Source organism: Triticum urartu, chromosome 6 (genome assembly GCF_003073215.2).
Source record: "Triticum urartu cultivar G1812 chromosome 6, Tu2.1, whole genome shotgun sequence".
NCBI classification, from domain to species: Eukaryota; Viridiplantae; Streptophyta; class Magnoliopsida; order Poales; family Poaceae; genus Triticum; species Triticum urartu.
The window spans coordinates 19,174,615-19,239,657 of NC_053027.1; the positions used below are offsets into that span (position 1 = coordinate 19,174,615).

Below are 65,043 nucleotides of genomic sequence, written 5' to 3' on the forward strand. Positions count from 1 at the left end.
GCCAAGCGGCTTTGGTTTACTACCGGTAGACCGCCTGTCAAGTTTCGTACCATTTGGACTTCGTTTGATGCTCCAACGGTTAACCGAGGGACCGAAAAGGCCTCGTGTGTGTTGCAGCCCAACACCCCTCCAATTTGGCCCAAAACCCACCAAAATCCTCTCCATCATCTAGAGCGTTCGATCATGATCGCGTGGCCGAAAACCGCACCTCATTTGGACTCTCCTAGCTCCCTCTACCTCTATATAAAGACACCCCCAAAAATCTCCTTCTCCTTCCCCTGTCCAAAACCCTAGATCCATCCTCTGCCGCCGGCGGACACAATCGCCACCGACGGACGTGTCTGGTCTGCCCCGCCGCTGCCACGTGGCGCTCCACCACTCGCCCGCCGAGCCACCCCACATCGCCGGCCCGCTCGGCCCGGGGCGGGCCCCCGAGGCCCGCGCTGCGCTGCCAACCGCCCAGCTCGCCCGCGCCCGAGCGCCGCCTCGTCGCCTGACGCGCTGGCCGCCGCGCCCCTCACCGGCGTTGGCGACCACCCACGCCTCCACGCCGCTCCGGCGGCCCCCATCCGCGCCCGCCGGGAACACCGCACCGCGCCGCGGCCGCACCACCGCGTCTCCGACCACCTCCTCGGCGTCCGCGCCACTCCGGCGACCTCCTCCGGCATCGTCCCCGTCTCCGGCGTGATTATCGGCGATCCTCGTAAAGCGCGTCGGCCGGATCTAGATCTGAGATTCGTCTCGGGTTGACTTTTGCCCAAAACCCTAATTATTTTGTCTATGTTCATCGCATCGTAACTCCTCATCCGTAGCTCCGTTTTGGGCATATTGCATATCAAAATGTTCGTCTCAGAGAGCACATCATTTCATATCATTGCATCATTTTCATTTGAGTTCATCTTGATGCCCGAAATGCTGTTAGAAGAGTGCTATTTGAGATAATTGTCAGATCTGCTGCTCCATTTAGACATTTGTCATTTTTGCCATGATTATTGTGTGCATGATATGCCCCTGAGCTCTACATGCGTTTTGTTATATGTTTTGCCATCTTTCCAGAGGTGCAACCCATGTATTTTTGTGATGTGTGTGGTGACTAGCACAAGCTTCCAAAGTGGAGCATTCGTTAATGCTGATTTCAAGGACTTAGCAATTCCACTAAGTCCTTGATCTGTTTATTTCAATATCTCATATGTTCATGTTGTTTCCTAGTGATCCGTGCCTCTTTTGAGGATGATCAGTAAGGATGTTTTGTTAATCTTGTAGTGCTCTATCCATCCATGTCTTTGTTTGCAATTATAGAGCACCCTAGCTTGAGTCAATCGAGCTCTACTGTTGCTATTTCGTGAATCTGGGAAGATTGTCTACTTGTTAGCAATTTTGCCGAGGATGTTGTAGTTGATCCGTGCATGCTATGCTATTGTTCTTGCCATGTCTAGCTTGCATAATGTGTATTCTTGATGGGTGTATGCTTAGATTGTCATGACTTTCTCTGTAGTGAGTGCATCGAGCTTGTAAACATGCCTACTTGATATCTGTTTCAGCATGCTCCAGTTTTCACTAAATCTGAGAACTGATTATGTTTTTGCCATGTTCACATGCTTGCAAATGTATTTTCTGATCCCTTTTGGCTCAAGGCCACTAAGGGACTTTTGTTAAGCTCTTTGAGTAGCTCCATGCCATGCAAATGTATTTTCTGATCCCTTTTAGCTCAAGGCCACTAAGTCTGAAATCTGTTTACCAAATGCATTTTTTCCATGCTTGTTTGGACCTGTTAATGGATGAATTGGCCGTAGCTCAGTGCTAGTCTTTTGTTAAGCATCATGAGTGGATCCCTGCCATGTATTTTCTTGTCATGATTGGGTGCTGTAGCATGTTCTTCTTGTTGCATTTAGATGGCTACTTGCTGTAAATCGCAGACCGGTGCCATATTTGATTTGCTTGCCATTTCCAAACCGTAACTCCGATTCCAGTGATCTTTATATCGTTTTCAAGCGATTTCATCTCATATTTCCAGTGGCACACTTGGATTTCCAACTTGAGGACAGGTTCATTCATTCCTTGTCAAATCTTGCATATGCATCACATATCGCATCCCGCATGGCATACCATCTTTGCATCTTATTGTTTGAGTTTTGCACGTGGTTGATTGTGTCCTTGTTGCTTGTTTGTCTTGTTTGGGTAGATCCGGGAGACGAGTTCGCTAACGAGGAGCCCGTTGAGTTTTCTTTCGATGATCCAGTCAACTCTGACAACTTTGCAGGCAAGATGATCATACACTCGAAATCACTACTATCTTTGCTTTGCTAGATGCTCGCTCTTTTGCTATGCCTATGCCACGATGCCTACCACTTGTTTATCATGCCTCCCAAATTGCCATGTCAAACCTCTAACCCACCATGTCCTAGCAAACCGTTGATTGGCTATGTTACCGCTTTGCTCAGCCCCTCTTATAGCGTTGCTAGTTGCAGGTGAAGATTGGAGACTGTTCCTTGTTGGAACATTATTTACTTGTTGGGATATCATTATATCATCTTGTTATCTTAATGCATCTATATACTTGGTAAAGGGTGGTAGGCTCGGCCTCTCGCCTAGTGTTTTGTTCCACTCTTGCCGCCCTAGTTTCTGTCATATCGGTGTTATGTTCCCGGATTTTGCGTTCCTTACGCGGTTGGGTTATAATGGGAACCCCTTGACAGTCCGCCTTGAATAAAACTCCTCCAGCAATTCCCAACCTTGGTTTTACCATTTTCCACCTAGCCTTTTCCCTTGGGTTTCGCGGACTCAAGGGTCATCTTATTTTAAACCCCCCCCCCCCGGGCCAGTGCTCCTCTGAGCGTTGGTCCAACCTAGAGCACCGTGCGGGGCTGTCCCTTGGCAACTTGGGTTACGTTGGCTCCCTTACGCTTAGCTTATCTGGTGTGCCCTGAGAACGAGATATGTGCAGCTCCTATCGGGATTTGTCGGCACAGCGGGTGGTGTTGCTGGACTTGTTTTACCATTGTCGGAGTTGTCTTGTAGTACCGGGATACCGATTCTGATCGAAATGTCTCGGGAGGAGGTCTATTCCTTCGTTGACCGTGAGAGCTTGTCATGGGCTAAGTTGGGACTCCCCTGCAGGGATTTGAACTTTTGAAAGCCGTGCCCACGGTTATGGGCAGATGGGAATTTGTTAATGTCCGGTTGTAGATAACTTGAACCTTAACTTAATTAAAATGAATCAACTGAGTGAGTTGCCGTGATGGTCTCTTCTCGGCGGAGTCCGGGAAGTGAACACGGTGTTGGAGTTATGCTTGCCGCAGGATGCCCTCTAGTTACTCGCTCGCGCTTTGCCTCCTCTTCTCGCTCTCTTTTGCGAACAGGATAGCCACCATATCTGCTAGTCGCTTGCTGCAGCTCCACATATTTTCCTTGCCTTACCTATTAAGCTTAAATAGTCTTGATCGCGAGGGTGCGAGATTGCTGAGTCCCTGTGGCTCACAGATTACTTCCAAACCAGATGCAGGGCCTGATGATTCCGTTCTAGATGACACGCTTGAGCTCAAGTGGGAGTTCGACGAGGACTCACGCCGATACAACGTGTCTTTCCCTGATGATCAGTAGTGGTGCTCAGTTGGGGTGATCGGGACCGTGTCGCATATTGGGTTATCTTTTATTTTGGCACCGTAGTCGGGCCATGAGTGTTTGAATGTTGTAATGCTATTTATGTACTTTGATTGACGTGGCGAGTGTAAGCCAACTATGTATCTCCCCTTTTATTATCTATATTACATGGGATGTTGTGAAGATTGCCTAACTTGCGACATTGCTTTCAATGCGGTTATGCCTCTAAGTCGTGCCTCGACACGTGGGAGATATAGCTGCATCGAGGGCGTTACAATGACCAAGGAAGAAGCGCGGAGGATGGGAATTACCTTGGAGAGGCTCGAGTTCTTGGCGGTAAGTATAAAAGATTTTTCATTATGCTTTCATATATTATGCTTTCATTACCTTGTGGTACATTATGCTTTATGCTTTATGCTTCCATAACACCAATTTGGACACACCTACATTTATGTAGGTGTGTCCAAATTGGTGTTATGGAAAAGACGAGTCCTGGGCGGCATTGGTGGATCTTTGGTGTGATGAGGCTGGAGCCTGGGCGGCTATGAGAACCAAAAATAAGGCTAACCGAGGGACGGAGGGAGTACATGCTTAGGGAAACCGAAACCACTATCTCCACAAGGCAGTTAATGTATGACTAACCCCATTAAACATTCTTCTTCTTCTATTTACCATCACTTTCTTATGTATGACTAACCTCTGTTTGGTGGTGCAGGAGGAGAAACTGAGGCGGCCGCTCTCAGACATGCAGGCGTGGGAGATCGCCCATACGCGGAAGGACTCCAAGCCTGGCGAGCCCGAGTACTACGGCAAGAAGACCGCGGGGAGGAAGCAGGCCTACTCCGAAGCGTATCTGAAGTTGCATCCTGACACACCTGACCCCATTGCGGCGCCTCTGGACGACATGGCGGTGGTGAGCATGGGGCCCAAGGAGCACGGTCGGGAGGCGGTTCTCGATGCTGTGATCACTCCTAGTATCTCCTACACACAGCTTCATCGGATCGACCCGAGCCTGAGCCAGCGCACGAGCCAGCCAGTGACCAGTGCACAGTCCCTCTTTCAGGAGCAACAATCTGTAAGTATTTTCCCTCTTATCTTCATTGCTCACTTTATTTTCCGCATTTAGTAGTTTTATGAGTTCCATCATGTCATACCGTAGGCCTACCTGGAGTACACATGCCAGGAGACCATGCGTGGCATCAGAGACTTTATGAACACCAAGTGCAGAGGGATAGCCAGATGCAGCAGGCTTTTCAGGAAATGGCGGCCGGCAGGTGTCCTCAGTTCCCTCCAGCACAACCAGTGCTGCTGAGCTTTGAGGAGTTTGTGGCACAGAACGCTGGCCCCTCGCCGGTTAGTTCATCCCCAATCTATTCACCCAAAGCATGTCATGCCTTTCAACACAGTCATATATCCCGTGCATATGTCTTTTCAACATCCAGGGAACAAGTGGATCTACCGTTGGCGGTGGTCTTCGCAGCACTCCGGAGACACGGAGCCCGACCACTCCGATCCACGGAGGCGGAGGCGGAGGTGGAGGCGGAGGCGGTCTTGGCGGTGACGACCTCCGCGGTGCTCGATGATCCTTGTGTGTGGTGATGATGCTTGAGATGACTTGTGTGTGGTGATGATCATTTAGATGACTTGTGTGCTTCTTTATATGCTTATGCTTATGTTGGTTGTGATGATGATCATTTAGAGACTTGTGTGTGATGATGCTTATGCATATATTGTTGTGATGGTGCCGGATGATATCCCGTTGTGTTTTATATGTCTATTCCATCATATATATCTGCTGATATGTGTTGTTATTTGAATTGAATTGATTTGAAAACAAACAGAAAAAAGAAAAAAAAAAGCAAAAGCAAACTATGCCGACGGCTAGGCAGTCGGCATAGGGCTGGCGTGAGCTCCCAGTAGCTGACACGTGGCACCTATGCAGACGGCCTAGCCGTCGGCTTAGTTTAAAAACTGTGCCGACGGCTAGGCCGTCGGCATAGGCGCCCACGTGTCAGCTACTGGGAGCTCTGTATGAAGGAATATGCCGACGGCTTGGCCGTCGGCTTAGTTTCAAACAATGCCGAGGCCCAACCGTCGACATAGCCCTGGTCCACGAGCAGCGACTGGTCGCCATGTGGCACACCTATGCCGACGGTCCAGCCATCGGCATAGTTTTTGACTAAGCCGATGGCTAGGCCGTCGGCATAGGGGTGCCACGTGGCGACCAGTCGTTCGGCAAACTTGACGGCGGCCGCCGTTAGGCGTGATCGTTGCCGACGGCAAGGGCCGTCGGCATAGATGTACGGCCCCCATCGGGAAAGCATCTATGCCGACGGCTTTCCTATGCCGATAGCCTCCCTGGCTATGCCGACGTATATGTTGCCGACGGCCCTATGCCGACGGGGGCCGTCGGCATAGGTCTGTCCCGACGGGACTCAGGGCTATGCTGACGGCCCTGGCCGTCGGCATAGGGGGCGATTCTGGTAGTGATACATGTGTGCATGAAAACACAGCTATGTACGTTGGGCAATGCCCATATGGATTAATCCTTTGTACTGTACGCTGTTTTTCCACGGCTGCAATCAACGCCTTAACCTCCTTGTCGTCTCCACCCAATGGAAATATTTTTGGCACGTAATTATCTTGGGCAAGCAAATCCTTTAATATGTGACGTTTGAATAGCAATCGTGGTTGTATCACCGCCAGATGAATCCTGAGCCACAGAATAGGGCAAAGCACCGGCGACAGATACCGCGGGCTAGGCGGCCGGGGCATCTTTCTCTCTCACGGGTACCCTATGCGGGCACGGCCGCGCCGGAGCTCCTACTAGCCAGCGCCCAGCGGGTTGAGGCGGCAATGAGAACGCGACCTATGGTCCTTGTCAATCAAAGAGCAAGAAGACGACGAGCTTCGTGACTCTTGTGATGGGGCGGCGACAGCTGGAACCAAGACCACAGGGGCGGCGAGCATCCGTTAACACGCCACGCTCTTAAACCGAAGCAGCCCACATCCGTTGTGCGGTGGTCCAACATCTCCATTAGGTGAGCTAGCAAGATCCCGAACTCCGTGAGTCCTCAAGCTCGTCTCCACCCTCCTGTATGTGCACTGCTGGGAAGAGCCTCTGTCGGGAAGGACGCGGTGATGGAGAGCCTACAACAAAGAGTGAGCGATGGAACTAGGGTTGCTTCTACGAAGCGACACTACTTTGTGGTGACGAATGAGCTGCGTGGAGAGCTCTGCCAAAAGATCCACCATTCAGAACTTTTTAGATTCGTGCAACCTTTTGCATGCATGTGGGTGTTTCCCCATAAAAGAAGCAATACACGGGAATAATCATGGTGGATGTCAGATTTCCTTTTTCAATGTGTGAGGATAGAGAAAGAGAGGGTGCAGAGAAGGTCGGTTTTTTTTCTGGTGGGGTGCAGAGAAGGATCTTGCATGCAGATTCAGATTATTTGAGCTCGGATGAAAAGTAAAATTAAAAAAAAAACTTACTTTTTCTGCATTTCAAAATTTGTTGACAAATTAAAAATGTATGTGTTTTAAAAAATGTTTGACTTTATATAATTTTTCACATTTGCAGAAAATGTTCCCATTTCCACAAAAAAATGTTGTTACACATAAGAATATTTGTAGCATAGTTTTTTTTTCTTTCTGCAGTTGTTCTTATCACGAAAGCAAATTTATGCTTCCTGTGAAAGCACGTATTTTTTTCGGGTGCTTCTCGTGGCAAAATAGTTTTTTTTCGAAGAAGCATAGTGCTTCACAAAAAAAATATTTTTCTCTAAACCCTAAGAAAAACCATGCCAAGATCGAAGAGACAGAAAAAACAAAAAATCCATCTAAAACATGTACAAACAAAAAAAATGAATTCCAGAGAGAGCGTCCAGCACGCAACAAGTGGCAGCGGCTGGACGCACCACTTGGCGAGCTCCTAGACGACAAAAGTGATACGGGAGCCCGTAAGGTAAAACCGCTAGGTAGTTGCTCGCCACTGTTTGACGGCATTATGTGTTGAACATGATTGGTGGGGGGGGGGGGGGGGGGGGGGGGTGGCTGGGGAGCTCCTCTTTGACGCAACGAGTGCCAAACTGTCAAGCAAACGCACAGGCGAACTTCCTATTGGCCTAGCTCATTTAACCAATGACGCAGTTTAGACAGCACACTATAGCTACCCTGAACTGCAGCGAGCGGTTCATTTTAGCAATCTTATCACTGTTGGAACTGGATTTTTAGTTGGTTCTTTTATTTCTTTGAATTATTTTTGAATGAATTTTTTTCTAAAAGAGCTATTTTTTTTAAACGTGAAAAAACATTAAAGTTTCCAAACATTTTATGAAAAGTACTACCGTGGACATTTTTTATAAATTCCCAAACAAATGCTGAAACTGAGAATATTTTTAGTATTTGTAGGAACATGAAGGAAATGAGAACATTTTTAGAAAATTTGACCCATTTTTTTGAATAAACGTGAATATTCTTTAAAATTCCCAAAAAGTAATTTCGATATAACTTTTGAAAATGAGAATATTTCTTGAAATTCCAAAAAGTATTTGAAAATGTGATCCTTTTTCAAAACCCCGAGCATCTTTTTAAAAATTCCAAAGTTTTTTTAAAAAGGATACTAAAAAGAGGAGGAAAAAAAGAAACAAAGAAAAGGTTAAAAGAAACGGACCTAATTCAGTCAGCAATCTTCTAGAAGGTTCCCCAAACCAGGATATGTAGAACGCTAAACAGGCCGGCCCAATTAAGTCGCTCTTAGGTCAGTTTTGGGCGACAGGGCAACAGTTTGCCGCACATATCGGCAGATGGGATTTGCCGAGGTGTAGACTCAAAGCTCGCCGTGGTTGGTGTCACTGAGGACGGAGCGATAACACCATGTCACCATTGCACCTAAACCTGAGAATGGTTACTAAAAAACTGGGTGAAACGGTTCAGTTATTACTTTGGGTTTGATTGGTTCAGGTTTTATTGGGCTAAATCTTTTTTAGTTTGGTTTTGGTTTGGGTATGTGAAGAAACCAATTTGGGTATAGTTGGTTATGGGTTTAAACAGTTTGGTTATTCACGGCTATAAACTATGGGTCCAAACCGGTTTCTGAGCATTGGTTATATGCAATAAGCAACGATGCATCGACAACGAGTATCTTTGATCCGCGTACATGCTGCGATGCACTATGTAATTATGTATTATGAGGAAACACCACATGCAAATCGAATGTGTTTGAGAGATATATGTACGGGTATGGTTCAAATATGGTTTAAGTATAAAACCGTTCTCAGATTTAATTGCACCAACGACGGTGACCGACCAAAATGTTGGAGTAGGAGTACCGAACAAAATGTTGTCAAGTCTGAACTTGCACCCAGCTCGCGTCCTCATCACCCACTAGTTAACGACAATGGGTAGCTAGTAGCATCGTGCGAGCCATCGTCGTCGTCTGGGAGCTTAGCCGGAGTAGTCCCGGCAGGGGCCACCGGCCGTAGCGATCGACTAGCCAGCTAGGTCGTGATCTTATATCTTGCATCTCGCATCTTGACGTGTTTGTTTTTATCCGGAGCGTGCAGCGTCCGCACTAACTAGTACTCCTACTACACTAGCCAGGACCAGGACACGCGACAGGGACCATCACACGTGATATCGACAGCCACGGACACATGTATGGATCTCAACTAGCGCGCATCCAGGCCGCCCGCCCGGGATCCAACGGTCACCGATCGATCCATCCATAGCCCGTCCGTATCAGCCCGATCGCGCTAAGTACATGTTGGAGTACAACGCATGCATGTGTGCATATGGTTGGCAATTTGGTCCCGGCTGGGCACGGCATCGCACGATTAGGTTGGATGGGCAGCAGGCCACTGCTTCTGTACTTTAATAGATTCTCCTTTTTGTGCGATTCCACTTAATTTCACCTCCCCACTTTAATTAGTTCCTGCCATACATATGCATCCATGCATGCATGTCTGTGATTTAGGCCCACGAATATCGATGGATCGATCTCTCCTCGTGACTCGTTGGCGCCACAACTAAGTAATCTACCCGTCGACATAAAATCTGTTTGTTTGAAGGCTGTCATGATGATCAAAGGAGGTGTGGGCAACAAATCTAAGTATGTTTTTATCATCAGAGAGATCATTAGTAGTATGGGGGAGAGAAATTTTTGCTTTACTCATGCTCGTTGGAGCTGCAATACTGTTAGTCATGCCTTGAATAATTTTAGTAAGTTGCAACACCGAACCATTTGACTAGACTCTGGTTCAGAAGAGGTCCTGAAACTTGTTGGGCCAGATTGTAACACCTCATTTTGAGTAATGCAAGAATTTGTTTCACAATTTTTTTATTGATTGATGAGCACGCCGTGTAATTCTTCCGATCCAAAATGTGCAGGCTTCTAGAAGCACAACAAATATATAGGATTATTTTGTTTTATGGCTTCCTGCGGTAGCCATATGCATCCATGTCTTTAATTTAGATCCAGGAATAGCGGTCTCACATGTAATTATTGAGTAGGGATCATAAGCGAATGATTTGTGGGTCGGGTCCACATGACAGCGAATGTACTTCATGGTGCATTACTGCAGAGGATCCCAACCCAAAATTATTGGAATTGAGCAAGACAGGAGTACTTCTTCCGATTCAAAATTTCTATGATTCTCATAACACAAACATGTGAAAAGATACAGGTTTATAGTCTATTTTGTCCAAATGATTCTCAAACCATATATGAATATAAAGAAAATAGAATTATGACCTTTTTGGTTCTTGAATTAGAAAAAATTCAGACCCCCAAATTTTCTCATAGATAAATGTATGAAACCCAATTTTGTAAGATTGTATTTTCATTTTTACTCCTCACGTATAGGATTATGTCACAGGTTTATTCCCTATATGCATGAATAGGATATTATTTTCTCTTTACAAGGGAGGGTCACCCTCGGCCTCTCCATCATTGCGATGCACACAACCATTATTTTTAAGAAATTATAAACCATCCATCACTACTAGGGAAAAGTTTAAGCTTATGACAGACGCTTACTAGTAGCGTGGGTTTATACCCCTCGCTGCTACTTACTAGTAGCGCGGGTTTATAGCCCTCGCTACTACTAAGTTGATAGTAGTAGCACGGGTTTATAACCCTCGCTACTACTAAGTGGTCTCTACTGTGCCCACCCGGGACATGTCATAGTAGTAGCGAGGGCTATAATACCGCGCTACTACTATCGACCCACGAAGACATATGTACACATAGCGTGCGGAGGCCCAAATCCAAACCCACACTCTTCTGATTCCCCTTCTCCTCCCACTCGCCATTCCCTTCCTCGCCCACCACCACTACCGGCCTCGCACCTCGGCGCCACTCCAAATCTGGCGACCTCCTCTCACAGACCCCTCCCCTACCCCTCCATCCTCCTTCTTCTCCGCTGTTGGAAGGAGAGAGAAACCAGCAGAGCGTAATCCACATGGCGGCGGCCAGATCCTCCATGGATGCAACCACTTGCACCTCCTCACCGGGTCAAGGGTCCCACGACAAGTAGCAGCAGGTCACCGAGATTCATCTAGGGTTTCGGGCGTCGGCACCAACTCCGGCGGCCACCGGTGAGTTCCTCCTCCTCCTGCTCTCTATCTCTCTCTTCCTCTTTCTAATAAATTTCTCTTCTTTTGTAGCAGCAGTAGACGAGAGCTGCGGGCACAAGTTGGGTGGGGAAGCACCATCACCACGAACAACTTCATCCCCTCCAGGACCAGTAGCAGCCATGAATGGAGAGGACGATGACGCCGAGCAGAAGCAGCCGCCATGGCTGCAATTAATTTTTTTAATTCTGAATTAGTTAGTAGTAGCACGGGGCTCTGACCCGCGCTACAACTAAGTAGTAATAGCGCGGGTGGCAACCGCGCTATTACTACTAGAAGTAGCAGTAGCGCGGGTACCACCAGCGCTACTGCTAAAAGTTAGCTGTAGCGCCCTAGCAGTAGCGTAGCCCCCCGCGCTACTGCTAGCAATTACCCCGCGCTACTACTAGGGTTTTCCCTAGTAGTGCATCACAAAAAGTGCAAGAATAGGATAAATGTAGAATCGTAGTGTAGTACGTCCTCTTAACCCTGTAGGATTAACAATAACATTAATTTTGATGAAAAGTGTTTGACACCACGGAAAAAGCCAAAGAAGTTGCATCAAGAGCTTTTGGTTGATGGAAATTTTCCTCCAGAAGAAAAGTACGAAGGAATCATAAGGAAAATTTCCTAACCGCTCCAATCCTATGAATCAAATGACCTAGCTAAAAAAATCCTAAGTATCAAAATAGCATTTGGCTGAGGGGAGTTCTCCCCCAGAAGGGATGTATAAAGGAATCGCAAGGAAAAATTCCTAAGTACTCAATCCTATGAATCAAATGACCTAGGTAAAAAAATAATTCTAAAAAACCATGAAATTCCTTTAAGTGATAAGATCCCTATCACATTCCACTTCAATCCTACAAGATTGGAAAACTATGATAATTTGGTTCAATTATTTTTTACAATAATAATTCTAAAAACATGACATTCGAGTGGATGGATTTTCTCGTCCAAAATAGTCCAAATAAATCCTTAGGAAAAGAAGTTCTTCAAGATTCTCATCGTGCGAATCAAACTATTTGCACAGGAAAAAAACTAAGGATCCAAATGCTACGAGATTTCTTTAGATCAAAGAAGCCCTAAGTATTCAAAAGCATGCACGCAACATTCTAGAAGTTGACGTTGAGTCACATTCTTGAGGTTGATGTTGGCCATTAATTTGTTTGTAAATGCATTGAAGTAAAAGTAACAACACATTATAAAAGTAACTACATTTTTCTGGTAGCTTTAAATTTGTAGATGGTTAAATTTATAAATAATTTAAAAATGAAAATTTAAAAATGCTAATATTTTGGATAGTAGAGATTATATCTTTTGGTTCGTGTATTTACAGCACATGCCTTGCATGTACTATTTACCCCATCTTTTGTCGAGTAGATATCATCACTTGGACATGGAAACAATCTTTACGTGCAATATTTTTTTAGGAAATTTTACGTGCAAATTTTGACGAACCATGTTGACGACGGGTTTTTAAAACTCTATGAAGTAGAAGAAAATTGGATTGAAAACCCTTCAATGTTTCATATACTATTGAGAACTCGGGCGCAAACAACTCAAGTGTCACACTACCTAGCTAAGCTAGGTCACACTACCAAGCCAAACTCGGGCGCAAACAACTCAAGAGATGAAACATGTACGTCACCAACTTCAAGATTCACCATCATTTAGCCTTACATGCCTATCTAGTTTACGATGTATTACCTCCGTCCACAAAAATAGCATCATTGAGAACTATGTACAAATACAAATCCAAGAATATAATTTTTGATGACATGCATTCATATTTTGTTAGTTAAATCTATGATCAGAATTTGACACAAAATACATAAGGGACCAATAAATCAAGACGAAGGTAATACTACTATTCGTTGTTAGATGTGCACATAATGTCTAAAATTTCTGCGTATTTAATAGTCGGGTTAATTATCCTTTTGCCCTCAGTGGTGTCCATATATTCAGTTTTGCCCTCAGATGCGAATTGTGCTCAGTTTTGCCCCTACTCCGTGCGCACCGACTTGTTCCGTGAACTTTGCCGTCTCCCTCAGGTCAACCTTTTGACTCGGCCCTTACAGGTGGGACCAGGCGGCAGAGACGGCCAATTTTATTCAGATTGTTGCACGCGTGGCTTGTGGGACCCAGCAGAGAGTCGTTGGCGGGTGTGCTATATAAGCGGGCGACAGCGGCGGTGACCACGGCGACAGAGAGCACGGCGGTGACCACGGCGAGAGAGAGAGAGCACGGCGGTGGGAAGCTAGCTGTGGAGGGCGCGGCGGTGGGAAGCTAGCAGTGGAGGGCGCGGCGGCTTGAGATCCCCTTCGGCTCCGAACTCCATGTCTTCCTCAAGCTCCCGCGCCACCTCGCGGATGCAGAGCCGGGTGCGTGTGGACATGCATGTCTTCGTCTGTCCGCGGTGCGGGGCGGGCGTTGATCGGAGGGTTTCTCAAACACCAAGGAACCAGAATCGTCCATTCTACGTGTGCAGCGAGAATGGGGTAAGAATCGGGGCAATTGCACCATTTTCGTGGTCGGGATCTTTGAGCAATGGGTTGATCTGTTTGGTGTTCATGCAGGTGACATGCTTCTTTCTTTGGGTCGATGCTCTGGCCAAGACTCTATGAATGAACTGCAAGAAGAGCATGAAGAATGGTTGCGCATGCTGCCACGAACGGCAGTGGCCGCACGACGAGCTTTGGAAGAAGAGATGGAGGGCGAAGCACGCACTGACAGAGAGCTAGCTGTTGAGCTTAGGATGTTGAAGAAGAAGGTTAGGAAGCTTGAAGATCAATCACTACCAATACCCATTTGCAAATACTTTTGGGCATTTGTAGGTATGGTAATCGCACTGGTTGTAATGTTGAAAATGTATGGAAAGGCATGAATTATGAAGGAATTTGTAATCTTGAAATTGTTTGAGAAATTCACCTAGTTTAAATGTCGGTTAAAGTTGTTTAAATGTTGAAACAAAAAGAGAAGAAGTGACCAACATTTAAATGTTGGAAAAAAGAGAAGAAATTAGGAATTCATAAACTTTTGATCAATGAAATGCAGCTCTCTGCTCTGCCTTTCTGTCCAAAAAAAGATTGCTCTTGGGCCAAATTCAGAGCGTAGGGCCAAGTGCAGGCTAGACTAATGGGCCAACTGCATCCAATTAGGCCCATTCGGAGGTTCTCTTGCGTATTTTTCTGTTTTCTATTCTGATTTAATTTAGGCAGTAAATCATAATGCTGAAACTTTTTGTGGAAGCTAATTGAATTATTCCGGAGCCAAACAATTAAGGTTAGAAATTTTTTGGAGCTATTAATTAATCCAATACAAATACACCATAATTTAAATCAAAGACCAAAATGTCATGGAAATGTGCCTCAGCTCTGGTAGAGGTTTACGCGAGGTGCCAAAATAAATGAACATTTTTAAGGGCATTACATTGAGAAAAACATAATTTGTCTAAAAAAATAAAGGGTGGAAAATGCACAAAAAATTGGTGCAGCTAGGGACTCGAACCCAGGACCGCATGGGTTTGTGGTGTTTAGGGCTGCGCTGGTAACCACTAGGACAGATGGCAAGATTTTGACATGAGTAGGGAAGGAAGGTATACATAGTGAGACTGTGATTTTTTTAAAAAAAAATAGTGAGACCGTGAATGTTTGCACACGCGTGAGAGTGGTTTTCCATTGTTTTGCACTTAAATTTTGGAGGGTTGGAAGGTTGAAAATGTATGTTGCACTACCACATGATTTTGGTCAGAGTGGCACTTGGTTTAGGGTTAGAGTGGCACTTGGTTTAGGATTTAAAGGGAATAAATTTGCATGTTAGTTCATGACTTTTTGTTTGAATGAAACAGAGGGCTTCTCACCCCCTCCGATTTTCATTAATTAAAACCACAAGTTCTCGAACTTCATGACTTGTTTAGGGAAGAAATAATATGTTTGGGCACGGACATTTTTTAACGCACATAATAAACCCTAATAACTTAGATAAGATGGAACACACCGTACCATTGCAATAACTTAGATAAGTTCACGGACAGTTTACAGACACATGACGAAACATGACACGACACGACACGACATAGAAAAGCAACAAAATAAAAAACGAAACATGACGAGCTTGACTCCGGGCTTGAACATCTTCATCTTGACCTTCTTCTTCCACCTTGGCCGCGCGCGCCCCTTCAACACCGTCTTCATCTTCACACCTCCTCCTCCTAGTCGTAGGGAAGGGAGTGCATCTGGCCTGGAAAGGGGAAGATGCGCTCGTAGTTGGTGTAGATGTTGTAGACGGTGAAGAAGATGGCCTTGCAGCCGCACCAAAAGACTTGGCCGAGGAGCTCTCACGCGTCAAACGGGTTGGTGAAGGTGACCGTGAGCAGTAGGAGGATGCCGCTGCGGTCACGAACCTCGTTGAGGGTGAACATCCTCGGCGAGCCCCGTGGGAGGTGGGCATAGCCGGCTCTGAGGAAGGCGCGGGTGAGTTCGACGGAACCCCTCCACCTTGAAATAGCCCACACACGGAGCTCCCTCTCCACGAGCACGCCCGGTGGGTAGCGCAGCTCCGGCACGACAGGCGGACGGCTGAAGGTCGGCCCGTTGAACTGCATCTTCACTTGGTCTCTCTTGGGGAGAGCTCGGTCGCTTGGGTGTTTGAAGTTGGAGAGGATCGGATCTGGCTTGTGGGTGGGAGAGGAAGAAAGGCACCCCATTTATAGGCCTGTGGGTGGGAGAGGAAGAGAGAAAGGATGAGAATGGTGCGTGTGTGAATCCGGACGCGTGTGTGTATCCGTTACGTTTTGCACACTTAAATTTTTGCACGAAAACGATGCATGGGGCGCGTGCGTGCATCTGAATCACTGCATAGCTCTTTGACCGGGCGGTGCATGTGAATCGCTGCCCTGAACCACTGCACTGAACCACCTAGCTCGCCTAGCGCGCCTCGCTCGCCTCGCTCACATGCATGCACGTCGCCGCCTCCCGCGCATGCAAACCCACGTCGCCGCCTCCATGCATGCAAGGCCTGGAAAGGCTGAGACGGGCTATTTACTGCGGTCTCAGGCCCAGACAACGAGACGGCCCAACGGTCCATCCAGCGCGCCCGGTATTTGTTAAAAAAACAATCTCCCAGCGAATCAGATTGCATCTCGCGGATCGCCCCCCTCCTCCCCGCAGATTCCTTCTAGAAGGGTTAGATCGAAGGCCCTTGATCGCCGCTAGGGTTAGATGAACGGTCCTTGTTCAGCGCTAGGGTTAGCGGGGTTTGGGAGGGGTTTGGACCAGATTTCAAATAAGCATAATAAATTAAATAAAAATCAGAAAAATAAAAAACCTGCACACATAGTCTTCTTATGTCATATACTAACGATTTAAGTTGATAAACAAGCTTTACATACATTTAAATGATAAGTTTATGTGTATTGTATGATATCTCGAGTATCTCAAACTCTCTTGTATGAAGTGAAGAGAAGTGTTTTGGGGAAACAAACATGAAAATTTCAAAAAACTAACCACAACTTCATTTTGGAGTGACTAAGAAGGATCCAGGCTTAGTTTTTCATTTTGATGTTTTACACTTGTTTAAATCTTGGTCAAAATTAAGTTTGACCAGAATTCAAATGAGCAAAACAAATTAAAAAAATCAAAAAATGGAAAAACCAGCGCACATAGTCTGTACATATAGAATATATGTGTAGGAAAGTTATTTGGCTGATTTAGACAAGGTCGAAAAAAACTTTGCTTAGAAATGAGGCCGTTTACCCTATCTTTGGACCCCTCTTTTTAGCACATTTTTCATGAAAATTTCAAAAAGGTCACCACAACTTCATTTTGGATTGACTAAGAAGTATCCAGGCTTAGTTTTTCATTTTGATGTTTTAGACTTGTTTAAATCTTGGTCAAAGTTAGGTTTGATCAGAATTTAAATGAGCAAAACAAAATTCAAAAAAAGGAAAAACCATGTGCTCATTCAAACATCATCCAACAGATATTTAAACATCATGTCAAACATACTTCTAACATAGGTCCAACATCATCCAATAGAAATACAACATGTCAAGTGATAAATGTTTCATAATACAACATCATCCCTTATTCATAATGTTTCATAATTATTCATAGATAGCGTTGGGGCTTCTGTCTGTTCCTTGAGCTTCTTGCCATCACTTTGCTCCTCGTGCACCTTGTGCTCATTGTTTCTTCTCTTCTTCTCTTGGTTGTCGGTACCTTGCGCGTCTTCTTCAAACCTACCATAGAGCTGTGCAAAACATAAACGGTAATGAGATCATGTCAAGTGATAGATGTACAGTAGTATTTGACCCTTGCAAGATTTACATACCTAGCAGAACTCACAACAACAGAAGGTTGGTCACCATTTAGAGCCTCACTTGGATCATCATTTGGAGCCTCACTTGGATCACCATGATCACCATTTAGAGCCTCACTTGGATCACCATTTGGAGCCTCACTTGAATCATTATTTGGAGGATATTTTGGATCATCGTCAAAATCATGCGGCTGTTGACCATCATCATTTGGAACCTCGTCAAAATCCTCATCTGATGCAACCGGCTGTTGACCATCATTTTCATCATCTGTTGAGGCAACCGGTTGCTGACCAACATTTTCATCGAAGCCTTCATCGAAACTCTTTCCGAACGCTGGATCTACTGTGTTATCACAATACTTACCAAAATGACCAGACCCACCACACCTTGTGCACTTACGCTTCCTCGCTCCAAGTCCAGCTCCTTCGCTGCGAGGTCTGATTCGACTCTTCCTTGGTCTACCTGCTGCTCTCTTCAGAATTGGAGCGCAAAGCTTGAATCCAGGGTCCACCATGTACCATTGTTGTTTTCCCTCCATAGCAGGCAAGGCATAAGCATATGTGGTTTTGAACCTTGCAACAGAGTAGTAATCATGCACATACTGCTGTATGTTCCCTGCTGGACCTGGGAGAGAAGTGATGAAAAACAAGGCATAAATGCATGGCAACCCAGTTATCTGCCATTGCCTACAACTGCAAGTTCTAGCTTCTAAATCCACTGGATATCTCCATTCCCTCTTCTCTTTATCCAAATATGATATCTCTGCTGTGGTACCCGAGCAAAGAGTCATGTTCATTTCCAAGCCTGTTGTCTTCTGCTTCAGTTCATTCATCACGGCAGGGATGATAATGTGGCCCATGAATTTTGCCTCGGCTATTCCTGCACGATAATGAAATTTCTGCATGTATTCTATCCTTATCCTGTCAAGCAAATCCACCATATAATGACCCTTTAATTTCCGGATCATTGAGTTGAAAGACTCTGCTAGATTATTGTGCACATAGTCAACTTTGCTCACTTCACTGAATTGGCTTCTGGCCCATAACTTGGAGTGGTGTGTTTCCCAGTATTCTTTCACTTTGGGATTCATGTATAACTGCCTCAAGTGGTAGTTGTGCTTCCTCACACTGCATGTCAAAGATGCTGGCCATAAATTGTCGGTATACAACTTTCCTTTGAATTTCTTCATGAAATTTGCAGCAAGGTGACGCATGCATTCCCTATGCTCTACTCCAGGGAACACATTGTCCACGGCCACTTCTAAACCTTTGCAGGCATTTGTATGAATGACCAACCCATTGGGATGTGCAATAGCCCGGCGGAGATTATGCAAAAACCAAGTCTAGCTCTCCTCAGACTCTGTCTCCAGCACACCATAGGCAACTGGAAATACAAAACTATGTGTATCAACTGCACAAGCTGCTACTAACTGTCCTTTAAACCTCCCTGTGAGAAAAGTGGCATCAATAGCCAAATAAGGCCTGTAGCCTGCCAAAAAACCTCGGCGACAAGCCTCAAAGCAGACAAAAACCCTCCTAAAGCATTCATCGGTCTTTGTCACTCCCCTGAATGTGTACTCCACGGTGTGGTGATCAATATCTACAATACTACCTGGGCTTGTCCTATCCACTTCACCTTTGAATGAATAAAACAATTGAAAACTTTCCTGCTAGTTACCATAAATAGAATCCACAGCATGTTGTTTACCATTGAACAACCTCATGTATGGACAATCTATCTTGAACTTATCTTTGATGTTCTTCTGCAATTCCTTCCGACCCACTTGCTGGTTTTCTTTCACCCACTTCTTTACTTCTTCTGCCACCCATCTTGACTTGGCTCTACTGATTGTATCCTTCCTAAGGGTTGATTCCTGGCATGTGTGCTTAAAAGGGTTCACTTTGACCTGAACATTAGTGCTATTACGCATTTTAGATGCAAGCAGCCTCCATGGACAACCTTCAGTCGGACAGTGCACTCTGTAACGTACTTGATCACTCTTGTCAACTTTGAAAGTACGTTCTCCCTTGATGCAGTATGTCACAAGTGCATTTCTACACTCGTTCATGGATGCAAAAACTGTACCTTCTTCCACATGAGGGTTCAAAGGGTCCCATTCAACAGCTGCAAGGTATTCGTCCTCACCCATCGCGTCATCATCCACACGAACTGCATTGTGAGCCTCATCTTGATTTTCAGTCCGAGGTGCCCGTCGTAAATTCCGAATAACATCAGAATATAGCTTCTCTTCATCAACCTCAGAATTGTAGCCATCAGGCTCCACTTCAAGGGGGACCCTACTGCTGTTGCCCACACTTGTCGAGCCACCACGTCGCCGTGCACCAACTGAACTGTTCTGGCTAGAGATGCCATTACGACGACTTGGTTCTTCCCGAGATGTTGCACCCGCCATCCTAGGTCCAAATGCCTGCTCAAGCACATCAACTTGCAGCCTCACATGAAAATTATCTTTCTCTTTATGCCTAACAAACATGGTAGCTAGCTCTTCATCATTACTAACTGTCACCCAATTCTTTTCCCCATCATAGTATTTGTATACCACTTCATCAAGCAAACCCCAAGGATATTGGCTACAAATTACCTCCCCAAATTGTCTGAAACTCCAATTACTAGCCATTGGCAACCGATAATCAAAACCTCCTTGGTATTTCTTCTTATCCTTTGCATCGAACATGTACCGGTCCCTTCTAATGTGCACCATGAAAGCAAACCGCAACTCCATCCTAACCGGCGAAAAACAGAGACGCAATCAGCACACTAATTGGGCAAACCTACTCGAATCGAGTGTTCAAATGCACAACTAAGCTCAATCTAAACAAGAGGCGAGACTTACCCCTCGGGAACCCAGTCGTGGACGCGGCGGATCTCCGGCCCGATGCCTGCCTCGCCAAATACTCCGGGGTCGCCGCTGCTCACCATTTCGCCCTAGGGTTCTTCCTCCTAGTTTAAATAGCTCCAGCAGCCCCCCACCTTTGAGCGCTCCGGCCGGGCGCACGGAAGGAGGCCGCGCCGCGGATCGAGCAGGTGGCGGGCGCCCCACCCGTGGCGTCATAGGAAGGTGGTGGGCGTCACAGGTAGCCGTGGAGCATAGGCGCAGGGAGGTAGCGGCGGAGCAGGCCGTGCAGCTGGTGGCGGGGCAGGTGCTGGCCGCGGCGCAGGTGGCGGCGGCGGCGGCGCAGGACAGCCGACCGGTCGGATGGGTGTGAGCTAGAATGATTTGGGGATTTAGTTGCACGGGCCTACATGTCAGCTCTGGACCCACATCCACGCGGTCCCACGTGTAAGCTCCGGACCCACAACCACTAACGCCGGCGGACGGAATGGACTCAAATATGGCCGTTTGGCCTCGTCATAGTTGCTGTGCTCGGACTAAGGGCAAAACTGAGGACAATTCGCATCTGAGGGCAAAACTGAGCACATGGCCACCACTGAAGGCAAAAGGATAATCAACCCTTAATAGTCCAGGAAACTGTTGCAAAATTGACCTTGTACACTGTTCTAGATGGAATCAAGTACTGGAATCAACCAATCATACACGGAGGAGATATTCTCTTTGAGCGTCTAATTGGTCCTAGTGATCCTACCCTCCCGACTTTATCCCATCATGCAGTACAGCGGGAAACATCGATCTGGACGGATGGGTTTAGTTTTGTTGTCATACACCTTGGCTGAGACGAATCTCCACCTCCATGTTCCTCGTCAAGTTTTAGTCAAGCTCGTGCGTCTACTCGATCGGTGCCGATCGATTGCTCCTATCGATCTACCATTTGTTTCTCTTTTATTCCTATCGGTTCACTGTCGAATGATGGCAATGTTTGTGCGTGTGCTTGCCTTTCATTTCGATGGTAAGAAGCTACTCCGGATATCCGTTTACTTTTCAGGAGCACTGTTTGCCTAAACATGACAGATATATGGTGTTATTTCAGAAAAATGAAATCTCATAGCTATCCAAGTGTGTGATTGCCTTTCATTTTGATGGTATGCAGCTAGCGCAAGTGTGTTAAGATAGTTGGCGGAAACGACGGCATGCTGCATTATTGACGTTCGCTTGTGTATGCGTCAAAACTCAGATCTTGGCAGCTTGTATTCAAGTACACATGTCATGTGCTGCTCCAGTAGGTGCACCGTCCATTTCACACCTCCTTTTGTACTGAGATTTCTCCATCGATGAATACCGCTAACTAGCTTCCAGGAAAATCGTACAATTATTTCGGTGGACGGAGAAAAATACAATGATCATAGAGTACCTTGACAAGCAACTTATTTTCATGATTTTGTAGCATTATTTTATAAATTAGCTCCTCCCTTTACTGTTTGATTCATGCTTCGCACTTGTTCTTAGCCATGGATAATTCTATGCTCAGACTCACTGTATTCATTTATAGGATAATACTGTGAATAATCAAATTATAAATGTACATAGTCATATATACCTTAGCATTTTGGAACAGGGTTTTGAATAGAAATAATATATGAATCCCTTTTCCGCGTGTCCGAGAATTCTACTGCAATATTAGGATAACCACACCGAGACATGTGTGCACTTTGTGCTTCAATTAAGCTCCTTCAAATAAGACAACTCATGCATGGTGAGTGACACAACCCGTTGCTTAAATTCAGTAACAAGTTACTTTCCTATCTAAATATTGCATGTTCAGGAAGAAAAAAGAGCGCAGGTGATGCTTTTGTGCAGACATATATAACCTAGCACAGTAGTACAACTAACATCACACCAAATAAGCCATGTCCCCTTGTCCATGGCCCCTTGCATCCATTTTCAGTAAAATAAAAGAAGGTGTTTTAATAATTCATTCGGGTAGAGTAATTCGACAACTACATTTGCCATGATGCGGAAATGTAGTTTTCCAACTTTTCCCAAAGTTGTCTGGCGATTTGGGGGACTGATAAGATTGTTAATTCTTGGTGGATTAAGTGGCTCTCGATCGGTACAAGAAAATCAACCAAAGGTGTGCCTTATGATTTGATTATCATTAATGATTCACAAGCAGACTGAGTACCTTATACTTTGTTAATTAAAATTGTACTTTGATTGAGACACGTGACCAAATTTTACTTGACGGCATTTTTTGACAATAACCACATCGGTTCTCTTCCCCCCGAGCATCTAGAAGGTGGGAGAGTCCATGATAAATGTAAGATCCTGCGTATGAAGTTTCCTGTGTGAAAACTTGATGTGTTTGTTTTTTTTTTATGAAGATGATGTGTTTCTAGTGTTCATTCCTTTTCCTCGCCCCCTGCTTTTTTTTGTTTGGGTAAAGCGGGCATTGCGAGACAAGTAATAGGGGTAGAGTAATTGGACAACTACATTTTGCCACGTTGCAACAAGTAGCTTTTGTACTTTCTGAACGATGCATATCAGTTAGCATTGTTTAATTCTTGTAGTTGATAATTAAGTGGCTCCATATGTATAGGAAAAGTCAGCCAGAGAGGCACGTGGCGACTTGATTATCACTAACCTCGTCACCAAGCACTACAACCATGTGATTTGCTTATTAAATATCATGACATGCGCCCCAATTTAAGTCCAATCAAAGAGTTAGCGCAAAAAACCCTAATCATCGTTATTTTCTCACCAATGTTTCCGCTTGTTTTGTGCACCGAGAATGTGAGGGAAAGGCCATTAATCAACGTTGGGTGTGCAAATTAAGTTTTCTTGTTTGTCCTTGTAAGAGCTTCATGCGATTATTTTGTAATTACCGGGAATTCAGTTACTCGTGTTTATTTCAGCTTTTTCTCATTCATTGGTGAAAGAAATTTGTTTGCTATTCTTTTCAATGCAACATGGTTCCCACTTGGCGAATAAAAAGAGAAGACCTCCTTGTAACATGCTTGTATCACCAAAAGTGATTTTTAATGTAATTGGGCTCAAGAAACTTACTTTTCCGACGAAAAAAAATCTAACATGCGGGGACACGTAAGGACACCTTAGCTAGACAAGCTTATCATTATCCATGGCTAAGCTGAATCACCAATTTTTACACACACACACACACACACGGCATTCCCTCGCAAATTTCACTACTCCCTCTAGTGATCTAAACAATCTTATATTTCTTTAGAGAATGAGTAAATTACGTACACTGCATTCCAAAAATAGTGATCTGCACTGCATTCCTAGCATTGAGCCGCGGTGGGTGAGTGCAACGGATCAGGCAGAAGAGATATTCATGCACATGCACGCACAGGCATAGGCTTAGCAGCCAGTTTTGTATTTGCACGGAACCGGATGACGATGCAGCGAGGAGTGATGCGGTGCACCATCTTCATCCGTCCCGGCAACAGACTTTTCCACACGCGGCTGGCCCACACCGCCTTATCCTCTGCTTGTCCTCTTGCAGGCCGACCCGTCCCTTGCAGCCTGTCCTATGCCCCACCTGTCAGGGCCTCGTCGCGGCAGCCGGGCGGTCACGCCACCTCACCCCTCGCCGTTATTTAAGACCGGCTCGAGCGAGCTCAGGCAGAGCAGAGAGCAGTGCAGTGAGAGTGAGTGAGCTCGCCACACTCCCCCCAGCTTAGCGGAGCTACCTCACTCAAGAGAGGAAGGATGGATCCCTGCAAGGTAAGCAGACACGATCAGAGACTAATCCTATGCTACTTTACAGTCCATGGTGTTCTTAATTCGTTCACAGAGATTCTACCGATTATAGTACGTGTGTGCTGATTAATTAACTTCGAGCTCTGTGTGCGTGCGTGTGCATGGCGTGCAGTTCCGGCCGTCGAGCAGCTTCGACACCAAGACGACGACGACCAACGCCGGCCAGCCGGTGTGGAACGACAACGAGGCGCTCACCGTCGGCCCGCGCGGCCCGATCTTGCTGGAGGACTACCACCTGCTGGAGAAGATCGCCCACTTCGCGCGCGAGCGCATCCCGGAGCGGGTGGTGCACGCGCGGGGCGCCTCCGCCAAGGGCTTCTTCGAGTGCACCCACGACGTAACGGGCTTGACCTGCGCCGACTTCCTCCGCGCGCCGGGGGCGCGCACGCCGGTCATCGTCCGCTTTTCCACGGTGATCCACGAGCGCGGCTCGCCGGAGACGATCCGTGACCCCCGCGGGTTCGCCGTCAAGTTCTACACGCGCGAGGGCAACTGGGACCTGCTCGGCAACAACTTCCCCGTCTTCTTCATCCGCGACGGCATCAAGTTCCCCGACGTCATCCACGCCTTCAAGCCCAACCCCAAGTCGCATGTGCAGGAGTACTGGCGCGTCTTCGACTTCCTCTCCCACCACCCCGAGAGCCTCCACACCTTCTTCTTCCTCTTCGACGACGTCGGCATCCCCACCGACTACCGCCACATGGACGGCTTCGGGGTCAACACCTACACCTTCGTCTCCCGTGCCGGCAAGTCCCACTACGTCAAGTTCCACTGGCGCCCCACCTGCGGCGTCAGCTGCCTCATGGACGACGAGGCCACGCTCGTCGGCGGCAAGAACCACAGCCACGCCACGCAGGACCTCTACGACTCCATCGACGCCGGCAACTTCCCCGAGTGGAAGCTGTTCGTGCAGGTCATCGACCCCGACGACGAGGACCGCTTCGACTTCGACCCGCTCGACGACACCAAGACATGGCCCGAGGACCTCGTCCCCCTCCAGCCCGTCGGCCGCCTCGTGCTCGACCGCAACGTCGACAACTTCTTCAACGAGAACGAGCAGCTGGCCTTCGGCCCGGGGCTCGTCGTGCCCGGGATCTACTACTCCGACGACAAGATGCTGCAGTGCAGGGTGTTCGCCTACGCCGACACGCAGCGCTACCGCCTCGGCCCAAACTACCTGATGCTCCCCGTCAACGCGCCCAAGTGCGGCTTCAAGAACAACCACTACGACGGCGCCATGAACTTCATGCACCGCGACGAGGAGGTGGACTACTACCCGTCCCGCCACGCGCCGCTCCGGCAGGCCGAGCCGGCCAGCTTCCCCGTGCCGACGAGGCCCGTCGTCGGGAAAAGGGAGAAGACGAGGATCAAGAAGGAGAACGACTTCGTGCAGCCCGGGGAGAGGTACCGCAGCTGGGCGCCCGACCGCCAGGACAGGTTCGTGCGCCGCTTCGCCGACGCCCTCGCCCACCCCAAGGTCAGCCACGAGCTCCGCGTCATCTGGATCGACTTCCTCTCCAAGGTAACTAATTGTTGATGCATGAATCCATGGATGTACGCTCAATGTTCTTCAGTTGGTGATGAATGATTAACTCGGTGATTTGTGGATGGATGCAGTGTGACAAGTCGTGCGGCATGAAGGTGGCCAACCGCCTTAACGTGAAGCCAAGCATGTGATGATGGATGGACCGTTCTAAACTTTGTGCTATACGTACGCATCATGGACCAGCAATAAGAGACCATGCCAGCTATAATGTGGATCATGTGGTCGATTACCTACTGTGCTGCTACTAATAAGTTACTATCATTTTCTTTTATGTCGCAGTAACTTACCTGTAATCCAGCAAATGAAATTAAAGTGGGTGCTTTGGAGCTTATGAATCCAAACGTGTATTCGTCTTTGCCTCGGATGATATTTGCTGTTCTGGATGGAACAAGATGACTCTGTTTTCGGTCTGCTAGCCACATCAAAGTTTGTTTTGCACGACCTTCTGTGACAACTTTGAGTAACAAAGAGCGGAAATTAGAAAGTGCACCCGCTCCCTGCCCCCAAAGAACAATTCCCCAATGTAAAAAAAATACTACATCGATCCGTCTCAAAATACTTGTCATGGTTTTAGTTTAAATTTGAACTTAAGCTAAAACAACAACAAATATTTTAAAACAGAGGGAGTAGAAGGGGAAAAAAATTGGATGCCATGGCTCTCTCAGGCCATTTGATCTCGGACAAGTGGCCCGGACCATCCCTGTCGATGGCATGCATGACTCATGGTCCCTGTCGCGTGTCCTGGCTAGCTAGCAATCAGTGTGGTTACTGCTGCATTATGTCAGGAACCTGACTTTGGGGCAACACCAATGACTTTAGTCCCACCTCGGATACAGGAGGAGGCTAGGACCTTTTCATAAGGGAGTGTGCCAAATTCTCTTCAAGCCAGTCTTTTCCAATGTGGTGGACTCTCCGCTTGCAGTGGAGTGCCCGATGAGTATCTGAAATGTCCGAACGTATGCCAATGTATCTGGAGCTGGGCCTAGTTTGCTAACAAGTAATATCAGAGCTGGGCCCAAGACCAAGCATCAAGTGCTTGGGTCTGCATGCTCGAAGTGCACAGGCTGTGTTAGTTAGCCCACGAAATTAGCATCTTCCGTTGTAGGCTAGGGCCCTTACATGATCTTTTTAATTTTATGATCTTTATTTTTTTTGTTCTGTTAGCGTCTGTATAAGTGGTTGGCATTGTAGATGCCCGAAGGGAGAGTGCCACACTTCTTTCAGGCCTGTCTTTTGGGATGTGATGGGCTCTCTGCTTGTAGTGAAGTGTCTGATGCACACCCGAAACATCCGTACGTATGCCGATGTACCAGGAGCTGAGCCTGAGTTGCTAACAAATTATCTATTATATTATTATTACAAGAGACAAATAAGACACCATATTCATCCACACAGATTAAATTATCATGACCATTAAATCTTTTTGCCACAGTAACTTCCACACAATTTTTTTACATGGAATCTTTTTTTTATGGGTGAACTTACATGTAATCAAGCCAAAAAATGCAGCGCCTGGACGCTTTCGAGCTTATGAATCAAACATGCATTCTTCTTTGGTACTGTTGATTCTTAGTTGCCTGGATGTCGACCACCTATAATTAGTTGTACTCTTCAAAATGTGCACCTTCAATGTATATGACTTGGGGTTGAATAAAATTTCAAACGGGATTGTTAAATCTTAGTTGAATGAGATTTAACCAAGTCTCAGTCAATGTTATATTCGTTAAATTTTACTTTGAGATCCATGCAAAAATTTCTTTTATAATTTTATATCTTTTTTTGTATGTTGTATCACTTGAGTGAGACTTAGTTAAATCTCAGTCGACTGAGATCTGACGACACCCAATTTCAAACAGCTTAATTATAAATAAGAGGCTACTGGAGATATTTATTCAGAGTATATGTTTACAACAAGTTCGTAGCTGCCATGCGAGTTACATTCTGATTCATAGTTAATCCATGAGGCAAGTTTTTTATTTCGGCGGGGAAGTCATTCGTACCATTTTTGCTATTCTGGATTGAGCAAGATGAGTCTGTTGTCAGTTTCCTAGCTACATGAATTTTGCATTGCGCAAACTGATGTGAGAACAATGACCACTGAACAAGGTAGGAAATTCTAAAATGCGGCTGCTCCCGGATGAAAAAAAATTGTCCTTCACATAATCAGGAAAATAATATTTAATAAGAAAACAAACACTTATCGATGTTTGAGATTTCCAAGTCAATAATTTTCTATTCCAAAAACATTCAAAAGTTTTTGAAGAAAAACTATATAATCCCAAACAGCTTGTAAATAATTTTATATTATAAGACGAAGGAAGTAGGTTTAATGGCGGATCACTCGTCTTCTTAGTAAGATTGATTGAAATGACTCGGATGCCGCGGCTCTCGCCGGCCGTTTGATCTCGGACGAGCCGCCCGGATGCAGAGCAAGGTGGACACAGTTGGTTCTGGCGTCCCTGTCGATGGCATGCATGTCTCATGGTCCGTGTCGCGTGCTAGCTAGCTAGCCGTCGGTTAGTGTAACTACTGCAAGTATGCTGCACGCTTCGTATATGAAACAAACAAACAAACAAAGACGTTGAAGATGTGAAGATGGAGACATATAGGACGTGTTTGGTTGCCCGCATGCAGCCCAATCAGGTCCGCACGTGATGTGCGCGGCTTGTTTGGTTGTCTGAGCTGCATGCGGTTTGAAGTCCGCACGGATCTTAAAGCAGCCGGCAGCCTGGCCCGACAGAAACTGCCGAATTGATAGTTTCTCGCGAGCCTGGTTGGGCGCGGCCACGCGTGTGGGGCAGTTGCACGCCTCGGGCAGCACGGGAGACGGAGGGAACGTCTCATAACTCGCCCCCACTCTCCTGTCATCGCTCAGTCGCACTGTTCCCACTGCTCCTTCTCTCTCCCTCACCGCCCCTCCCTCTCCTCTCCTCCAACGGCTCCGCCACGCCCACCGCCGCGCCGCCCTCTGACCCTCATCGACCAGCGCATCGCCAACATCTAGGAGCGCTGGCTAGCCGGGCTCCAGAACTCGGGCCGCAACCTGGCGTCGGCGCTGCGAGCATCGTCCCCCATCTGATGCCGGCCACCACGAGCGTCGGCCAATGCGGTGCCGGCCGCTCCTGCTCCGCCGCCGATTCCGGACCTCCTCGTCCTGGGCTCGGCACCGACGCCGTCCACGGAGCCGCCCCTTCTTGGGACCCCATTGGGCAGGGGTTTCCTTGACCCCCGTCCAAGGGTTTTCTCCTATCGGCGGGCCGTGCTCCTCGACCTCCGGCGTGGCGATGAGCACGTGGCCGATGCCGCAGGCCGTCGCCAGGGCCGGATCCTCCTCTGCTCCGCCACCTCTCCTTCTCGTCGGGGTTTTCACCCTGGCCTCGGTTCGCCGCGGCTGCGCGTGCTTCGTGAGTCAAACCCTCTCAATGCTTGCTCATAGATGTAGATTAGGGGTTTATTTCTTAGGCATGTGCTAGTAGCTAGTGGATTCGATAGGATTAGATAGGATTCTAGCAGATCTGATTGGATGCGATCCTAATCGAATCTAATCGGACCGATATGTTCTTATTTTGTACAGTGTGTGTGCTAGGATAATTTTCTTGTGCTACTGCTAGTGTGTCCTATGATTTGTGTTCATGCTAGTAGATGTGTTGATGCTAGAAGCATGTTAATGTTGACAGATGAATGTTTTACTGATGGCATGTTCATGTTGACTGATGAATGCTAGAATCATGTTGACTGATGGCATGTTCATGTTCAAGCTAGAATCATGTTCATGTTGTTGTTCCTGTTGCTAATATACATATACACGCTAAGGTTTATGTTGAATGTTATATGTGTACGTATGTAGTAGGACCATTTTAGGATGCTTCCAAATGTGCATGGCTGCACATGGGTGCTATTGGCACTTGTTGTTGCTATTTTTAGATGTTTTCATGTTTAGGATAGTGCACCGATGAGTGACAGTTGCAGCATGATCAGTGCCACTGATCAATGGCATTTGCCCAACAACAAGTGTCATTGATAAGTGGCATTTGCCCCCATAGGCAAATCCCACTTATCAATGTCACTTGCCGTTGGGCAAAATGCCACTTATCAATGGAACTTGTTGTTGGGCAAGTCCACTGATCAGTGGCATTTGCCCAACAAGTGTCATTGATAAGTGGCATTTGCCACTTATTAGTACCACTGATCAGTGCCATTTTCCTAGTAGCAAGTGCCATTGATAAGTGGTATTTTCTCAAAGAGTTTGTGCACTGATTAGTGGCATTTGCTCTTGGGCAAATGTCTTTGATCAGTGACATTTTACAAAGAGTTTGTGCACTAATACTTGTCATCTTACCTGACAAGATATTGAAGAGTGACTGGGATGTGGCGGGAGGAGGAGCTCAGGTGGTGGCCGGAGCTAAGCACGCTGATGATTTCATCCCCACGAATAGATGGCTCAGGATGGTGGACCTGCCTGGCAGGATCGCCTTCATGAGCCTGTCTCGTTCCAGGGGACGATCTCCGAGGCAGGGCCATGAGGAGGGGCCAGGGATCCGATGCGCTTCTACCAGCAAATCAAGGACAACCAGAACCTCGCAATGCTCGTCATCCCTCGCAAGTTTGTGGAGGTGATGAACACCTGGCTGGTCATCAAGCGGCTCCCGCGCATGGTCAGGCTGTCGGCGAACAAGCGGTGCGTGTTCTGGGTGCAGGTCCAGAACTTCGAGGGGCACATGGTGCTTGGCCGGGGCTGGGACTACTTCTGTCTCCGCCACCGGATCGTCCCTGGCGACCTCATCGTTGTGCGCATCTCAGGACTCGGACTGAAGGTTTAGATCTACAACCACGATTCCTCGGTCATGTGCAGGTTTCATTGCAGCAGGCACAATTGCGTTGGTAACATCGAGCAGGCTATGTAGTTAAGTTAAGTAAGGTGTTAGTGGAGAACTTTTATGGTGTGTGGCAAGACTTGTGCTGGGAACTTGTTCATATTTTGGCCAGGAGCAGCACCTTGGCATGGAGCAGGGAAGGAGGATGCCCCTGCTGTTAATCTAGACTTATGCTATGTAATTAAGTAGTTTGCTGTCATTTCCTTGCTTGCTATGTTTGATTTCACTTGGTTGCCTGCTGTTGTGATGTTGCTGTTGTGCTGATCATGTGGTGGTAAGGCCACCACATTTGAATGGGGTGAGCAAAACACAAACGTTGTTTGCAACTAAACAAGTTTGCAACAGTAGTTGCATTGCATGTCCATCTCCAGCAAGTTTGGTTGATGAAATGCACCTCATATGCAGCAGCTGCAACCTATTTGGTTGCCTACATCACATGGAGAGGCACTTACCCCCCCCCCCTACTGTTTGGTTGTCGTTTTTGTGCTTAGGGTGTGAGCAGATGCAAACTTCAGCTGTTTGGTTGCAAACATCGTTTGTGTTCTGCTCACCCCATTCAAATGTGGTGTCCTTACCACCACATGATCAGCACAACAACAATAGCACAACAGCAGGCAACCAAATGAAATCAAACACAGCAAGCAAGGAAATTACAGCAAACCACTTAACTACATAGCATAAGTCTAGATTAACAGCAGGGGCATCCTCCTTCCCTGCTCCATGCCAGGGTTCTGCTCCTGGCCAAAATATGAACAAGTTCCATGCACAAGTCTCGCCACACACCATAAAAGTTCTCCACTAGCACCTTACTTAACTTAACTACATAGCTTGCTCGATGTTACCAATGCAATTGTGCCTGCTGTAACGAAACCTAATCTGAACGTTCAGTCCGAGTCCTAAGATGCGCACAACGACAAGGTCGCCGGGGACAATCCGGTGGCGGCGGCAGAAGTAGCTCCAGCCCCGGCCAAGCACCATGTACCCCTCAAAGTTCTGGACCTACATCCAGAACATGCACCGCTTGTTCGCCGAGAGCCTAACCATGCGCAGGAGCCGCTTGATGACCATCCAGGTGTTCATCACCTCCACGAACTTGTGAGGGACGAAGAGCATGGCGAGGTTCTCGCTGTCCTTGATCTGCTGGTAGAAGCGCATTGGATCCCTGGGCCCCTCCTCATGGCCCTGCCTCGGAGATCGTCGCCTTGAACGATACAGGCTCATGAAGGCGATCCTGCCGGGCTGGTCCATTGTCCTGATCCACCTGTTTGTGGGGATGAAATCCTCGGCGCGCTCAGCTCCGGCCACCACCTGAGTTCCTCCTCCCGCCATATCCTAGTCAGTCTTCAATATCTTGTCACGTAAGATGACAAGTATTAGTGCACAAACTCTTTGCAAAATGTCACTGATCAAAGACATTTGCCCAAGAGCAAATGACACTAATCAATGCACAAACACTTTGAGCAAATGCCACTTATCAATGGCACTTGCTGTTAGGCAAATGCCACTTATCAATGACACTTGTTGTTGGGCAAATGCCACTGATCAGTGGACTTGCTGTTGGGCAAGTTCACTGATCAGTGGCATCTGCTTTGCTGCAACTGCCACTCATCAGTGCACTATCATAAACATGGAAACATCTAAAAATAGCAATAGCAAGTGCCAATAGTACCCATGTGCAGCCATACACATTTCGCAGCATCCTAAAATGGTCCTACTACATGCACGTAAAACATTCAACACAAACCCTAGCTTGAACATGTATATTAGCAACAGGAACAACAACATGAACATGATCCTAGCTTGAACATGAACATGCCATCAGTCAACATGATTCTAGCATTCATCAGTCAACATGAACATGCCCTCAGTATAACATTCATCAGTCAACATGAACATGATTCTAGCATCAACACAGCTACTAGCATGAACACAGATCATAGGACCCACTAGCAGTAGCACAAGAAAATTATCCTAGCACACACACTGTACAAAACAATAACAGATCAGTCCGATTGGATTCGATTGGGATCGCGTCCAATCGGATCTGCTAGAATCCTATCTAATCCTATCGAATCCACTAACTACTAGCACATGCCTAAGAAATAAATCCCTAATCTACATCTGCGAGCAAGCATTGAGAGGGTTTGACTCACCGAAGCACGCGCAGCCACGGCGAACCGAGGCCGGGGTGGAAACCCCGACGGGAAGGAGAGAGGTGGTGGAGCAGAGGAGTCGTCCTGCGGCATCGGCCCGTGCTCATCGCCACGCCGGAGGTCGAGGAGGACGGCCCGCCGACAGGAGAAAACCCTTGGACGGGGGTCAAGAAAACCCCCTGTCCAATGGGGTCCCAAGAAGGGGCGACTCCGTGGACGGCGCAGGCGCTGAGCTCAGGACTACTAGGTCTGGAATCTGCGGCGGAGCAGGAGCGGCCGGCACCGCATTGGCCGACGCTCGCAGCGCCGACGCCAGGTCGTGGCCCGAGTTCTGGAGCCCGGCCAGCCAGCTCTCTTGGATGCTGGCGATGAGCTGGTCGACGGGGGTCAGAGGGCGGCGCGGCGGTGGGAGATAATCCCCATGTGCAGGGAATCATCATAGCAATTTCCAATGATGGAAGTGATAAGAATGGAGTGTCGAACCCACATGGAGCTAAAGGCAAGATCAATATTCTCTCAAGTCCTATCTGCCACTGATACGACTCTACGTACACCGAACGTTTGCTTCCAACTAGAAACGGGAAATAAAACTACGTTGTGGGTATGAAGAGGATAACTTTGCATGATATCGAAGAGCTAAAACATAAAAGTAGGTGCTATTATCATAAAGTTAGAATATATTACTAAATATTATAAATAGCGAGTGTGAAATAATGATGGATCGGTGTGCGGAATTGTCTTAGACAATTGTTAACAAGACCGGTGGTCGTCATTGCAATTTCATATGAGGGAGAGACATAAGCTAACTTACTTTCTCTTCTTGGATCATATGCACTTATGATTGGAACTCTAGCAAGTATCCGCAACTACTAAAGATAATTAAGGTAAAACCCAACCATAGCATTAAAGCATCGAGTCCCCTTTATCCCATACACAACAATTCCCTTACTCGGGTTTATGCTTTTGTCACTCAAGCAACCCACTATAAGTGAATCATGAATGTATTGCAACACCCGACAGCGGGAATCCCTCATGCTTGTGCGACACGGAGGGCATAATAGGACAGCACCAAAATAAAACATACAACTACTACCAATCTAGATCATCAATCAACCCAAAGACAAAGGATATCTACTCAAAACATCATAGGATGGCAACATATCATTGGATCATAATATGTGGAAAAAGCACCATGTTCAAGTAGGGATTACAGCGGGGTGCGCGAGAGTGGACCGCGTAAAAGAGATGAGGATGGTGATGTTGATGAAGACGATCACTGCAGCGATGATCCCCTCCCGATTGCACTCCGGCGCCATCGAGAGAGAGGAGGAGAGGTTCTCCCCCTTGTGCTTCCTCCTCCATGGCCTCCCCTCTGGATGGGGAGAGGTTATCCCTCTGGTCCTTGGCCTTCATGGTGATGATGGACCCTCCGGGATCCTCCTCCATAGCCTCCGGTGATGATGGCCCCCTCTGGCAGGGTGCCAGAGAGGGCCTAGATTGATTTCTCGTTGCTACAGAGGCTTGCGGCGACGGAACTTCCGATCTAGGTTATTTTCTGGAGGTTTGGGCATTTATCGGAGGTGTTGGAGTCGGGAACAAGTCAGGTGGGTCCCCGAGGCGGCCACAAGATAGGGGGGCACGCCCCCACCCTCGTGGTGGCCTCGGGACTCCTCTGGTCCATCACCGGTACTCCATGGGCTTCTTCTGGTCCAAAAAAAATCTCCATGAATTTTCAGGTCAATTGGACTCCGTTTGATTTTCCTTTTCTGCGATACTCAAAAACACGGAAAAAACAGAAATTGGCACTGAGCTCTAGGTTAATAGGTTAGTCCCAAAAATCATATAAAACAACATATAAAGGCCCATTAAACATCTAAGATGGACAATATAATAGTATGAATACTTCATAAATTATAAATACGTTGGAGACGTATCAACATCCCCAAGCTTAATTCCTGCTCATCCTCGAGTAAGTAAATGATAAAATAAATAATTTATGAAGTGTGAATACTAGCAAGTGCATGAGTTTGATCAATGATAGTTCTAATCACTTTTTCTAGCATCATTATATATCATAACAGTAGCTCAACTCATAAAACTTATCATGATCAAGTAACAAGCTATTCACATGTTAAAGTATAGATCCTAAACTTTCTTGAGAACTAACAAACCGTGCTCTTAGTCATCAAACAATTGCAATTCATCTTATTTTCGGGAAGAGTCTATGTAAGAGCTTTGATTCAACAAACTCCACATACTCAACTGTCATTTAATCTTTCACAATTGCTAACACTCATGTGATATTTATGGGTTCAAAGTTTTAATCGGACACAGAGAAAGATAGGGGCTTATAGTTTCGCCTCCCAACCTTTTACCTCAAGGGTAATGTCAACAATAATAATTTATGAAAACCTACATCCAAGTGATATATATCCGGATTGCTCCAACACAAAGTGCTTGCCAAAGGAAAAAGTGTAAAAGGGAAAGGTGATGATCACCATGACTCTTGTATAAGGGTAGAAAATAAAAGTAAAAGATAGGCCCTTCGTAGAGGGAAGCAGAGGTTGTCATGCACTTTTATGGTTGGACGCACAAAATCATAATGCAAAAGAACATCACTTTATATTGCCACTTGTGATATGGACCTTTATTATGCAGTCTGTCACTTTTATTTCTTCCACATCACAAGATCGTATAAAGCTTATTTTCTCCACACTAATAAATCATACATATTTAGAGAGCAATTTTTATTGTATCCACCGATGACAACTTACTTGAAGGATATTACTCAATCCATAGGTAGGTATGGTGGACTCTCATGGCAAAACTGGTTTAAGGGACGTTTGGAAGCACAAGTAGTATTTCTACTTGGTGCAAAGAATTTGGCTAGCATGAGAGGGAAAGGCAAGCTCAACATGTTGGATGATCCAAGACAATATAACGTTTCGAATATAGGAAAACATAACCCATTAAGTTGTCTTCCTTGTCCAACATCAACCTTTTAGCATGTAATATTTTAATGAGTGCTCACAATGACAAAAGATGTCCAAGATAGTATATTTATATGTGAAATCTCTCTTCCTTCAATATTCTTCCTTGAATTGTTCAAGTAACCAATTCTACGTTTGCTAACTTCCAATAAGTTTACTACCTATACTTATTATGTGTGAAGTCATTGCTCCCCATGTTGTAAACATATGAAACGTATATAAATTCATATTTATGATATTCAATTCATTCAACCATTTACTTATAAGATATATGTGAAACACGTGAGTAAATGACAAAATACTCTAAAAAGATATAACTGAAGAGTACTGAGTAGTCAAATAATTAAATAGCCATGGGAGGATTCTTTTTCATTCAATATTTCAGATCAGTGATTTTATTCAAACGGCAAGTAAAATTGAAAATACGCTCCAAGAAGAACACATATCATGTGATGAATAAATATATAGCTCCGAGTAAGGTATACCGATAGTTTTGAAGACGAAAGAGGGGATGCCTTCCGAGGCATCCCCAAGCTTAGTCGCTTGAGTCTTCCTTGAATATTACCTTGGGGTGCCTTGGGCATCCCCAAGCTTAGGGTCTTTCCACTCCTTATTCTCCTTATATCGATATCTCACCCAAAGCTTGAAAACTTCAATCACACAAAACTTAACGGAACTTCGTGACATAGGTAGTATGATAAAGAGTAAACCATTCACTTTGGTACTGTCAAAGATAAGGTTCATAATTGTTCTCACACAATGCCTACTGTACCATATCATTTCTACAATTTATAATGAGAAATATGTCATAGAAACTAGAAAACAAGCAAACTATGCAATGAAAACAGAATCTGTCAGAAACAGAATAGTCTGTAATGATCTGAACACCAACCATACTTCTGCTACTCCAAAAATTCTGAAATAAATTGGTGGACGCGAGGAATTTGTCTATTAATATTCTGAAAAAAGAATCAACTCAATCGCACTCTTCTGTAAAAAATGGCAGCTAATCTCGTGAGCGGGAAGTTTTTGTTTTTTACAGCAAGATCACATTAACTTTCACCCAAGTCTTCCCAAAGGTCTTACTTGGCACTTTATTGAAACAAATAATATAATACATGATTAATACAGTAGCTTAATCATGAGAACACACAAAAACAGTAAGGGTAAATACTGGGTTGTCTCCCAACAAGCGCTTTTCTTTAATGCCTTTTAGCTAGGCATGATGATTTCAATGATGCTCACATAAAAGATAAGATTTGAAACATAAAGAGAGCACCATGAAGAATATGACCAGCAGATCTAACCTAACCCACTTCCTATGCCTAGGGATTTTGTGAGCACACAATTTATGGGAACAAGAATCAACTAGCATAGGAAGGCAAAACAAGTATAACTTCAAAACTTTAAGCACATAGAGAGGAAACTTGATATTATTGCAACTCTTACAAGCATGTATTCCTCCCTCATAATAATTTTCAGTAGCATCATGAATGAGTTCAACAATATAATCAGCACATAAAGCATTCTGTTCATGATTTACAAGCATAGAAATTTACTACTCTCCACATAAGCAAAATTCTCCTCATTCGGAATAGTGGGAGCAAACTTCTTCTAAATCCACTTTCGATGATAGTATTATTCATACTCCAAAATATATAAGTGAAGTTCATGGAGAATTATACAATTAATATAGACTAACCAATATCCAAGCTCAAAATATATAAGTGAAGCACACGAAGCATTCTATAAAACCATACTCAAAAGATTTAAGTGAAGCACACAGAGCAATTCTATAAGATCATACTTAAAGGATATAAGTGAAGCACATGAAGTATTATATAAATCAATAAAGGGATACCTCATACTATCATGGTTCTTAAAGGAAAAGCAAAAACACGAATGACACAAATTATGTGAACAAAACAAAAACCGAGGTATACCGATAATTGTTGAAGAGGAAAGATGGGATGCCAACCGGGGCATCCCCAAGCTTGGATGCTTGAGTATCCTTAAAATATTTGCTTGGGGTGCCTTGGGAATCCCCAAGATTGAGCTCTTGCCTCTCTTTATTCTTCTCATATTGATAGCTCCTCGATCTTCGAACACTTCATCCACACAAAACTTTAACAAAAACTTTGTGAGGTCCATTAGTGTAATAAAGCAAATCACTACCTTTAGGTACTGGTGCAAACTTATTCCAATTTCATATTAGAACTATATCTACTGTATTCCAACTTCACCATGATTCATACCCCCTGACACAACCCATAGATTCATCAAAATAAGCGAACAACTCATAGAAAACAGAATCTGTCAAAAACAGGATAGTCTGTAGTAATCTGGAAGTTTAGTAAACTTGTGTAACTCCAAAAATTCTAAAAATATGAAAATTTGAAAAATTTATACATAAGTAATGTGCAAAAAGTTTCAGAGCCATTTGACTTTCCAGTAAAAAAATGTAAAATCACGCGCTATAGCCAAAGTTTCTATTTTTGTATTGTACATAGTAAACAAGCAATCTAATCATCCTAAAACCAAGGCTTGTCACATTATTTTTAGAATACAATGGATATATGCAAGGGGATAATTATTTTCAGAGAAGCTTCATGAAATTTTTTACATTGTTTCCATGAGCATGAACACAAGTGCCCAAGGTTGACCCTCATTTCTTCAATGCATAATCTTCCAATCACTTCTCTTATTAAAAAACTTTTTAGGCATGAGAGGCAAGTAAACTTTTTTGTATTTTCATTCTTTTTTAATTTTTTTTATGTTTCACCCACAACTAAATAGAAACAAAAAGGAAAAACAAAATCTACTTTGTGAAGAAAGCAAACAAGCACACATATGAATATCAACCCCACGCCATTGCTCCTCGGCAACGGCGCTAGAAAAGAGCTTGATGATCCCCAAGTGCAGGGAATCATCGTAGCAATTTCCAATAGTGGAAGTGATAAGTATGGAGTGTCGAACCAACAAGGAGCTAAAGGTAAGATCAATATTCTCTCAAGTCCTATCTGCCACTGATACGACTCTACGTACACCAAACGTTTGCTTCAAACTAGAAACGCGAAATAAAACTACGTTGTGGGTATGAAGAGGATAACTTTGCATGATATCGGAGAGCTAAAACATAAAAGTAGGTGCTGTTATCATAAAGTTAGAATATATTACTAAATATTATAAATAACGAGTGTGGAATAATGATGGATCGGTGAGCGGAATTGTCTTAGGCAATTGTTAACAAGACCGGTGGTCGTCATTGCAATTTCATATGAGGGAGAGGCATAAGTTGATACGTCTCCGTCATATCTATAATTTTTTATTGTTCCATGCCAACATTCTACAACTTTCATATACTTTTGACAACTTTTTATACTATTTTTAGGACTAACATATTGATCCAGTGCCCAGTGCCAGTTCCTGTTTGTTGCATGTTTTATGTTTCGCAGAAACCCCATATCAAATGGAATCCAAACGGGATAAAAACGGACGGAGAATATGGGAAGAAAATTAACGCGAGATGGTGCCCGAGGGAGCCACGAGGCAGGGGGCGCGCCCAACCCTCCTGGGTGCGCCGCTGACCCTCATGGGCCCCCCGTAAGGCAGTTAGTGCTCTTCTTTTGCCGCAAGAAAGCTAATTTTCAGGAAAAAATCTCGGTGAAGGTTTCAATCCAATCAGAGTTACGGATCTCCACATATATATATATATATATATATATATATATATATATATATATATGAAACGATGAAAGGGCAGCCAGAGGAAACGCAGAAATAGAGAGGGACAGAGAGACAGATCCAATCTCGGAGGGGCTCTTGCCCCTCCCACGCCATGGAGACCAAGGACCAGAGGGGAAACCCTTCTCCCATATAGGGAGGAGGTCAAGGAAGAAGAAGAAGGAGGGGGGCTCTCTCCCCTTGTTGGGCTACGTGTCACCAAGATCTATCTATGGAGTCATCTAGCAACGAGGGAGAAGTGGATCTACATACCCTTGTAGATCGCGCGCGGAAGCGTTCAAGAGAACGGGGTTGATGGAGTCGTACTCGTCGTGATCCAAATCACCGATGACCCTAGCGCCGAACGGACGGCACCTCCGCGTTCAACACACGTACGGAACAGCGACGTCTCCTCCTTCTTGATCCAGCAAGGGGGGAGGAGAGGTTGATGGAGATCCAGCAGCACGACGGCGTGGTGGTGGAAGTAGCGGGATTCCAACAGGGCTTCGCCAAGCGCTGCGGGAGGAGGGAGATGTGTCATGGGAGGGAGAGGGAGGCGCCAGGGCTTAGGTTTTGCTGCCCTCCCTTCCCCCACTATATATAGGGCCAAGGGAGAGGGGGGGCAGCCTTGGCCCTTCCTCCAAGGAAGGGTGCGGCCAAGGGAGGAGTCCATCCTCCCCAAGGCACCTAGGAGGTGCCTTCCCCTTTTAGGACTCTTCCTTTCCCTTATCTCTTGGCGCATGGGCCTCTTGGGCTGGTTCCCTTGGCCCATATAGGCCAAGGTGCACACCCCTACAACCCACGTGGCCCCCGGGGCAGGTGGACCCCCTTGGTGGACCCCCGGACCCTTTTCGGCACTCCCGGTACAATACCGATAATGCGCAAAACTTTTCCGGGGACCAAAACAAGACCTCCCATATATAAATCTTTACCTCCGGACCATTCTGGAACTCCTCGTGACGTCCGGGATATCATCCGGGACTCCGAACAACTTTCGGGTTACCGCATACTAATATCTCTATAACCCTAGCGTCACCAAACCTTAAGTGTGTAGACCCTACGGGTTCGGGAGACATGTAGACATGACCGAGATGACTCTCCGGTCAATAACCAACAACGGGATCTGGATACCCATGTTGGCTCCCACATGTTCCACGATGATCTCATTGGATGAACCACGATGTCGAGGATTCAATCAATCCCGTATACAATTCCCTTTGTCTAGCGGTACGATACTTGCCCGAGATTCAATCGTCGGTATCCCGATACCTTATTCCATCTCGTTACCGGCAAGTCCCTTTACTCGTTTCTTAACACATCATCCCGTGATCAACTCCTTGATCACATTGTGCACATTATGATGATGTCCTACCGAGTGGGCCCAGAGATACCTCTCCGTCACACGGAGTGACAAATCCCAGTCTCGATTCGTGCTAACCAAACAGACACTTTCAGAGATACCCGTAGTGCACCTTTATAGTCACCCAGTTACGTTGTGACGTTTGGCACACCCAAAGTATTCCTACGGTATCCGGGAGTTGCACAATCTCATGGTCTAAGGAAATGATACTTGACATTAGAAAAGCTTTAGCGAACGAACTACACGATCTTTGTGCTAGGCTTAGGATTGAGTCTTGTCCATCACATCATTCTTCTAATGATGTGATCCCGTTATCAACGACATCCAATGTCCATGGTCAGGAAATCGTAACCATCTATTGATTAACGAGCTAGTCAACTAGAGGCTTACTAGGGACATGGTGTTGTCTATGTATCCACACATGTATCTGAGTTTCCCATCAATACAATTCTAGCATGGATAATAAACGATTATCATGAACAAGCAAATATAATAATAACCAATTTATTATTGCCTCTAGGGCATATTTCCAACACCCCTCGCTTCCGATGGCGCTGGAGTGCCACCGGGGACCATCATCATCACTGCAATCTTCACCAACAACTTCACCGCCATCATCACCAACTCTTCCCCCCTCTATGAAGCGGTGTAACCCCTCTTTTACCCGCTGTAATCTCTACTTAAACATGGTGCTCAACGCTATATATTATTTCCCAATGATGTATGGCAATCCTATGATGTTTGAGTAGATCCGTTTTGTCCTATGGGTTAATTGATGATGGTGATTGGTTTGAGTTGCATGTTTTATTATTGGTGTTGTCCTATGGTGCTCTCTGTGTCGTGCAAGCGTGAGGGATTCCCGCTGTAGTGTTTGAAATATGTTCATGATTTTCTTATGGTGGGTGGCGTGAGTGACCGAAGTACAGACCCGAGTAAGTAGGTTGTTTGCGTATGGGATAAAGAGGACTTGATACTTTAATGCTATGGTTGGGTTTTACCTTAATGATCTTTAGTAGTTGCGGATGCTTGCTAGAGTTCCAATCATAAGTGCATATGATCCAAGTAGAGAAAGTATGTTAGCTTATGCCTCTCCCTCAAATAAAATTGCAATAATGATTACCGGTCTAGTTATCAATTGCCTAGGGACAAATAACTTTCTCGTAACAAAAAACTCTTTACTAAACTAACTTAGTTGTGTCTTTATCTAAAAAACCCCTACTTTTTATGTACACAATCTTTATTATCTTGCAAACCTATCCAACAACACCTACAAAGTACTTCTAGTTTCATACTTGTTCTAGGTAAAGCGAACGTTAAGCGTGCGTCGAGTTGTATCGGTGGTCGATAGAACTTGAGGGAATATTTGTTCTACCTTTAGCTCCTCATTGAGTTCGACACTCTTACTTATCGAAAGAGGCTAAAATTGATCCCCTATACTTGTGGGTTATCATAAGCTAACATACTTTCTCTTCTTGGATCATATGCACTTATGACTGGAACTCTAGCAAGCATCCGCAACTACTAAAGATCATTAAGGTAAAACCCATCCATAGCATTAAAGCATCAAGTACCCTTTATCCCATACGCAACAATCCCCTTACTCGGTTTTATGCTTCTGTCACTCAAGCAACCCACTATAAGCGAATCATGAATGTATTGCATCACCCTACAACGGGAATCCCTCACGCTCGCGCGACATGAAGGGCACAATAGGACAACACCAAAATAAAACATACAACTCATACCAATCTAGATCATCAACCAACCCAAAGACAAAGGATATCTACTCAAAATAACATAAGACGGCAACACATCATTGGATCATAATATGTGGCATAAAGCACATGTTCAAGTAGGGATTACAGCAGGGTGCGGGAGAGTGGACCGCGTAAAAGAGATGATGATGGTGATGTTGATGAATACGATCATCGCGGCGATGATTCCCCTCCCGATGGCACTCCGGCGCCACCGAGAGAGAGGAGGAGAGGTTCTCCCCCTTGTGCTTCCTCCTCCATGGCCTCCCCCTGTATGGGGAGAGGTTCTCCCTCTGGTCCTTGGCCTTCATGGTGATGATGGCCCCTCCGGGATCCTCCTCCATAGCCTTCGGTGATGATGGCCCCCTCCGGCAAGCTGCCAGAGAGGGCCTAGGTTGATTTCTTGTGGCTACAGAGGCTTGCGGTGGTGAAACTTCCGATCTAGGTTATTTTCTGGAGGTTTGGGCATTTATATGAGGTGTTGGAGTCGGGAACAAGTCAGGGGGGTCCCTGAGGCGGCCACGAGATAGGGGGCGCGCCCAAGGGGTAGGGCGCACCCCCACCCTCGTGGTGGCCTCGGGACTCCTATGGTCCTTCTTCTGGTCCAGAAACAATCTCCGTGAATTTTCAGGTCAATAGGACTCCGTTTGATTTTCCTTTTCTGCGATACTCAAAAACAAGGAAAAAACAGAAACTGTCGCTCGGCTCTAGGTTAATAGGTTAGTCCCAAAAATCAAATAAAACAACATATAAAGGCCCATTAAACATCTAAGATGGATAATATAATAGCATGAATACTTCATAAATTATAAATACGTTGGAGACATATCAGTGGGTGTGGCGGAGCCATCGGAGGAGAGGAGAGGGAGAGGCGGTGAGGGAGAGAGAGGGAGCGGTGGGAACAGTGCGACTAGGCGGTGATAGAAGAGTGGGGGCGAGTTATGAGACGTCCCCTCCGTCTCCCGTGCCGCCCGAGGCGTGCAACTGCCCCGCACGCATGGCCGCGCCCAGCCAGGCTCGCAAGAAACTGCCGATTCGGCAGTTTCGGCCGGGCCAGGCTGCGGGCTGCTTTAAGGTCCGTGCGGGCCTCAAACCGCATGCAGCCCAGGCAACCAGACAGGCCGCGCACATGCCACGCGGGCCTGGTTAGGCTGCATGCGGGCAACCAAACACGCCCATGCCACTGGAGTGTGGATGACTGAGCTTGACGTCCTTGATCACTGAAAAAATATCATGCCGTTGTCGTGAATGATCCACCCCATGCCGGGCCACCGTGAGTCCCATTCTACCATACTCATGGGCTGGGCTAGATTTTAAGCCAAGATTAATGGTATAGGGGACAACTCGCAAGTCACAACAACGACTGGGCTGGGCTGGGCTAGATTTTAAGCCAAGCTATTTTTCAGAGCCCAAGTCAAACAAATTCATTCATTAACTCATATTTGATGGATTTGCGAGGACTGCTTAAACCAGCAACAAGCAGGGTTCCTGATGCGAGCTCGGGTCCTAGGGTGGCAGAAGTCCAGAGGTGGCTGCCTCCGATGGGGGACAAAGCAAAGATCAATGTCGACGGAGCTGTAGCTCGGCATGGCCATTGTGGAGTGGCAGCAGCAGTATGCAGGGATAGCACCAGGCTTTACCTGGGCTCTTCTCTTGTTGTGTATGCAGGTATTATTGACTCGACTCTTCTCGAAGCATTTGCGTGTACAGAAGCTCATGCACTTGTAGAGGACCTGGGAATTCAGATGATGCACGTTGCTTCAGATTGTGAGGAAGTGGTGAAGGACATTAAGCAAGGGTCGGGAGGATATCATGGTGCCATCATCCAGGAAATAATTGCTAGGAAAAATGATATGATTTCATGTACTTTCACTCATGAACGTAGAGTTTTTAATTTCGAAGCGCATAATTTCACCATGTTTGGTTGTAATTTAGGTGTAGGTCATCATGTTTGGTTGGGGTCTCCTCATGACCAAAACATTGTACCTTTAATTCTTGAGCAGTAAAGAAGGTGAGATTTCTCAAAAAAAAAAAACTACTACTAGTTTGGCTCAAGAAAAAAAGAACCTACTACTAGTACTATGAATAGACCCCTAAAAAAACTAGTAGGACTATGAACAGAGGAGGGCTCTTCATCGAAACAAAACAAAAAGAATAGAGAAAAATTAATGTTCTTGACGTTGCCACACAGTGCAGCAGGTTTTTCTGCACTTTGGCGAGTGCTCCATCGTCACGCGCTCATGTACGACTCTGCAAAGATTTCTCCTTTTCTCCTCTCCCCATAGGTGTTTATAGGGAAATTTGGTTCTATACCACTAAAGGGACTTTGTGAAAATACCATCCCAACACCATTAGGAAAATTTGGTTCTATACCACTAATCACTTTGTTTTATAATTATTTTTTCCTTCCTTTTTCTTCATATGCTCATTTGGCGGAAGCAAGTAGGTTGGCTACTAGTTTATTTTAGCGCTAGGTAGTTCAAATGCTTAAGCAAGCTACTAGTCTACTTGCTTCATTTGGCGGAAGCTAGTTCATACATTGGATTAGTAGCCATCCGCCAAAGCTAAACAAGAGGCTACCAATTATAAGCTTCATTTGGTGGAATCTTTGAATTAATAGCTTTACTTGGCAGAAGCTTTAGGAGCGAAAGCTTTAGTAGCATCATTCGTCATCCAAGCATAGCCGCATATATTTTGCCAACAATTTGAGCTAACCGAACGAAATTTACATAAACCAATGATATTTTGTTTTACAAAAAACTATATTAAAAAACACTAAACCTATATCGGGCAACCATTATGTAAGCGTGGCCGCCCTGTACTGCTGCACCGACATCGGCGTCCGTGCCGTTGTTGTCGTCGTCGTCGTTCCTCCAGCGGCGCAAGGATGCCAGAGGGCCGCGGCAGCCTCCTTGATATTATGAATTTTGATATATTTCTCTACAAATTTGATCAAATTTAAAAGGTTTGACTTTTCAAAAAGAAAATACATCTTATATTTTGAACGGAAACACTGATTATTTTTTGAAAAAACCCAACAACACTGAAGAAACAAAACGACACCAACGACACAGCAATGTGCCCCCAATTTAACATAATACAAACACAGACACCCACATACATATACATATATATACACGCTCGTATGAACGCAGGCTGGGGACGCATTTATTCGTCGTCGTCATTCATAACCGTGTTCAAGCATGAACGGAGGACGCCGCAAGTGGCCAGGACTGCGAGTCTCCGGGTATTCAACGATAGGACTGAAATATTGCCCCGGTCACCTGACCTCGCCGAGGCAACGCGTCCGCGGGTGCTTCATTGCTTAGAGCATCCCCAGCCGCGTCCCTAAAATGGCCTGTTCATAACCGTGTTCAAGCATGAACGGAGGATGCCGCAACTGGCCAGGACTGCGAGTCTCCGGGTATTCAACGATAGGACTGAAATATTGCCCCGGTCACCTGATCTCGAGGAGGCAACGCGTCCGCGGCTGCTTCATTGCTTAGAGCATCTCCAGCCGCATCCCTAAAATGGCCTTTTCAGGTGATTTTTTTGCGTCGGCGCCGAAAAAACGGTTCAGTCGCGTCTTTTTCGCGTCTTTTGGGCTGAAATCGGTGCCGGCGGACCCAGGTTGAACCTGACGTGCCGGAGGGGCGCCCGGGGGCGCCGGGGCGAGTGTTTTGGCGCGAAACAGCCATGGGCCCGCCGAGTCAGCGAGACAGCTGCTTTGTTGACCTCATCGCCTCGGTTCCCGCGGGAATCAATGTGAAGGCTGCCGCGCCGGTCGGCCTCCATTGATGCCTCACGGGCGGCGCAGTGAAGACGACGTCGACGCGCGTCCCGCCCACATGCGCCACACGTCCGCCCGCATGCCGCCCCCGGCCACCCCGCTTATGCTATAAAAGGCGCCCCTCCCCGCCGGTGAGCGCCACAGCCTCCCCCTCTACCTCAAGTGAAAGCCTTTTCCCCACCGGCGAGCTCTCCCACCACTCCCCTGCCCGCCGACGAGCGAAACCATGGCGGAGAGATACCCAGGCGACGGCGCAGCGGCGAACGGTTTCGGCCGCCGACACCTCCAGGAGCCGGAGGCGCGCCTTTTGTACGAGGCCGAATACCTGGCGCCCCCCGACATGCGCGTGCCTGGTTTGTGGAGACTGAGCGCCGGCGGCGTCCCGGTGCCATCGGTGCCCGAAGGGGCGGCACGGTGGGTGGAGATCACCCGCATCCGCTCCTCGTTGACAGAGGAGCAGCGGAACGAGCCGAGGTACGCGCCCGATAGCGAAACCTGTGGACGATGTACTTCCAGCGCCGCCGCGAGGAGCATATCGCCTCCGTCAACGGCATCATTCCCCGCGGCCGCCTCAACTCCGAAGGACGGCACGAGTGGTGGGGCGTCCCCGGCCGCACACTCGACGCCGTCCTCGACCACATCGAGACCGGCAATGTGCCGCAGCCGGAGTACTCGACGCGGCCCTCCTTCTCTCGCCGCCGCGGCAGTTCCTGGAGGCCGCTGCGAATGGAGCCGGGGTCGTCCTCGTCGTCGGGCTCTGGCTCGCCGGCCCTCCGCCCGGTCAAGCCCGAGCCGAAGGAGACACCGCTCGGGCGTCGCGCTCGCAGCGGCGCCCTTGTCATCAATGAGCCCTCGCCTGTGAGGGCACGCTGGCATGGTGGCCCCCGATGACGAGTCCGCCCTCAAATGGGCGAGGGAGGACTACGTCCGCGAGCAGGTGCGCCGCCAGCGTCGGGCGTACCTGGAGACCCAGGCCCGTAGCCGTGCCGAGGATCGTCGCCGCATCGTCAAGGAGGGCGGCGTTATCATCATCGACAGCGACGACGAGGGCGAGGCCGGGCCGTCAATTGCTGTTGGCGACCCCGGCGAGGGATGCAGCAGGGACGCCGCAGGGGAGGCGCGCGGCGGCGACGACGACGACGACGACTACACCCGCTTCTATAGGCTTCTCGGCATGTAGGCGGCGGCGGCGAAGGTGGCGGCGGCGGCGACGGTGGCGGCAGCGGCTAGGCTTTTTAGTTCGTTTTTAAGTTAGTTCATGCATGTTTTTAAGTTTTTGTATAAATTTCGTCGAAAATTGGCCGAGTTCATGCAAAAGTCGCTGAGTTTGCAAAAATTTGAAACGAACTTCGCCGAACCCGTGGCAATCGTGGGCGCGTGACAGGGAGCGAACCGAACCCCAGGGGGCGATCTAGCGCCGGCTCGCCCCCAGGCCGCTCTTTTTCGGTGCCTGGGGGGCCGAACGGCTGGAGATACTCTTAGAGCATCTCCAACAGGCGCCCAAAAAGAGCTCCGCGCATTAAAATTTTGTTTTTTGGGCGCCGCACTGCTCCAGCAGATGCTGTAGCGCTAAAAGTTTTTGGGCGCGCGCTGGAAAACATTATCGCGCGCACCATATTTTGGGCTCCGGATTGCGCGCGCTTCACAATTTGCACTGTGTGCTTTTTGTACGCGCGTTTTTGGGCGTCTGTAAAAGCGATGTTCGTCCCGGCGCACTAAAAATGCTAAAGTGGCGCGCTATAACTTTTATTGGGCGCCAAATTTTTGTGCGGTCGTTGGAGATGCTCTTAGTTATCAGGGTACTGGTACTACCAAACAGTGAGAACACGATAACATCATTGAAGGTAAGAAAAAAAGTTGTACTAGTACATCCAATCCAATCCAATCACTTACGAATGAACTATTAAACACATTCAGCTGCGCATCCGGGGCGTGCTCTCGTGCAGTCCACGTCGGATTAGCTAGAGACAAAAAAGATCGGCGGTTTGACCTTTGCTGCCCCAACACGTTGTTTGCTTCGTCCAAAAGAAAACAAGAGAGGAAGAGGAAATCGCCCCCACCCGTTCTCCCTCGGCGCATGCTAGGGTTGCTGCCGCCACTGCCTCGCCCCATCGGCCCATGGCCAGGTCCTCTGACGCCGGCCACCGGAGAAGGAAGCAAACTCGACATCCAATCGTCCAGACCTTTTCTCGACCCAAGCAAGTCGCCTCCTTTCTTCCCCTTCCCTCATCCCCCGACCCCTCTCTGCCGCCTCGTGTCCTACCCCTTTCTCTTCTCAATCTGAATCCATGGAGATAGTCGGCAGGGAGGACGAGTATGTGTTGGAGGGCGCTGCCGGCGGCGCCAAAAGTAGCTCAACAAGAACCACCGTCACGCGGAGGCAAGACACTATCGACACGGATCCGCTTCGTCTGCGCCGGCAAGGGCCAGCCATTCTAGATCCGACCAGGTACGATGCATCCTACCTTTTCCAACTGCCGAATACTTCTCTAAATCATGGTGGGCACTGCCCATGGAGGTTCATATGAATCAATTTACTTTGAGCAGTGCAGTGTCACAATAGCAACTCTCCCTTTATTCCTGGCATGTTTTATAATCTGCATATTTTGTTGTAATGGCTGCAGTAAGGAGTAAGGCAGTAACAGTGTTGAATCACTCAATATATGCTACCATAGGGCATGTATTAGACTGTTAGTTGATGCAGGGGAGTTGCAGCAATAACAGGTGTTCACTTAGATTCAAAACTCTGAATTTTACTGATTCCTGTCTTAGCCCTCTAATCCCTTGATAGATTTGTTCCTAGCCACCTGAACTTTTTCTGGCGAGTTTACTGATTTGTACATCAATTTCGAGCTTTCTTGGGAATGTTTAGAAGTTTCAAAATCAGCCTGGGTCACCTGCACCAGTAAAAACGCAACAAATATAACATTATGCAGTGAGTTGTTGCTTTTTGAGCAGAATATCAAACTATCAGCTTAAGTTAGCGAGAACAATATATCAGGCGTTCAAGAGCCTCATTCACAAGGTATAGCCGAATACCAATCGGTGACAAGCAGATGTCAAGACGCAAGATTAAATGGTGGATATAAAAGTAGTTTCAACAGACTGTGCAGAGAGTTCACTTTGCAGATGGTAAACTGTAGATATCCTGCTTCATCCCCCCTCCGTAAATTAGAGGGAAGGTTTTTGACAAAGTAGCTCTAGCTTTGATCTACAAGACCAGGATCCATGCCACGCCAAACGCACAAGGCTGAATAGATTACACCACAACTATGCAAAGCTGTCTTATATTCAACCTGGTATGACGATGCATGATGTATTTTGATCAGAAACTCATAGACCATGTAGCATGCTTGGCTCTAGGTATGGATTATCCTTTATTTGAAACTCATGATGCCGGAAATCCACAAAAAATAATCAGTTTTTGGATGGAGAGCGATACTACAGGAAGACATCGTTCTAATTAACTTAATTGTATATGAAGCTTTGAGAAATTTACAATGAACAGAAAGCCTTTACGACGTTGTAGAATCATTATAAGAATTCTACAATGGTATAAGACAGTTTAGCAGCTGAAGCAGAGGTTCAAGTAGACCTAGATTCTGACGAATGCAATGTCACAAACAGAACCTAAATTACTAATCATATGCCATGCCATGTTTCAACCAAATTGAACGTAATCATATTACCATAATAGAGTTTTGGGCTCACAGAAGAAATAAAAGAAATCATGATGACACATGGTAGGAATCTGCACACCTTCCTTTGGATCTCCTCTTTCTTGTCATTGATGGATAGTGGCTTTTGCTCGCAGGGCCAGTTGCTGCTTGTTATAAACCAGAGCACTGATGTCCGCTTCCAGCTGCTGGGCCATGGGCTCCTCCATCTGCTCCGCAAGCTCATGATCCGCGATTTCCTTCTGAAGTTGCGTGAGAGAAACAGAAATGCAACATTCACAATGCAGTGATTGTTCCCCGTTCTAGAAAATATTGCAAGGAATTTTTGCTACGTATGAACCAAGAAATGCGGCATTTAGATATGTGAGCAACCATCTATAAAGTACTGTGTGTACGGAACTATTAATGAAATTATCATCTTCTAACCTCCCTATTTTGCAGATTTTGTATGCTCCCCACCCGGGTTGAACGGCTGCATCCACCTGTTGTTATGGTAGTGGAACCCCTCCAATTATATCAAGAAATATAGTTCTTCGTTTATCTGATAGGGATCCTAATTGTAGCACCCTAGCCTGGACTTCTCAAGGGTGAACATACTGATGGATGGAAACCAACCTAATGATTGATGGTGTTATCATCAGGAGGCAGTGGACTAGCGGTGGCGTGATTCAAAAGTAAGTTCAGATAGCCTCGGATACTGGATTCTTCTTTTGAATCTAAAATATCAGTCTGTGTTGTATACAATCTATTGGATTAGAAATAGTTAACTATCACATGATTTTGATTCCACACTGTATAATGGACATAACAATATTAGGTACTTAGGTTGGTCAATATAACTCATTCTGGCATTTTATTGACTATAACCATTAATTATGATTCATTTCGATCCTGTTTATACGAAACTTATGTTGTACTTAGATTAGGTAGCCATCTGTTGTTCTCATGTCATGTAACATACTAACTGTGCTTCTGTTCTTTTACATAGCTATTGCTGATTCTGCATTTGAGGATTTCATGAAGCCAAGCGATCCTCTTGTGCTCTGAGGAGCTCTGATGTATACAGGCATCTGGTATGATCGCATGCCTTAATTCATACATAGGAGTTAGTATTGTAACTATTAAGTAGCTCAATAATCTGTTGCCAATAAAATAAGTTGGTATATACCCATGAAGAAGTACTGAATCTCTTAAAGCATAAAGCCATAAAAATCAGCATGCACTAAGGCCCAAGCACAAAGTAAAAATGTTCTAATTTCAAAAGATTAATTTAGTTTTGGTAGGGGTGCGTAGGTATAAACAATGAACCATCTTTTCCAAAAAAATAAACCCTGGACCATTCTGCATCCAGTATATTGACATATTAGTTGCTCTCTTGTTTCTGAACATTTTTGAACCAGCTGAGAAGTACTCAAAATCTTAAAGCATAAAGTCATGAACATCCTAGGCACAGAATAATCATGCAGTGAAGATACTTTATTACAAACCATGTATGATATGACATCAACACCAAATCCTTGAAGCAGCCATCCCATGTAGAGAAGTGATGAGTCATGTGGATTAAACATCGATTAGCAAGCATGAAGCTCGTATCGTCGCGAGAAGAGAAATGGCAGAAAATAAGCTTGGGAAACATGTGGGTGCATCATGCCATACATTCGTGAAGGAGATGGCGAGCCAACCGATGATGTTCTGAATCGCCACCATCGTTAACGACTGAAAATTCAGTAGGCATGTCCATAGTATAAAAGATTAAAACTTTGGTGTAGTCAAGAATTAATTTGTTGCAACTTGCAAGCATATGACATGAACAAAATAATGAACCTTTTAAGAAAAAGTCTTCACCTACACATTGTCTGCAACACCAATTTCTCTTCTCTGATTATCGTATCAAATGCCACACGCAACTAATTAAATAACTCATGAGATTTGAGACTAATACAAGCTCAACTCTTAATTTTCATTCGGAGGGAGGGAGGGGTCAAGATTTTCTCACCCCTTTCTGGCCAATGTGCTCGGCCATCTGGCCGCTGGCGATGGCCCTGACCATGGCGCTGACTTGGATAGCGAGCCGAACGCCAAGAACTGACGTGTAGGCACGAAGTTACTCAACATCTTTAGTCCAAGAAGAAGTCGAAACAGAGCAAGCATAGAGGCTCCAGGCACTACCTTCTCATAGTTTTCATTTTTTTTACTTATGTTTTCAATTTTTTTATAAATTACTTTCAGTTCAATCTGCTTCTCATGATTTCCGCAATCTTCAAATTCAACTTGTGTTAGAGGCTTCAGTTCTTACAACATATGATACTCGCTTGATCATCATGTACATTGTATAAACATAAAGTGATGCACTGAATGCACTATGCTCTTGTCCATTGTTATTGTGTTTATTTCCTATCAGTTAAGATAAATATATAACTCTCAAAGTTTTAACTATGGGTGTTGGAGGAGATAGATCGGGCAGAACTACAACCTGAGGTTGTGCAGGTTTACGGATACGTCTTGCCAAGGTTATATTATTTTAGGTTTTGGCGAATAAAAAAATATATAAACTAGGTAAATAAAGCTCAGTTCACCACTCAAATAATTATGAATACCAATGCAGTAAAGGTATGATGTACGCTTTCAAATAACATTTTATAATTCTGTTGTAACATCACTGAAAACTATTGAATTGTGTTCTCTAATTAATTATAGTTAGCTTTGTTTCAGATTGGGTGTTAATAGAAAACATATCCATGCATTGATGGATTCATTTGAAGGGAAACTGCTGAAAATGAAAGGCGACATATTCGATGGTTTTTCCTCTCATTATTCACAATCTGAACTAGGTTCGGAAGACAAAATCTGGAGCCTTACTTTGAATGTCCAAGGAGGTGGAAGCACCAACAATGCCCTCAACAGAGCTGCTCGATCAATTGGATCTGAATCCAAGGATGACATCCAACAAAAGGTACCCAACTTCCTTTATTGCTTTAACCATACTAGAGTAGTTGTATATGGTGCACTTGGCAGGGATATTATCAAGGAATTCCAAGATGATGGCTGCATTTTGCACTGAAATTGGGAGGTGAGGTTCAAAAAGATACAGCGGATACCGACGGCGGCGGCGGCGGCGAAGACTAGCCCGGGATCTGGGACAGTGGATGCATTGAGCACGAGGTGAAGGTAAGCCACTCCATCCACGGTCACTATTTTGTTCATTCCTTTTTTGGAGATGATTTCAGTACTCTATCAATGTGATGTTAGAGCCAAGATGCATGTGTCACTTGTTTCATCAAGTGTCTAATGAACTTTAAATTTTGTTCATGATGATCTCAAATCCCTGGTTTCTCCTGGCTACTTGCTGCTTAATATGCCTATTATGCAATAACACTGCATACTATAATAAGTAAAATGGAAGGGGTGCCTCCCACCTGGCACCGCCTAGCTTCCTCTCAGGCGGCGCCACCGGGTGGCGCCCCAACCACTAGTTCTACTGCTAGCTGGACGATATCCTCTATAACATATCCTCCATACCCCCTCCGTCCCGCCCTGCCTCTGGAATTCAGCTTATCTTGGAGATCTCCTGCAGGTAAGTTCAAAGATCAAAGTGTAGGCATAAACTTGCCTAATTTCAACCGCCAAATTAGCCTTTCTGTTTTTGCCTCAATTTGTGCTCGGAGTCACGGCTAGAAGCCTAGAATCCTACGATACCGGCAGACAGAGTTGATCTTTTATGTGTGCTGCTTCCTGAGTTTCTTGGAGGACTTCCCTTAGAGCTTTTGCAACAAGTAGTTATCATGCTCTTTGCAGCCAAACTTGCTCTGTTATGCTAATTTGTTGTTTATTTTTGTTTTGTTTTCTATGTTAAAGCTCTTGTAAGCTGGATGCGGGTTTCTTTTGTGGAGATATGAGATAAGCGAGACACCACGTGCTTTCATTTTCTTTCACTAGGTTTTCTGGAATTCTTCATCTTTTGGCTCTTCTGGCTCTGTTTCTCGACCTGTATGCACACTACAGGCAGTGGCGGCGCTGGGAGTCTTTCTGGGAATTCCATGGAATACCCAAGAATTAGGCCCAAAAGAAATTGACTACATATGTTTATCTGTTCTGGAGGCTGGAGCCCACGAACTAAGGGCATGCAAAATAGTTGATAAGATAGTCTTATCTTAAGTTTTGCATGTAAATTAGAGATGACAAAAAAACATGTCTACAATGGGTCATCTTTTAGCCTTATCTTTAATAATTGGTTGTTCCTAAAAACATGGTAAGACAAATTGTGCTAAGAGATCATCTCTTGTCTTTTCTTAAATAAGATAAGACAAGCCTTCTCTTATGATTTCTCTCTCCTCCACCTCATCATTTATCCTACGTGACACTCTTAAGATAGAATCATTGTACATGCCCTAAAGCCTATCCTGGTTGTTAGGCGGGCGAGAGCCACTGCAGCAGGTCGCATCTCGTCTCCGAGACTCCCACTCTCCCTCACTCGATTCACACATCCCAAATCCCCAACCTAGCTGACGGCGGCGGCAAGCGATTCCAGGTCCGGCGGGCGACGGCCGGCCCTCTCCCTCCCCTCCGCCTACGGCCCTCTCGGCCTCTCCTCGGCCAGTCTGCCTCCGGCCTCCCCCCTGCAGGCGCCCTCCAAGGCTGACGGCTCCACCTCCGACAGTCTAGCCTCCGTCACCGTCGGGCTCGACCTCCGGCAGTCCTGCATCCATTCAGTACGCAAACTGCATACAGCCATCCCCATCCATCTTGAAGCTAATCTGCTAGATGCTAGTGTAGATGCTTAATCTTTTAAGTGAACAAATCCCAATCTGCTAGGCGCTAGCTAGATGGTAGATGCATGCTACTGCCACTGATTTTTATTTTAGTGTTCTTGTAATGTAGATGAAAAACAAGGGTGTTAACTTATTTGCAATGTGGTAAAAGGCTTCAAAGGAAAATTAAAAAAACTTGTGCATCCACACCAAGTGCTCCTTCTGTTGAGCTTAGATATATTGCCACAATGATATTTTTGTACCATTATTACTTATATCTGGTTATGGTTGTTTGAACTTATGAAGCTGTTGATGCTGCTCTGATCTTCTGCAGTGAGAGTTGTGTCGTTTAGCATCCTTAGGTTATGTCTAGATTTCCTGGGATGTAGGCTTCCTTTTTTTGTTCCTAGTTGTTGTGCCAAGGCACCGTTTTGTGTTGTTTCTCTACTATTAACGGTATCAAACTCCATTTTCTCAATGAAAACGGGGGCCATGTGGCCCCTTTGTTCAAACTTTAAAAAAAATCTAGTATACATTTACATTGCATTGCAAAAAAAATACAATGAATACCCAGCACCAAATTCCTGGCACCGCCACTGACTACAGGTGTGTTGGATCTTCCATGCCCAGCCTACAAAAGATTTCTAGCTAGCACAAGCTACAGCCCTCATTGGCTAGGTTATTTATTTGATCCGTTTTTTCTGCAGGGGGTTTATTTGATTCATTTACCTAGTACAGTAGGTAAATACGAGGAAAAAGTGGTGGTAAATACCCATTCATGCGGGGGATTTTTGTTATCCGGTGATTTCGGAAGCGAGCACAAAGGAGCGCAGCAACGAGCTCGAGCCGAGGATGGCACGGCTGGCCGTGGCTTCACCAACGAGGCCTCTCGAGGACTTCGTCGGAAGCTGCGATGCAATCACGTAAACAGAGGAGAGGACAAGGGTTCATAGGTTCGGGTTGCGGGCGTTTTTGTTTGAACTATCACTCAGATTAGATGACGATGAGCTCGGGACGTCGTCGCCGGCAAGCCCTCGTAAGTCATAAGGACCTCTGTTGAGGCAGGTGTGGTTCCGTCGATGAGCGCTCGGCTGGACCTCTCCAGAGGTGGGAACGACGTGGCTCAACGCGGCGTCTTAGCCCGAGGGGGAGTGAGGATCTTGGCTGGTTGATTTGGGGAGCTTTGGTTTTGGGTTTGTGCTAGTGGTGGAAGAAACTGAGTTGTTAGATTGAAAATTCAAATCCAAGTTTCAAAAATCAGCGGAGCGGAAAAAAAGCACTTGACACATAGGTGCTCCCTATATTTATTTTTATCTTCGGCCATCAACAAGGCTAATATCATAACAGCATTCTTCAAAAAATAAATAAAAATGAAAGTGTTTACTTGTTAGGTATTTGGCTTTTTTTTTGTGTCAGTAACATTTTATCAGGTTCATCAGGTCATCTAATGTATCATCACTGTTCATCTTATTCCTCACTCACGCTTCCTGCCTAGCTCGCCCTAACCGCTGGCCTCCAGCACGTGCGGCTGGCGTCAAGATGGCAACGGGGATGAAACTCATCGGGTTTTGCCTTCCCAAACCCATCCCCACGAGAAAATCCTAAACCCGTCCCCGTCCCCGTCATCGTGCGCGGGGCTAGTTTTTCGCCCGTCCCCTAAACCCACGGGGAACCTGAGGGGAAATCGACATATATAAGGAAACATAGAACCAACAAAGAATAATATTTCGAGAACAAAACGATACCACATTTCAGCAACATAGATAATCAGATTTCAGCAACAAACAGGAGCATATTTCAGCCATACATGGTTAAACAAGATGTCCAATTACATAAGTTCTAAAATATAATTCTTGGTTCACAAATAAAAAGCACAAATGAGACGAAATAGTCCAATACATTAGTTTTGAAATAGAATTCATAGTTCACAAATCACTTTAAAGTAGAAATCATCATAGCATCTTTCACATCTCCAAGACTCCAAAAGACTATCTTCAAAGCTTCCAAAGCCAAATCAAAGTGCCAAGTCCTAGAGAAGATCAAAATACGCTCAAGCTTGGTGAAAAAATGTATTTTGCCGGGTTTGCCGGGTTTCAGGTTCGGGGACTACCGAAATGGGTGCAAACCCATGAAACGTGTCGGGTTGTATAATGTGCCCAACAACAGCCCCGCGGGGATGAAAAGACGCCCATCCCCGTCCCCTAATAGGGTAAAAACCCACGGGGACGCGAGTTTCGGGGGCCCATTGCCATCTTGAGGCTGGCGGGTGCTACCGAGCACCGCCTAGCTTCCCCGCCCTTTCCTCAACCTCACCCGATCACCCCTACCGTCATTGCTAGTCATCACCCCGGCCATCCCCTCTTAACCCTTCGAACTGTAGGAACCCCGATGACCCTTCACTCCGCCAACCCTTGGTGAAGCTTTTTCCTCGCCTCCACCAGGGGCGCTGCCACTCACAAGCGTCATTTTCGGCTCTACCGAGGTCTTGGCTTGGCCTCGGCGTGGTAGACATGACACACGAGGAACGGCACACTCGTCACTGCCGCACACGCTTTGCCGCCATCTTTGGCCTCATGCAAAGCAAAAATTGACCAACGCAAGAAAAAAAATCAGGCACATGAGATTTACAAAACCGAAATATAATAACAACGTCACACCTTTTTCCGTTAGATCGGGTCCTTTTCTCTATCCAAACTATACAGTTCCGCGCACACATTTGTGTACTTGTCCAGGCGTGATGCCTTTGACCAAGAAACTCTGAATCCCCAAATACCAATCCAACTCCAAACGGTGGGGCTTCTGAAATCCACGAGCTCGCCGCCGTCGGGGCTGCCGGCGACGTCCCCAGATCCACGCCCAACTCCCTCACCAGCCGCCTCCACAAGCCGCTGCCTGTAGCCAACCGCAGCTCCGCCAACCGTCGCCGTCGCCTGGGCAGGCGGCGGGGAAGGAGGAAGATACCGTCCGACAAGGGTTTCCTCCCCTGGAACCGTCGCCGTGGCCTGGATGCGGCGTTTCTGACGCTCTGCAAAGAATTTGTATTTATGCTAAATGTATTTATTTTTCTCAACTCATATTTCCCCCCTTAACTTGTGAAATGTGTTGTCCATGTTATCAGAGAGGTGAAACGCCCAAGCTAGTCAATCCTAGCAGGAAATATAGGATGCAATAGAGAGCAATTTCAAACACACAAGCGCAACCACAAGGGAGTTTACACTCGAATTCTTGGAACAAATTACCGATAGGTTTTCTGAGGATCACATCATTGGTCGTGGTGGGTATGGAGTAGTTTACAAGGTATACCCATATGATTATTACTTGGATCTTTTAATTTCGTATGATACTACTGTACATAACAGCATGACACCATCTAATTTCTTAACAGGGAGTATTGGAAAATGGGGAAGAGATTGCTCTCAAAAAGCTTCATCAGGCTGGTCATAGAGGAAGTAACTTAGAGAGTAACATAGATGCCACATAAGCAAAAAAGATGATGTGGCAAGTAATTAATGAGGAGAAAGGCTAAGGCTGGTCATAGTGGGGAGTAACTTAGGCTGGTTGTAATGGGGAGTATCATATACTAGTATCATGCATATGATACTAGTGTATGATACTACTTCTCTAATGCATAGTATCATATATTAGTATCATGTAGTACTCTATTTATTGCCATGCATGATACAAAGTAGCATAACATTTATTATGATACGGTACCATGATATGATACTCCACCCTCTCTTTCTTCATTTAATGCTATGACACATCATCAAAATTGCCTAGTTGGCATGCATGATACTACCTATGATACTACCATTACGACCAGCCTTATACTAGTGTCATGCATATGACACTAGTCTAAGTTATTACCTCTATAGTGCAAAGTACCTTAGTAGTAGTATCATAAATTGTTTCATTTATTGCCTTATAGACTCATTTTACCTCGGGAAACGCTATATTACGGTAACATATTATGTTACTCCAAACACCTCTCTCCTCATTAAATACTTGCCACATAAGCAAAATTGTCTTGGGGTGTGTTAAGTTACTACCTAAGTTACCCCCACTATGACTAGCCTAATAGAGTAACATAATATGTTACTATCACATAGCGCTTTCCAATGCAAAATGGCTCTACAAAGCAATAAATGAGGACATCTATGTTATCACACCTATGACACCACCCACTATGAAGGTAGTAACATAGACTAGTAACATATGTATGTTACTAGTTTAAGTTACTCCTCACTATGACCAGTCTCACATGCCGGGACTTGACGACACGCAGTTTAGGAATGAGTTTAATAATCTTATGAGGGCCCAACATCCAAATATTATCTGGTTGGTTGGTTGGCTATTGCTATAATCTAGGACATCAACGCATTAAATATGATGGTTAATATATTTTTGCCCTTGTGGAAGAAAGAGTTCTCTGCTTTGAATATTTGCATGGCGGAAGCCTTGACAAGCATATCTCTGGTATGACTCTGCTCTGCGGATCATGCCATGATTTTACTTTGCTTCCAAAAATAATTGATCCCTAACCTTCTAGAAATCACTATATTTATGTCTAACAGCATGTTTACTCCTACAGACGAATCCTGTGGATTCGATTGGCAGACACGTTTCAAAATTATTAAGAGAGTTTGTGAGGGTTTAAATTACCTTCATAATGGATCCAGAGGTCCTATTTACCATCTTGACTTGAAACCTGCAAACATATTATTAGACCAGAACATGGTCCCCAAAATTGGAGATTTTGGTTTGTCAAGACTCTTCCCTTCAGTACAAACATATATCACGATTAAAATTATAGGAACACCGTAAGTTGATACCTCATGTTAAATTATCAACTTTTAAAAAATACATTATAGAAATAATTATATTATATATGTACCATGCAGCGGATACATGCCACCAGAATATATCGAGAGATATGAAATCACATCGAAGTATGACGTATTCAGTTTGGGTGTTGTAATCATGCGGATAATGGCAGGAGATGAGGGCTACTCCAAATGTGCGCATATGTCTTCGCAAGAATTTATTGAGCATGTATGGAAGATATTTTGTATTATGAACACAAATCCTTTTTCACAAATTTTATCATGTTGTGCCTTGCTTTCGGTGCCACCTTTCACCATTGTTTCAACTTTCCAGGTACATGAAAACTGGGGGAAACAACTGCGGGAAACAATGTCGTCATATATATCAGAGCAGCTTAGCACATGTCTTGAAATAGCGCTGAGGTGTGTGGAGGTCGATCATGAGAAACGACCTACTATAGCAGAGATTGTTGATGAACTGAACAAGGTTGATACTGCAGAAAGTTCAACTAAAGACAAGGTATATATGTTTAGATCGGTTGTTGGCCAGGATTTACATGGCATGACCAAACTACATCATTTTTCATGTCTATCCTCTAATTAACCACTAACTTCCATCTCATATCATAAACGTCAACTCTTTTAACTTAATTATCCTATTCCTCTTTACCTACTATTTACCGTTCAACCACTATAGCTAGTCTTTTCGTATATTTTGGGAGAAATAAGTAGAAAAAGTTTGAGAATTACTCCATCTGTTTCTGTTTGTAAATAGATTGTAGCTAGACATGGATAGAATATCCAACATTAAATTGTGACCATTACTTTTCCCGTGAATATGTTAGTCAAGAAAATATATGATTATTAAATTAGTAAAGTATTTTTGATGACAAATCTAGTGATGTTATTTTCACAATTTCACTAGACCAATTTTCTAGACATATATGTATATAGAGTATATGAGTCAAAGGTAAAATTGTGAACATATGCTTGCTTGGAAATTATCTACTTATGAACATATATAGTAACAAAGTACTAGAGATTAAGAGAAGGTTCGTAGCTGTCAACATATTTTTTTGGAGAAACAAAATGACAAAGCAACTCCCAGCAATTCATATTAATTTTGAACTTTATAGAGTGCAATGTTTACATTAGATTTGTTAGTCACAACAACTTTATTTCCAGGATGAAAAAATCATCGGTTGTTATCGATGGATTAATATATAATTGCAAAAAGCCTCTGTTTTCTAGTAGACAAATGTCAAAATTATTCTAAGAAAGTAAAACAGAATAGGGCACCAATTGTTTCATGCATGTTCCAACCAACCACTAATCTATGGAATGTGGTAAACATCTCGATCAAAGCTGTAAACACCATTTGGTCATGGATGCAAGGCGAATAGTTAGTGGGGGATGATGTGGCTGAATGTGGAGTTAGTGCGGAAATGACATGGCTGGACATGGAGGCCAGAAAAAGAGTCTCTGGGGGACAATTGTATAATATGAACATAGATTTGGAAAGGGGAGTGGTCTTAGGTAATTAGTATGTGTTGTTAGGGATTTAAATGTTTAAGTCGCGTCCCCCGCGCGTCGCCTCTGGCGCACGGGAGAAACCCTAACCGCGCCGCTAGCCGCCCCTCCCCCGCTTCGCCGCCGCCGGAGGGGACACCGGCGAAGCCCGCATGGTCCCCAGGGAAGGTGACGGCGGGGCATCCTCGTCGTTCTCGCGCAGATCTCGCGGCGGCCGGTGGCGCGCGGTGGTGTTCCGCCGGTGGCTGGCGCCTGCTGCCCGTGGGGCGGCGTCCCTCACTGCGGCGGGGCTGCCCCTGAACGGCGCTTGGTGGTGGCCACGTGGCGGCGCGCGGGTGGGCCGGATCTGGGCTTCCAGTCTGCGTCCTTGTCGTGGCAGCGCTTGCCGTTGCCCTCGACCATGAAACGTGGTCCGGGACGGGCCGAGCGCCGGTGGTGCTGGCCAGGACGCACGCTGGCAGCGCCCTACTTCATCTCGCGTCATCTCGCTGGCCAATGGTGGTGGTCATCTTCTTCGTCAGAGATGGCCGGCCAGAGGCTTGGTGATCGGATCTCGAGATCCATCATCTAGTCCCGGCTGCGAGTTGGGGAGACATGGTTGTCGGTGAAAACCGAGCCGTTGGCAGGCGATGGCGGCGTTCTACGCCATTACTTTGATGGAGGCATCGTCGTGTAACTACTGTTGACCCACTCGTGCTGCTTTGGGGGAAACCCTAGGATCTGGTGTTCCAGATCGGACAATGGAGGCACTACGGTGTCCACTACAAGAAATATGTCAACTTATGACCTTCTTTCAGTGACCCTCGAAGAATTGGTCATAAATTTATGACCATTTTAGACCAATTGGTCAAAAGCTGTTCAGGGGGCTCCAAACCCTAAACCATTGCGACATTTTGGTCAGAAAGGTCGTAATTTCCTTACACGAAATGGTCACAAAGCAAACAGTGCTAGTCCGCTGCCTTATTTCTAGTTGTTAATGACCAATATAGATGGTCATAGCCTTGTAGATTGTGGTGGGTTGTGATGACTAGGCGCCATCTTATCAGTTTTGCCTATGTGTCATGTCCATGTGGCAGTTTTTGCCCTAGGTTGTGAAGCAACCTATTTCTATCATTCCCAAAATTCCCAAAAAAATCTCATAAATTCTTTGAGGCATATCTTCTTCAAATATGTAAAAATCCTTCCTTGCCTAGTTCAAAACTAATTCAACAATATTCATTTTCCTATTCTGTTCACAACAACACTTTATGAAGGAAGTGCTATTTATATATTCTTGATTGCCCTCGGAATTTTTGGGCACTCTTTCCTATCCAAATCATTGCCGCATGACAAAATTCAGCTCCATTTGCCTAGCAAATCTTCCTCGGCAAATTTCCAAAGTTTTTGTCCACCTAGAAGCATTGTGAAGGAAGTACCTTTTTTATATCTCTAAATGACATGAAATTTATACAGTTCCTTCATATGCCCAAATTATCACCCTCCTCGAAATTGCAGCTCAGTAAAATCATCTATGTGAGCCCAGGTTCAATTTATATTTTATGGCCAAATTGGCACGTTGCAAAGCAAGTGTTATATAGACCCCTCCTATTACCCTCAAACTTTTTGGGAACTCTTCCATACCTAAATCATTGCCACATGATAATATTCAGCTCAATTTTCCTAGTAAATATTTCTCGGGAAATTTCCAAAGTTTCTACCTTGAGAGAAGCTTTGTGAAGTAAGTAGTATCTAGGCTTACCCAAATGATCTGAAAATTTACCAGCGCATGACCATACCTAAGTAACTTATGTACACCAATTTTGAGCTCATTTCATTCATCCAATCTCTCTCACTAGTTTTCCCAAGTTTTTGTCCATAGAAGAGCATTGTGAAGGAAGTACTACTTTGGCATGTCCAAATGGTATAAATTTTCTACAATGATTTCCTATGCCCAAATAACCATCCTCCACAAAATTTCAGCTCACTCCATTCATTATTTTGAGCCCAGCTTCAACATTCATATTTTTGTCCAGCGTGGTACTTTGCAAAGCAAGTACCACCTAGGATCCTCCTTTTGAGCTAAAAATTTGTGAAGACATTCTCCTTAGTAGATGATCATCCTCAGCCAAAACTCACGCCCATTGGCCATGTGCATTTCCTGTACCGCTAATCAAACACTTGGCTGCTAATTCATGTTTGAGCATCGATCGGTCTCCTCGTGAGAATCTTATGTTGTAATTTTCTTCCTAGCACCAACCTGGGGAGTGCCCAACCCACTAGACATGCCTAGGCCGCCCAGAACACATGGCAACATTATGGTCACGCGGTGACCCCGCGACGGGCATGCGAGTTTACGCGCTCTAGAGTTGGGGCCCTCGGCCACCGCCCAAACCTCGACGTATCGCCACCAAACCATTTATTTATGATTAAATAGGTCCTTATGTAACTAGAAATGATTTTTGGAAAAAATAAATAGCAAACTATGAGGCAGCTGCAGTTCAAATTTGACACGCTTCCTGCTGAATCGACGGAAATTTGTCTTTTTCACGAGAGGAGGATCAAAAATTTTTACACCCAACCATTTTGTCAATTGTGCATTAAATATGTCCTAGTATTTTAGAAAATCGATTTGGTCCAATTTTGCAACAAATATATGGTAGGTCCTTCACAAAAAAACTCATTTCGGGCACTCGGAAAATGGAAAATGTATTTTCCGTGCAAAGAAAATGAAAACTCCCTTAGGCAACATTGTTTAGAATTTCAAGATGCACCATTGTGCACAATATGAGATCATTTGAACAAACTATGCCATGAATGTGGCCATAAGATTGATCATTTGGCTTGAAAGCCATGAACCTTCACACTAGATAGCTTGTTTCCGAGATCACTTTTTTAAAATAATTGCCGTATTACAAGTTTATTATTTTTCCTGGTAACTTGGTCACATATAATGACGCAATGCGAAGGTTTTCCAATTTTTTGATTTTTTTTTGAATTTTTTATGCCTGTTTCAAAATGCGGTCAAAACGGCGGGCTTGACCGTTCCTAGCTAGTGGTTGAATCTTGGAATTTTTTTTGGTATTTCTATGATTAAATAGATACTTATGTACCTAGAAATGATTTTCGGAAAAAATAAAGAGCAAACTACGAGGCAGCTACAGTTCAAATTTGACCCGCTTCCAGCTGAATAGGCGGAAATTTGTCTTTTTCACCAGAGGTGAATCAAGGCTTTTTACACCCAACCATTGTGTCAATTGTGCATTAAACATGTCCTAGTATTTTAGAAAATTGATTTGGTGCAATTTTACAACAAATATATGGTAGGTCATTCACACAAAAAACTTATTTTGGTCACTCAAAAAATGGAAAATGAATTTGGCATGTTGCATCCTTGGTAGTGAGCAATTTGCGGGGGAGGCTCTAGAAGTGCTGAAGTAATTTGCTGGAACCGACAATATGGATTGCTAGAACTGTTGATTCAGGATGCTTCATCCCGGCGGTGAGCATCCTCAGGAAGGTGCTAGAACTGGCGAATGCTACAACTAGAGAACATCGGGGTGATGCCGACTGTGAGGCGCCAGACTGCGCTTGTGCGCGACGGCGCAACAGCAGGAGGGTCAACGATGTGTTCTATCTAATAAGAACGAGCAATATAGGAAAGAAAATATAACTTCGCGGGTGAATCAAATGGTTACATACGAAAACATCATAGGGGCGCCAGGCGAGCGACCCAAATTTAGACCGATTGACCGGCGCCTAACAGCCGCCTTTTGGAAAATGGTGTGGTTAAATTTTGCAACACCGATTTGTAGGCATTTAAAAAAATCAGAGATTTGGGTCCAAATTTTGGATACTTGAGCGCGAGCCAGCCAACCAATGAGAAGCGAGGAACCACATCCACGCGGATCACCAAGTTGGACATGATC

At 45.5% G+C, this 65,043-nt stretch overlaps 1 protein-coding gene and 1 pseudogene across 1 annotated transcript; both read left to right on the forward strand.

Moving 5' to 3' along the window:
- The first annotated feature begins 23,994 nt into the window (after nt 1–23,994).
- LOC125512263 (catalase isozyme 2) lies at nt 23,995–26,057 on the forward strand. The gene is made up of 3 exons (XM_048677360.1): nt 23,995–24,134; nt 24,283–25,692; nt 25,788–26,057. The coding sequence occupies exons 1-3, from the start codon at nt 24,120–24,122 to the stop codon at nt 25,845–25,847; spliced, it is 1,485 nt and encodes a 494-aa protein (XP_048533317.1). The 5' UTR covers nt 23,995–24,119; the 3' UTR covers nt 25,848–26,057.
- A 21,177-nt stretch (nt 26,058–47,234) lies between these two features.
- On the forward strand, nt 47,235–60,281 carry LOC125516409 (annotated as a pseudogene).
- The last annotated feature ends 4,762 nt before the right edge of the window (nt 60,282–65,043 follow it).

Coding starts and splice junctions, on each gene's coding strand:
- LOC125512263 (XM_048677360.1), top strand. Junction 25,693..25,787: donor GGATCGACTTCCTCTCCAAG/GTAACTAATTGT, acceptor GGATGGATGCAG/TGTGACAAGTCGTGCGGCAT.